At 38.6% G+C, this 70229-nt stretch overlaps 2 protein-coding genes across 2 annotated transcripts in view; both read right to left on the bottom strand.

Moving 5' to 3' along the window:
- CTHRC1 (collagen triple helix repeat containing 1) overlaps positions 1–9449 on the bottom strand; it is a 22255-nt gene extending 12806 nt beyond the window's left edge. Inside the window, exons 1-3 of the mRNA XM_008578048.1 lie at positions 9142–9449; positions 4878–5099; positions 2818–3034 (exon numbers count right to left, since the gene is read on the bottom strand). Of these exons, the coding sequence (XP_008576270.1) occupies positions 2818–3034; positions 4878–5099; positions 9142–9300 (598 nt within the window). The 5' untranslated portion in view covers positions 9301–9449. The remainder of the gene's footprint in view (positions 1–2817; positions 3035–4877; positions 5100–9141) is intronic.
- Positions 9450–41546: 32097 nt separating this feature from the next.
- Positions 41547–69536, bottom strand: FZD6 (frizzled class receptor 6). Its single transcript, XM_008578047.1, has 6 exons — positions 69200–69536; positions 55408–55604; positions 48790–49807; positions 46061–46209; positions 44295–44720; positions 41547–43064 (listed from the first exon to the last, which is right to left on the bottom strand). Exons 1-6 carry the CDS (start codon positions 69368–69370, stop codon positions 42896–42898), a joined length of 2130 nt encoding a protein of 709 aa, XP_008576269.1. The 5' UTR covers positions 69371–69536; the 3' UTR covers positions 41547–42895.
- Positions 69537–70229: the final 693 nt, after the last annotated feature.

Below are 70229 nucleotides of genomic sequence, written 5' to 3'. Positions count from 1 at the left end.
TACAATAGCCAAGAGTTGGAACCAGCCCAAATGTCCATCATCAGATGAGTGGATATGGAAAATGTGGTATATCTACACAATGGAATACTGTAATTCAGCTATAAAAAAGAATGAAATACTGCCATTTGCAACAACATGGATGGATCTTGAGAGAATTATATTAAGTGAAACGAGTCAGGCACAGAAAAAGAAATACCACATGTTCTCATTTATTGGTGGGAGCTAAAAATAAATAAATTCATGCACGCACACACACACAAAACCAGGGCAGAGGAGAAGATATAACAACTACAATTCCTTGAAGTTGATATGAGAAGCAAAGAGAAAGGACATTGTTGTATGGGAGGGAGGAGAGGGAGGAGGGAGAGAGGTTTCGGTAATGGGCCACAATAATCAACCACATTGTATATCGACAAAATAAAAATTTAAAAAAACAAAAAACAAACAACAAAAAATTATATTACAAAGCTATTGTAACCAAAACAACATGGTACTGGCATAAAAACAGACATTCAGATCAATGGAAAAGAATAGAAAACCCAGGAATCAACCCACATACTTACAGTTAACTTATCTTTGACAAAGGCAACAAAAACATACATTGGGGAAAAGACTACCTCTTCGACAAATGGTGCTGGGAAAATTGGAAATCCATATGCAGAAGAATGAAACTGTACATGTACCTCTCATCATATACCAAAATCAACTCAAAATGGATTAAGGGCTTACATATAAGATCTGAAACCATAAAATTACTAAGAGAAAACATAGGAGAAATACTCCAAGAAGTAGGACTGGGCAAAAACTTTCTGAATAAGACCACAAAAGCACAAGCAACCAAAGAAAAAATAAGCAAATGAGATTATATCAAACTAAAAAACTTCTGAACAGCAAGGGAATCAACAGAGCAGAAAGACAACCCACAGAATGGGAGACAATATTTGCAAATTCTACATCTGACAAGAGATTAACATCCAGAATATATAAGGTACTCAAACAACTATACAATAAAAAAATAATCCAATCAAAAAATGGGCAAAGGAGATGAATAGACATTTTTCAAAGGAAGACAAATAAATAGCCAACAGGTAGATGAAAAAATGCTCAGCATCACTAGTCATCAGGGAAATGCAAATCAAAACCACATTGAGATTTCATCTTACCCCAATTACACTGGCCATTATTAAAAAGACTGAGAATAACATATGTTGGCAAGGATGTGAAGAAAGGGGAACTCTTCTGCACTGTTGGTGGGACTGTAAATTAGCACAGCCATTATGGGAAATAGTATGGAGGTTTCTCCAACAACTATAGACAGGACTACTATATGACCCAGCAATTCTACTACTGGGTATATACCCAAAGGAATGGAAATCATTATGTTGAAAGAATACCTGCACTCCCACATTCATCACAGCTCTATATACAATAGCCAAAGCATGTAACCAACCTAAATGTCCATTGACGGATGACTGGATAAGGAAAATGTGGTATATATACACAATGGAATACTACTCAGCCATAAAAAAGAATGCATGAAATTCTGCCATTTGCAGCAACATGGATGAATCTGAAGAAAATTATCTTAAGTGAAATAAGCCAGACACAGAAAGAGAACTACCACATGTTCTCACCCATAACTGGGTGCTAAGAAAGAAAGAAGGAGGAGGGCGGGGAGAGAGAAAAGAAAGAAAAGACCACAATAGTATGTTGAACTTTCAGGAGGAGAGAACAAACCTAAGGCCACTAGAGATGAGAGGGAGGGAGGGAGAGGGGTTGGGGAGTGATAGGTCAGGTGGAAGGCATGGGGAAAGAGTACCATTTACAACGATGAATACGCTAATAGTAATAAATCAATAAGAAATCAGGGAAATGAAACTAGCAACATGTACATTTTCTGATTCTCCTGGCATGTGCTGTCAAAGTGTGCCACCTGCTCCCGCCACCCCCACCCCCCCAAGCAACTCAAGAAACCAAAATGTTCAGCAGCCAGGTACTGACAGCAGTGCCTCTGGGTAAGGAGATTAATAGGTGGCTTTTTTTTTTTTTTTTGCCCTTCTACATTTTGGTACTTTCTAAACTTTCTTTAATGTACCTTAAAATAGAACAAACAAACCAATATATATTTTTTCCAAACAGCTCAAGTGACTACCAGTTTAACTGAATGTCTTTTCTCTTACATTAGATAGAAACAGACACTGCAGAAACAACATAGAAACATTCCCTTTTACAAACCCAGCAGATAGTATCTATCTACCCTTTTAAAGGACAAGGCAGAGAAGTCAGACAGTGTCTTTATCAACCTAAGCTAGTGGTTCTCAACTTTGGCTGAACATTAGAATAACCAGGAGATATTTTGAAATTCCCACTGCATAGTCTGTACCCAGACTCATTAAATCAGACTCCCTGAAGGGGTGGTGCTCAGGCATAGATATTTTTAAAAGTTCCCAGATGAGCCCAGTGTGTAGCCTGGATGAGAACCACTGCTCTATGGCATTAATGGCTGTTTTGCCATTTCATCTGATTTTCAACTCTGGGGCACATCAGAATCACTGAGGGATCTTTTAAAAATACAGATGCTGGGGTCTTACCCATAGAGATCTGAGTCAGTTGGTCAGAGATGGGACCCAGACATCCATATATTTTTTGAAAGATCCACGGGTAATTGGGAAATGCAGCCCAGGGTGGAGAATTATGCAGTGAAGACTTACTTTTCAGTCCCTTTAGAGCAAGCTAATGACCCAACATGATAGCAGGACTCAAAACTAATCTTAGTTAGATCTGAAGCACATTCTGCAATGTCACTATTTTACATACCAGAGGAAGTGCGATGAATATTAATTGTTGAATTCAGTTCAGGGCTTCCTTGGTCCAGATAAATTATGGCTTCTATGGGAAGAGGTCCTGAACATTCAGCTCCATTGAATGTGAAATACCAACGCTGACAGCATGCGTTTCTGCATTTTAGCCGAAGCGAACCACTAAACAAAACTCTTAGAGCACTGTTTGAACGCATCTTTGTAAATGTACACTCCTGTCACAGCACAGAAATAGGGTTTAATTAACATTTTCCATTTTAATTTTAAAAAGGCTTTGAAAATGTATTGTGAATTTTACTTAACTATCTATCCCTTTCCCCAAACTGTATTTAAAAAGCTTAACTTTTACAGAGGGTGAGAGATTCTCTCTGCACAATAGGGAAGAGTATTTGATATAGGAATGCTAAGAAAATCAAACTATGATTTTTTTAGAATTATTTGCCCCATTTAGGGTATCTTTCAGTTTTATCAAAAACAGCTAGTCTTCAGTACTTTTGACCAAACTAATCTATATAGTTCCTTTTTTTTTTTTTTTTTGCCATTCAAAAAATATTCGCTAAGCTCCAACTATAGTACAGATACGGCAGTTAACAAAACAGATTCCCTGCCCTCCTGAATTTACATTATAGACTAGTGGTGTCCATACATATTCACTCTTGACCTGTTTCTTTTTGAGCAATAGCTAGTATGAGGGGGTGAAGCATGGGTGGGGTTTTTAGTCTTTACCTATATGACACAATGATAAAGCCCACTTTTTTTTTTTTTCTAATATGGTCTTTGCAAAATTTGTCTGTCTGTTGGCTCATGGTCCTATTATCTTTTATTTGCAGAAGGTCCCATACTACCCATCCTGACCACTGCTAAAAGGCACTTTAAAACATATTAATAATTAAGAATCCATAAGGATAGCTTTTAGAAAGAACCAGCAACTTTTGATGAACAGCTATTAGTAAGCAACCAGTCTATTAATGTCAGATGTTTAAAAAAGTAGGCAACATTTTAACAAAATGCTTTCTAAGAAATCATATATGAACATAGAAAACTGCACAGTCACCAAAACGATGAAAGCTATGTGGAAATTCTATCACACAAAAATCAAATCAAGACAGTCTCAAACTCTTTTATAGATAATAAAGCAGAAAGAGCCGAGCTGAGGAACAGGGATAATGCACAGATTGCATCTTAAAATCTTAGAATTTTATGAAAATAAAATCTCGTCTATTTGCCTGATGGTATTGGTAGTTAAAATCGTGAAGTAATATGTTGTGGATAGGGAACCATGTACAGAGCTGGCCAACGAGAGGACAGAGGCTCACAAATAGCACTAACTTCTTCAACTCCATTCCATCCTAGTGGACTTGCCAATTACTTTTGAAGCAAACGCTAATCATAAAGACTGAATCGTTAATCAAAATACATTATCAGGTAAGCTATTTTGAATAAATCCTCCCTCCTATTAGAACTATTCAAATAGTTATTCTAAATATTTTAGAATAACTTAAAATGATCACTTTAGTACATCCCATCTGGTCCATTTCACTTCTCTTAGGCTTAACAATTTTAAGCTGGGCTCGCTACCTGGAATAAGGAAAAATACCAGTGGCCTTTCTGCTTCCAGATAATTCCTGTCTTAGCAATTTCCTGGAAATTTCTTCCCACCTTTATGTGTGAAGCCAGGCCAGAATTTCTTAGACAGAATTTCTTAAATTTAAATCCACTTTAGGGCAAGATTGGAAAGTTGCTTACTGTCCAACATGGACACCTATGCTCTCCTTTTTTGTTTGCATTTAAAAAAAAAAGAGTAAGTTATTTTAGATATTATGGTTTAAACAAGATGATTTATCTTATTGATATCTTTATGAAATTAACTCAAATGTTGCCAATTTTTTTCATTAATTTTAAGTTGAAAGCACATGCTACCTATTCCTTATAGTTTTTTTTAAGTGTTTTGGCTGAAAAATAAATAAATAAAAATAAAATCTTACCTGAAAATTAACATTCAAATATAGAAACCCTTAAATTTTGCTTCAACTTTAAAATAATTCAGATTTTACTTGCCGCGATTTTTCCAAGATCTATGCCATAATTCAGTGAACTCCATGAACACTGCTTGTAGTTAGGTGTCCAGGACTCCTCAAAGCTTTCCCGCAAGCATTCCCCTTTTTCTCCTTTGAATCCATCTCGACCTGGGATTCCAGGGGTACCAGGAATGCCATTGGCCCCAGGGCTCCCATCTCGACCAGGCACTCCTGCTGGCCCTTGTAAGCACATTCCATTATACTACAATGAGAAAGGAAAGGGAAAATTAACTGTCAACAGTTAAGAGTCGAAGACTGAATATGATTAAAATTGCATTTATGTTGAGCCCTTGGAGTCAAGAATCCCTTTTTTACCACTTGTCATGTTCTCTTGATGAGTTACTATAGAAAATTCATTTTAAAATTATTTCTAAAATATTGTGATTTCTTACATATTTTTTATTGCACAAACACACACACACACACACACACACACACACACACACGCAAATCAAACAGGACAAAATGTTTTCATTTGCCTGCTCCTTTCTACTGCTCATTAAGCATACATAAGAGTACTTCAAAAAATTTGTGGAAAAATAGAATTAAAATATAATACAAATCTTTCCATGAACTTTTCGAACTACCCTCATATAATTTTAAATGGCTGTGTTCCAAGGTGGATATAATTTGATTATTCTTTTTTTTTTAACCCTCTATCTTGTAAAGGAGCTTGGATTTCATAATTATACTTTTACAATTTTTTGCAAATATAGCACTATTTTTGGATATTTAATTTCTATTTTTCTATCATTATTATAATGAATATATTTATTAATATAGCTTTTATCTTCTTTGGAATTACTTCCCCAAGATAAATTCCTAGGGCCATAATTGTAAAATAAAATCTTAACGGTCAATAATTATCTTGTATTGGCGATATCTCTAAATTGGAGATACACATTCCCTGCTTCTGCTCCCTGTTTTTATGGGGGGAAGTGGCACTAGGTTAACACTCTGGCCTCCAACCTCATCACACCACCCAAGGAGAAAGCATGAGTGAGTCAGTTGCAGGTGACCATTGGTCCTTGATAGGAAGGCAATAAACTATGAAACCATCTGTAAGTGCTAGGATTCTCTGTTTGCTTTTTTGTTTCGGGGGAGCATGTCTTGGAGAGTTTAAATGCATAGATTATAGAGCCAGTTTCTTTGGATTTTAAACCTGACTCCACCCCTTATTAGCTATGTGAGATAGGGCAAGTTACTCAACATTTCAGTGCCTGTTTCCTTAGTTGTTTGGGAATAATAGAGATTCTTAATGAGTAGGGTTTTATGAGATTTAAGTGAATAGTATACAAAATGTGCTTAGAACAATGTCGGAACACAGTAAACACGGCATAGGTCAGCCATTACTGTTGTTATGATTTCCCCAAGACCAGTGGGACGCAGCAACTGTGGGTAAGTGTGTCCTCTTCCTTGGGTGGACCTTACAGGGTCTAGACCTGGGGAAGAGAGCATTAGCAAACCTGTTGGCTAGTACACATAAGCCACACATAACAATGCTGCCTGATCAGTGGCAGAGGTTATATTTTGAACTCCACCTGTTCAGTTCCTGTGTCAACCCCTGAATTGGTTCGGGTGGGAATAGGGTTACCATTTATTAGACCCTCCAAACCCCAATACACCCCCACTTAAATTTTTACTGTAACATTTCCCCTATTTGTGTAAATTGTCCAATACTATCATTCTGCATAAATATACTGTCTGGTGAGAACAAAAACAAGATTGCTTGTAATAACTTCAAAGCTTATTTCTCAACTTCACTATCTGAGATTGGACATGATCATACTGTAAAATCCAATAATAACACTGTTTAGGAAGAATCCTATATGTAACTAATATTTGCCAATCAACTTGCTTCTCACATCACCAGTTGGATCTTTGTTTTGACAAATGACTTTTTATGACTTTGACATTGCCATTTTCCTGTAAAAAAAAAAAGACACTATTATGTATTTACTATGAGAGAAATAGTAAGAGAAGTCTTTAAAAATTGCAAAAGTATTTGAAGGCATGCCAAAGTACAAAATGTTTTAAAATAGTGTGGTATATTTTAGATTTAATTTTTATTTCAGTAACTTCATTCACTTTCACTAGCAGATAATATGCAATGTATGGACATACATTTCAAGTGGGGAAGGAGAAACAATAAAACTTCTTTTTTATTTGATTTTTTTTTCACTATTATTCCCCTCTGGACAAGATGCTACACAGGCTATTTTATTTTCCTATATATCAGTGGTTCTCAACTAGAGATAATTTCGTCCCCTGGGAGACACTTGGCAATGTCTGGAGACATTTTTGGTTGTCATATCCTGGGAGGCTAGAGGCCAGGATGCTGCTAAACTTGCTTCAATGCACAGGACAGTCCCCCAAAAGAAGAATTATCTGGCCCAAGATGTCAATAGTGCCATGGTTGAGAATTTTTATTCACCTTTTCATCTAAAAACTGCATTTCAAAGACCACATAAATTTATTGGATTCGCTTCCACAGTTATTACACCTGTCTTCTTCTATTTTAAAATGTTAACCCAACACATCATGCTTAGTACCAGGTAGGGATTCAATAAGTGTCTGTGGAATGAACAAAATTGTGAATGGAAGCTCAAGCTCTTCTGCACCTCGTTTCTTTCACTGGCCACCAGGGGGCAGAGCTTGGTGGAAGCTTGAAAGGAATGCTTTGAAAGATCCTATACAAAGAAGTTGCTTTATAGAATCTGTTGAAACCTTCTTAATAACTATGTGAACTTTTTCTGTCCGCAAAACCAAATCCAATCTACAGGATGCACCTGAGTCTGGCGGCACAATAAGCTTTTCCAAGTCAGGCTAGAGTTGTGGGAAACCGCAGGTACTGTAAATCCTTGGAGGGGAAAAAATTGTTAAGCTTTATGGGGAAAAGGGTTATTTTTACATATCATAACTACAAATTCATAAAATGCAAACTTCACATGAATCACATTCATTTGGTACAGTTTTAACAGTTTAGACACTTAAAATAGAACTCTAACCCCGAACACATAGTCTGCTTTTGCGGAGCAAAACTACACAGCATATCACCAAAAGTGCTGTGTGAAATGGCCGGGATTTTTTTTTAAGTGCTTTTGAATCCAGCTAGCTGCCAGGAAGTTTGGTTTACTAGCTGTTTAGAATGGAAGCTTAACAAAATTTGAAACTTTTTTTAAATCAAAAAATGCCCCCTGTCTTACGTCTTGCAATGCCTATAAACCATATTTGTCTGCAAATGAGACTAGAGTAAGGATTAAAGCTTATGGTGTGCACAGGGCTATGGTAGCCGTGAAAGGCCTGCTCTTGCAACAGGGCAGGGAACCTCTCTGCCCTCCACTGGGTTTGTTTACTTTTAGAGGGAAAGAATTTTAAGCAAACAGACCTTCCCACAGATTAGCCCCTCAGAAAGCATTTGGGGTATTTATTTGCTCTCCTGGAAACTGTCTTCTCTGCCTTAGCTTGACTGCAATGTTCCTTCCTGGTGGACACAGTCTGAAGACCCAGGGTGCCTGTAAGAACTGACTGCCCATCTGCTCTAAACAGAACAAAATGGGTCCTTGGAGGGTTCGTGCCGGGCCCCTTCATTTACCCTTCCGGACTTAAACCCTCTGAACCATCCCTGGCCCCAGCTGTGGTCGTCCAAAAAAGTAAATTGCAACCCATACTCCCCAGGAAGATGACCCAACGTGACTCATAGTCTTCAAGTTACACAGAGTTGGACGGATGCTCTGTGAGGGTGGTTATTCTCTCTCGCGGGCAGACGTGGCCACCGGCCCCAGCAAAGGACACGTCCTGGCACGGCCCTGGCCCAGTCCCTGGGGATCAGCGAGTCCAGGGTCTTTCCCAGGCCCATACTCTGACTACTCAAGCTCCTCATTCTACTCCCATTGTCACCCTAACCCCCTCCACCCATCCTAAGGGGTCCCCTTGAGGCCAGAAATTATTGGGTGACTTCCCGTACTTCCAGGCGTCCCACCCGACCTACGTCGCATCGCCTCTCCACAATGACCCTCTCATTTTGGTTTCCCCTCTGAGTCCCAAGACTCCACTGCACACATATCCCAGGTCCCCTCTTACACGTAGACACAAAGCGGGACACCCAGGCGCACGGAAAACACATGATAGCCAGCAGCACAGACATACACCCTCCGACAGCTGGACCGACGCCCTCCCCGTGCGGCTCGCGGCTCTGTCCTCCCCACCAGCGCAGCAGCCCCGGCCCGGCCCCCCGGACTCACCAGGTCCACCACCTCCCTCTGCCGGAGCAGCGCCTTTTGCTTCCCCTTGGGGGTCTCGGAGGCGCTCGACGGCGCGGGCAGCTGCAGCAGCAGGAGCAGCAGGAGCAGCAGGAGGCCGAGGAGCCGCTGCGGGGAGGCGGCGGGGCCCCCGGGGCGCATGGCGCTGCGGTTGCGGGGCTGGCGCAGGAGGCGGAGGCGGAGGCGGAGGAGGGGGCCGGGGAGCCGGGACGTGGTCAGCGTCTGGCCGCACCGAGCTCCGGGGCCGCCGCCGGCTGCGTCAATGCGCCTTCCACCCGCGCGCCTCTTCCTCCCTCTTTCCCTCCCGCCCTCCTCAACACCCGGAGTTTCCAGCCCGTAATAGGCCGGAGCCCCCACCCCAAGCCCGACTTGGGGCGGGCCGAGAGCCGGGCCCGCCCCCTCCTGCCGCGCCGCACCCCCCGCCCGGACCCTCGCGGGGCGCTACAGACCCCGAGGAGAACCCGCCAGCAAGGTCCGGGAGGGGTGGCTGTAGCCAGGAGCCCCAAGGAGAGGCTTCCAGGAGGGGAGTGGAGATAACGCCGCCTAAATGAACATTTTAGAGGCGCGTGTCTTGACCTGGATCCAGCAACCGCTGTCAAGAGTCGTCAGTCCCTGGCATGGGTCTGCAAGCCCTTTTGGGAGGTGACACTTTGGGGAGCGGGAGGTGGGAGAAAGGAACCATAGACATCATAAGGTTCTCCAAGAGTCCCAATACCCAAATGATTAATAATCGCTGTTTTAATAATCTCCTAAACTCCGGGTCCATGCAATGCCTTGCATATATACTCTGTCCTCTTGGCAGTCCTGGGGGGCTAGATACCTCCTCTGCTCGCCCCATTCAAGGGGGCGGGGGGCACTGAGGTTCAGGAAAGTTAATCAGCATTCAGTGGTACAAGTTTGACTACTCACTCTAGACCTGTGATTTATATTATTTTTTTCTAACCCCCTCTGTTCTCCTTTCATTTGTCCTCCTTTGTTCATTTTGGAAGAAAGCATTCTCAGGTACCCAGGCTACCCACCAGTTAGGGGCAGGTTGGAGCAGGAGTTCCTTATACCCCACTGGCTGTAATCAGGCGGAACAGAAGTCTTGCCACACCTGACACAGATGTTGCTAACGCGTGGCAATGCTGCTGAAATCAAATTCAACTCAGCTGGGTTCTCTTTAGAGAAACAGCCTGGTTCCCTGTAGTTACAGTGAACCTAGCTGATGGATATTAAAAAGAAGGAACAGCCTAGTAGGGAAGCACTTCAGGGCAGTTCTAGGAATACTCACTCCTGGGCTAGTGCCTAAGTACAGGTAATTTCATTCCTGATTGTCAGAAGAAGCAAAATCCAAAGGAGTTCCAAAGCCAGAACTGGCTACATAATTTGCTCAGCCTGCTGCAAAATGAAAATGCAGGGCCTTTTGTTAAAAAGTTATTAAGAATTACAAAACGGCATCAACAGAGCAATAAACCAAGTGTGGGGCCTTTCTAGTATGTAAAGTATGTTGGGTGATAAATTCTATGGAAAACAGAAGATGGTAAGAAGGACTAAAAGTGTCTGGCAGTATAGAGGAAGACAGTTATAATTTTGCATAAGGTGGTCAGGATAGGCCTTGTCAAGGGAGGGGTTAGGGTTCACAAAACTTTCAAGCCTGTTGTACATACAGACTGGGTCACAAACCCCTCACACGCAGGGACATGAGCTAGGTAATAGGAAAAAATCCTGGGAACCGTGGGTAACAAGAATTAATAGGCTTTATTCAGAGCTAGGAGCAGCTGCCCTAGTGGCCTCCTGGAGCATCCCAAGGAGCACCATGTATCAGAGCCATTAGTCCTTTATACTTAGACCCATAACCCAGGACACCTGGGTGCCCATACACAATTACATTAGATAAAAATCAATGAACACCTGAGCGCACATAGATATTTACATCAAATGTTCAGCAAGATTCTGAACATATGAGGGGTCCTGACCATTTTCCAATATTTTCCCTACAGACCTCATGAGTAGGTGATATTTGAGCAAAGGCTTGAAGAGGTGAGGGAGTAGGCTGGGCAGCTCTCTCTGAGAAGACTATTCCAGGCAGAGGGTGTCTCCAGCACAAGGGCACTGAGGCGAGAGGGTTCTCAGGCCTTTTTATCACTCTGCACTGCCTGGAATAATCTTTTTATCAAGGGTCAGTTTTACTCTCTTGCTGTCTCCCCTCATGACAGTCAGATGGCCTCAGACACCTCATTCAGGCACAGAAACATTCAGAAAAATATTAGCAATAGTCTGCTCTCTGTCATTTTTAGGAGCAAGGGACCTTCTCTAAAGTTACCTTACAGATCTTGGGTCATGTCTTTTGCCATGATGGATCACATGTCAGTTTCCAAACTAATTGTTAACCAGGGGAATGACTGTAGTTTGGCTTAGACCAATCATTTGAAGTGGAATAGGTGTTGGAAAATTTACTATTATACGTTGTTTTCAACTTACAACCAATGCTGCATTAAATAGCATTCTATAAAATTCTTTTGTACACATCTTTGACTATTTCCTATGGGTAGATTACTAGAAGTGGAATTACTACATCAAAGAGTATGAGCTTTTTAAGGCTCTTTTTAAAAACATTATTTTTTAATTGACAAAACATTGTATATATCTTGTACAACATGTTGTTTTGAAATATATATACGTTGTAGAATGGCTAAGTCAAGCTAATTAACATATGGACCACCTCACTTTTTTTGTGGTGAAAACACTTAAAAATCTACTCTTAGCAATTTTCAAGAATACGGAACCTTGTTATTAACTGTAGTCACTGTGTTGTACAATAGATATCTTGAACTTATTCCTCCTAATTAAAATTTTGTATCCTTTGACCATCACCTCTCCAACCATACACCCTGTCCAGCCCCTGGTAACCACCATTCTACTCTCTACTTCTATGAGCTCAGCTTTTTTAGATTCCATATGTAAGTGAGATTGCAGTATTTGTCTATTTGTGCCTGGCTTATTTCACATAACATAATAACCTCTAGGTTCATTCATGTTGTTGCAAATGAACACATTTCCTTCTTTTTAAAGGCTGAATAGTAGTCCGTTTTGTATCTATACCACATTTTCTTTATTCTTTCATCTGTTGATGGACACTTGAGTTAATTCCATATCTTGGCTCTTGTGAACAGTGCTGCAATGAACATGTGAGTGCAGATGTCTCTTCAACATACTGATTTCATTTCCTTTGACTGTATACCCAGTAATGGAATTGCTGGATTTTATGGAAGTTCTGTTTTTCATGTTTTGAGGAAACTTCATGTTGTTTTCCATAATAGCTGTACTAATTTATATTCCCACCAACAGTGTTCAGGTTTTCCCTTTTCTCCACGTCCTCTTCACATTTGTTATCTTTAGTCTTTTTGATAATAGTTATTCTGATAGGTGTGAGGAGATATCTTGTGGTTTTCATTTGCATTTCTCTGATGATCAGTGATGTTGATCATTTTCATATACCTGTTGGCCATTTGTATGTCTTCTTTTGTGAAATATGTATTCAGATACTTTGCCAATTTTTTAATTGAGTTATTTACATTCTTACTATTGAGTTGGGTTCCTTATGTAGTTTGCATATTGACCTCTTCTTAGATGTATGGTTTGCAGATATTTTTTTCCATTCCATAGGTTATATCTTCACTGTGTTGATTGTTTCCTTGACTGTGCGGAAGCTTTTTAGTTTGAGGTGATTCCATTTGTCTATTTTTGCTTTTATTGCCTGTGCTTTTGGTGTCACACCCAAAAAATCATTGCCCAGACCAATGTCACGAAGTTTTCCCGCTATGTTTTCTTCCAGTAGTTTTACAATTTCAAGGTGTTACATTTAAGTCTTTAATACATTTTTTCCTTTTTTTGTCTTTTTTCGTGACCGGCAATGGATCGCAACCCTCAGTGTCGCGCCCGGACCGGACCGGCAATGGGATCGCAACCCTCGGTGCTGCGTCCGCACCTCACTCAGCCAGTGAGCGGCCAGTCTGCATGTGGGATCCGAACCCTCGGCGGGAGCGCCACCGCGCTCCCAAGCGGTGCACTGTAGCAGTGCGCCACAGGACCGGCCCAGTCTTTAATACATTTTTAGTTGATTTTAGTATATGGTGTCAGATAAAGGTCTAATTTCACTTTTCTGCATGTCAATATCCAGTTTTCCCAGCACCATTTGCTGAAGAAACTGTCTTTTCCTCACTGTGTATTCTTGATAACTTTGTTGAAAATTAATTGGCCATATGTGGGTGGATTTATTTCTGAGCTCTCTATTCTGTTCCATTGATCTTTTGTAGTTCCATACGAATTTAAGGATTGTTTTTTTCTATCTCTGTGAAAAATGTTATTGGAATTTTGATAAAGATTGCATTGAATGTGTAGATTGCTTTGGGTAGTATGGACGATTTAAGCAATATTAATTCTTCCAATCCATGAACATAGGCTGTCTTTCCATTTATTTGTATCTTCTTCAATTTATTTCATCAGTGTTTTACAGTGTTTGGTGTACAGGTTTTTCAACTCCTTGTTTAAATTTATATCTGAGGTTTTTTTGTTTGTTTAGTTGTTGTAAATGAGATTCTTTTCTTGATTTCTTTTTTGGATAGTTTGTTGTTAACATATAGAAATGCTACTGATTTTTGTATATTTATTTTATATCCTTCAACTTTACTAAATTTGTTTATTAGTTATAATAGTTTTTTGTGGAGTCTTAAGGGTTTTCTGTATTATAAGATCATGTCATCTAAAAACAGAGACAATTTAACTTCTTCCTTTCCAATTTATTTCTCTTATGTAATTGCTCTGGCTAGGACTTTCTTAAGGCTCTTGATACTTAATACTAATTATATTTTATAAAAATTATAACCCTTTATACACCCACTACGTGTGAGGGCTCATATCTCTACACCCTTGTCAATCTTAAATATTACCATGTAAAAAAGCTTTGCCACTTTTTTAATTGACCGTGTTTATTGGCCATTTCCCAGTCTTCTGCATGTTTTTTTGTTCAAGTCTTTTACCTTTTTTTAAAATTGAGATATTACTGTATCTCTTAATTGTCATTAAAATTCTTTAATGATTGATATCTTCAAAACATTTAATTTTTCCTCCTAGGGACATAATATGTCTCCCTGTGTTACCAAATACTCTTTTATCCATCAGTAAAGTTTTATGACTTTTGCAATTTAGTACTTATATATTTCTTATCATGGGTATTTGTATTTTATGGCTATTGCAAGTGGAATCCCTCCTTCCAAATATTATATTAAATTTCTATTACTACTTAACAAATGACACAAACTTAATGGCTTAACACAACACAAATTTATTATCTCTCAAATTTTGTGGGTCAGGAGTCCAGCATGGCTAGCAGAGTCCTCTGCTCGGCACCCTCCAAGGCTGAAGTCAAGGTGTCAGCCAGTCTCATGTGGAAGCCTGACTAAGGAAAGATCCATTTCTAAGCTTCTTTAGGTTGTTGGAAGAACTTATTTTCTTGTGGTTATATGAATGAGGTTCCCATTTTCTTGCTGTCTATTGGCTAAGGACCAGGAGTTGGTCTCAGTTCCTTGCCATGTGGCCTGCTCCATAGGAGCTCTATCTCACATTTCAAATTTCTTACTTAAGGTAGTAGTTGCAGTCCTTTTTGAAGGCACAGATGATTAAGGCATTCCAAGATATTCCCCCTTTTGATTAAGTCAGAGTCAACTGATTAGAGAACTTAATTACATCTGTAAAATCCTTTCTTCAATGCGCTGTAAAACAATCATGGGAGTGACATACATCATATTCATATGTTTATTCACACTCAAGGGAGGGGATTATACAAAGCTTGTGTATAAGGGGGTGGGAATCATGGAATTCTACTATATATATATTTCACTTAGCTATGGCTGGAAGCTTTTGATTTTCATCACTTGCCTTCTAATAACACAAAATATTATCAGGCTTGGTCAAGAAGATTAAGATAGTCAATAAAAATATTCTAACTACACTACTGGCAGGATTCAGACACAGAAATCTTACATTTCCTTTGCAAGAAAGCAAATACAAGCTGTTCTTAACTTTTAAAATGTTACATATTCACATATCTCTCCATCACCCTTTGTGTGATAAGTGTATCTGTTATGTATCAGCTAATGATAAACATTTCAAAGTATATTATGATCACTGCCTACCGGTCAAAAGTTCAGTATCAGCAGCATTTCTATGTTTGTATAGCAGTATTTGTGCAATTATTTAACTATTTTGTATTTTATTTTATTTTAAAAAGGCAAAAAAGAAAACTGATATTAATGATAAGAGCTCATAAACAGTACGGTTGAAATAGAGAAATAAATGGGCTGAAAGTACCTCTTTTGTTAGGATCAATGGGACAGTCACTGGAATTAAGATACAAGGACCTGTGTAGTCAGAGTAACATAAACCATGCTAGGTATCTCAACCAGAGGGGATTTACAGGAAATACAGGAAATTGGTTACTCAGATGTTGGAAAGCCTGGATGTTGAGGTAAACCAGATAGGTACTGAAAGAAGCTGCTTACCACCCTTAGAGCTGGAGAAACAAAAGGGAAAAAGAAGTGTCTGTGGGGAGGTCTTAGAAGCTTGAACTTGGAGTAAGATCCACTCCTACCCCAGTTGGTGCACAGTTGGTTCTTAGACGTCTGGTTGGGGCACCAAGTGCACAGGCTTTGAACTGCCAAGTGGGTGTCCAGTCAAAGCCAGAAACGTAGGCTTGTCCATTGGAAGCTGGAGCCATAAAAGAGATGAAGCCACTGCCAGAAGAGCCATCTGCAGCAGAAGAGGATGAGCAATAAAGGGAGTTGACTTGGATTTTTACCAATACCCTGGCTTCTCCCTTATTCCCACTTGCAAATCTCTGACTGGTCAAGCCCAACAGGAGGCCCCAGAAACAGAGGCCTGGGAAACAGCCTACAGAAGTCAGAGCAGAGCAGGGGAAGCATGAAAAATGGATCTGAGGGCAAATAGCTCTGATCAGTCCTAAGAGGTGAGTACTGAATTCTTCCCTCCACCAGCTAATGTTCACGTGCACACACACAATCAACCCAAAAATCCAACAGTGTGGTGGCTTCATCCACATTCCTAAATACCTAGGTTGCCAGGTTGTTTGAATAGGTATTAAATGGTTGATCTCCTCACCCCCCACATTAGGTATACAGCATCTTCACCAGCTCACGGGTGATTGGAATTTTTATAGTCCTAAATGAATACAAGTCTATGGAAAATTATACCTAAATGATTGGTGAAAGATGACTGTAATTCCCTGGTCTGCAGTTATGGTAAGTACGTTCTACATGCATCTTCTTTTAATTTCTGCATCTTTATACAACTGGAAGCTGGCATCCCTTGCAGTGCTTGAGGGCAAGCGCTGGTCTGGTAGACCAGGAAGAATTACATTTCACTTATTCTGAATCATAGCATGCTGCATGCTTTCAACTTGGGTAGTCTTTCATTTCCTGTCAAATTTTCTTCCTTTTTATTAAATTACCCAAAGCTCTGCACTTTCTTTCCCTCTTCACTATGCCGTGTGTACAGCGGTTTTTAAATCAGCATTCTCTGAACAGACTCTGCATTGTAAGAATTCCTCAGAAAATTGTTCACCGTGGAGATCTATGTTTGGAAATGGTTAAGATTAAGGACATTTCTGGGCAGTTCAGATGAATTTTTGCAGCCTGTGTGTCTCTTTCAAGGTACAAAGAACTGCCTGTTTTGTGATAAAAGAAAGTCAAAGTAAGCAGGATTTTTGGAATTGCATCTCAAAACGTTTAGGTTTTCAAAATACATCCAGTTCTCCAGTCTCCCTCCACAAATCCCCAACCCCATCAGCTAAACCATGGTTTATTTTTTTCTTGCCCTAGCTGCTCCTGACTGTTATAGATGTGATTGCTTCATTGATATAAATTCATGTCATTGTAATGGAAATTGAAATAAGCCAATAATATTAATCTCCTCCCTCATCTTTCAGTTTTTAGCAAATGACAAAGCAAGCTGAATGAGGTTTCATCTCTCTCCAAACTGTCCAATAGAGAATGCTAAAAAGTGACAAAATGGGAATTGACTGATAAGAGGGAGGAAGATCAAGAGGTTTGGATACCACACAAGAAATAGGTAACTGTCCAAAGAAAAAACAAGAGTTAATAGAAAAATTCATCGTCCATTATGGCATAGAAGTTACTGGTTGTATGACTTGCTAACCACTATGTAGAAAATTAAAATCGGGTCTAGGCAAACTCCCTTCCCACGTTTCTTACCATAATTTGAAAATAACCCCTTGGTGATATTATCAGATATTTTGGCAGTATTATCAGAATGGTGAGAAACATCTTCTTACCACTTTTTCCTTCTAACTCTTGGTTAGATTAATGACTCCTTTTTTATAGGCACTTTTGACTCCCTAATTTATTTTTGAATTCCATAGAAAAGATGCTTTGAAACTTATAGATGACCCAAAGCTGGAAGACACAGCTAACACAATGCTCAAGCTGCTTGCACCAAAGCCAGAAAACGATCAGCTGGATAGGTGGAGGGTGGGGAGGGGGAAGGGGGAGTTGGGTGGATATTAGTCACGTGTTAAATGAAAACCACAACATTGTGTGTGTGTGTGTGTATTATTATTATTATTATTATTATTTTTTTGGTGGCTGGCCAGTACAGGGATCTGAACCCTTGACATTGGTTTTTAACTCCATGTTCTAACCAACTGAGTAACCGGCCATCTCCAATACATTGTTATACAGAAGAAAATCACCTGAAACCGAATTAGGAGAAATAATAATAATTCTCACTTATCTCAAGGGTTCAGAGCCCCCTTACTGGCCCCCAAAAATTCTCACTTATCCATTAAACAAATAGAAACGTCTACTGATTCTAACCATATACAAATTTTCTCTTGGATTTTAAATGCACCGGGTTAGATGACAGCACTAGTTGTATGTGACTTTCATACTAGGGGTGAAAAGAGACGATGTGGAGTTTAACCCCTTCCTGGTTTCACTGAGAAATCTCTTCCTCAAGTAACTGGAGTCCTTGGCACAGGCCTTAATTTTTAAGATGATTGCTATCTTGGGTATCACAGGAAATTTGCACCCTCCTCCTACTCCTTCCTACTCTTTCATTTAGGTAGAATTCTAAGAGCCAGATTACATTCTCAGTATCTGCTTAATGTGTCTCCAGGAACTTCTGCTTCTTGGTAACCCTTTATTAAGTGTCTGATGACATTTCAAGGTCATGGCTGGAATATTACATTCCTGGGCTATCTTTCAGTTACCCTGCCTTACCACCTCATATTCATGCATATAGACAAAGGCAAAGTACTGCCTTTCTACTCTGACTATAATTGTGTTGCTATGGCTACTAAAAACCAAGGTAATCTTAGTGGAATCATAACCACTACAAGAAATAAATGCATTGACAGACTTAAGCTGGTCTGTTAGAAGAGCACTGCTTGAGTCCTGGGTTCTGCTCCAGGCAGTGTGGTTTAAGAGGAACACTGGCGAATACAGCACAGGAATGTTTTTAAGTAGAGTGAGCATAATTGTGAAGGGGTTTAGAAACCATCTCAAAAGAAGAAACAGTTGAAAAATAGGAGAAGGGTAGCTAAGGAGAAAAAAGATGCAAAAATCTGAAGGTCTGTCACAAAACAGAGACAAGAGCCTTGGTCTGTTGTACTCAAGATGATGGTGTAAACTTACCTAAGATCATCTGCTACATTCCAGGAAATGCCAAAAGGGGAAGCTATTATTTGGGGCTGATGTTCACATTGCAGTAAAAGTCCAGTTGCCCTGGTGCTGAGCAGGCAAGAGTACTGGCGCTGTCTGAATGTGTAGTGACACCTCAGTGAGGTAGTTTGTGTAGGGCAATTGCAGTTGATCTTGGAAGACAAAGATTAAATTCTAGAAATAGGCTATGAATTGGTGACGCCTGAATTCCTAAAGCTGAACTTGGTAGTTAGCACATGTCTTGGGGACTGCAATTGGATGCCTTACTCTCACAATAGCCCTGAAGCACAGCCAGTTTAAGAGTGGCAAGGCCGCAGGAGACAGACCCCAGGCTTTAAAAAGCAGGGCTCAGGCACACCATTTTTCTCTCAACTTTGTCTCAGGACTTTTCACCATGAGGCTATCCCACCCAGCCCTGCTTCGCCTAGTTAACCACCACCTGCATTTGGATTCTCTCTGACAGATGGTGCTCTTGTTGACTCTGCCACTTGAATTATCTCTAGTATTCCTGAAGTCATTCATTCATTCACTCAGCTAACATTTCTGTGTGGAGGGTATTGATATTAATGAGATAGAAATAAAATACATGTAGTTTAGAGGACCAAAGTCCTTAGTTTAGCCTGTAGTATAGAAGGCCAAAGCCAGTAGTTTAGAAAGACCAAAGTCCTTACTTTAAGCCAAAGCTTGTAGCTTAGAAGGACCAAAGTCCTGTAGTTTAGGAGGCCAGAGCCTCTAGCTTAGGGGGCCAAAGCCCAACCCTTTAGGAAAACACACAGAAATGCTAAGATTAAGAAAGACCAGAAAACTTTCACAGAACTAAAGCCTTTGATAGAGATAAGAGAATTGAAGCACAGCAAAAAGTGATTGCTCTGGGGACAGTTGCCCTTGGTGCAGCTAAACCTAAATGATGGGAAAGTATTTGAGCTAAAATCTTCAAGGATATTCTGCTAGTTAGTGCTTGGGGGACGTTCTACATCTTCCCCTAAGCTGTTTCTTTGAGTTTCTTGGGGAGCTAAGTGCTATGATGATTATCTCATTGTTTCTTTTTGTACGTCACAAAGCTTAGTTTTATGACTCCTTTTGATAGTAAATTGCTTGAACTATTTTAAGTTACACTTGCTTTAGTGAAGATTGTCACATAGTCAGTTTATGTTTTCACTATGATTGATCAACCACCTGTTTTTCTTCTGTAACTTTTTTGTCTGTACAATAAAAACTAAAACAAAACCTGACTCGGGGCTGTGCCTGGGCTCTCCTTTCTTGAAGGGGTTTTCCCTGGGTGCAGTCCCTTCAGGCTTCTCATTGCTCTGAATACATGGGCTCTGAGTAATCTTTTGCATCTCCGTCACTCTGCAAGAGGTGACATTTATGGAGTACCTAGTGTGAATTAGGATCCTGTCCTAGACACTGAGGATATAATAAGAAAAAGACGTGATCTCTGGTCTCAGAGAGCTCTGAACCTAGTGCGAAAGACAGATTTCTAAAGAGATAAGTACAGAATAGGGTGGTGAATGCTGTGGTAGAGGTGAATATAGATTACCTGAGATGGGGAGAAGAAAGAGAGGAAGAATCCATGGGAGGCTTCTTGGAGGAGGTGATATAAAGAGAAGGTTGGAGTTAGCCAGGCTAAGGGTGGACAATGGGATTTGGAGGAATCAGCATGGACAGTAATGAAAGAAGAAAGGGCATTCAGTCAAGGTGGCTAGGGGCCTGGAAACTGTCCATCATCTGAAGCTTATTTTACCCATGCTGCATGCCCACGGCTATATGAGTGTCCTGCACACACCTGCTACGATTATGCATATTTTTTCTCAGAAGAAAAAAGATTGGGGCCCACTGGCATAGATGAGAGATGACGAGGATTTCAACTTGCACAGCAATAACTGGGTTGGTGAGGAGGGGATGGCAATGAGAAAATGTAGGAAATGCAATCAGAGGATTTACTGATTGACGGGACCTAGGGATGGTTTGAGAGAATGAGAAATCCACAGCGATCTTCTCCCCTCTCTGAACTTCTAACTTATGACAATTCATAAATTGTGATGCCACAAACTGGGATATAAAATACAGCAGAGGGAACAGTTTTCAGGGTATAAACAAACAAATGCAGTTTAGGACCTGTTGAGTTTAAGGTGCATGAGGGACATACCAATAGAGTGATCCTGTAGGCAGGTAGACAATTCTAAATCTTGTGGAGGACTCATCAGTGTGGAGATGATACATCAAGCCATTACAAAGGATGAGAAAGAGGAACAGAAGATGGAAGGGAGACTGAGGCTAAGTAGCCTTCCTAGATGCCTCCTTCAAGGAGGTGCATGCCCAAGTATGGAAGTATGCCATTTGGTATGACTGCAATCCACCAGGCAAATCATGTCACAGTCTGGGATAAGGGGAGTTTAATGACTAAGTTTACTAATGCAATAGCTAATAAGTTTTGACAGCTCAGAATGGGTAAAAACCTTTGTGTTTTATGAGCCAGTCCTTTCTGGAAATGCACATGTCATGCAATGTCCAACTTTAACTGTGGCCCCCCCCAAGATGTGGGTCACCTTGCTTAGGTTGGGTGTCATGGAGACATGAAGGAGTTCAAGTATCTTTTGTGGAGAAGGAAAATGGAGGAGCAAGAATGGAAATCTAGTAGTCTGTCCACGGGGAAGCCTTCCTCAGGCTGTGATGAAGTGGCAGAGGAGATGGTGAGGATTTGGTTCTGTTTACTGGGTTTCTGTCCCTGTCATTCCTAGTTGGTTTGGCTGGTTACCTGACATATTGGGGCTGGATTTGAAGCAGTGTTCAGGAGCAGCAGGTGCTTCCTGCTGCCTTTTGTCCAAGCTGTATTCTCTAATCCTGCTTTATCATTGATAAACTGACACCTTATTCCCATTAGTTTTAAAACCTGGGAGCAGGGTGTTTACTTGACCCCCAATCTGCAGTAAGGGCCACCATTGTACATAACACTTATTTTCGCCTTGACCCCTTGTTCTGGAATCCTGTTGTTGTATCATTCCTTACCTGCCTGCTCTTACTCTCCCTCCCCTTCTGCATAAACAATTGAAAAATCCAAGTCAACTCTCTTCGTTGCTCCACTTTCTCCTGCTCCACAGTCGCTTAACCAAGGAGTCCAAATAGCCCCTCTGAGGTTCCTCCCCCTCCCCTCAGGGCTCCCCTCCACAGCGCCTGTGCAGTCTCTCCACCCAGTCCCCAAGTTGCCATCACAACTTGTGCTCTTGTTCTGCTTTACAGCTCTCATTACGCCCTAATTCCTAGTTCCTTAGCCCTAATCTCAGCCAGACAGAAGCCACCCTGATTATATGGGGAAAGTAGTTGGTACTTCAGTTAACCCTTCCTAGGAACACTTGCATTTTAACACAGCAAACTGTAAACCTAAGGACCGAGCCTGTGGCGCACTCGGGAGAGTGCGGCACAGGGAGCGCAGCGGCGCTCCCGCCGTGGGTTCGGATCCTATATAGGGATGACCGGTGTGCTCACAGTGCTCACTGGCTGAGCACGGTGCGGCCGGTCTCAAAAAGGACAAACAACAACAACAAGAACAAAAAAAAAAAAAACTGTAAACCTAAGTGCTCTGTGATGAGGGGAGAGAGATTTCTGAGTAGGATATTTCAAGAGCCTGCAAAGTTTTTGTGGATGCTCCTCTGTGAGGAGAAAAAAGATATTCAAGTTAGATGCTGCTATGAGCTAAATTGTGTCCCCCCAGAATTCACATGTTGAAGTCCTAACCCCCAGTACCTCAGAATGTGACCAATGGGAGATGGGGCCTTTAAAGAGATGATTTAGTTAAATGAATCCATCAGGGTGGGGCCCTAACCCAATATGACTGGTGTCCTTATAAGAAGAGGAAATTTGGACACACAGACACCAGGGATGCATGTGCACAGAGGAAAGACCGTGTGAGGACACAGTGGGAAGATGGCAGTATGCAAGCTTAGGAGAGAGGCCTCAGGAGAGACCAAACCTGCTGACACCTTGATCTGGGACTTCTAGCCTCCAGAACTAAAAGAAAAGAAATTTCTGTTCTTTAAGCCACTGAGTCTGATTTTTTGTGTGACAGCCCTAGCATTCTAACTCAAGTGCATAACCTGGAACAAAAGCCACGACCTCTTGGGGACTTGTGTTCAGAAGACTCAGGAATGTGTTTCTGCTCACCTTGGAGAAATGATGGGGGATTGATATATTACAGCAGTGGCTCTCAAACTTCCATGTGCACAAGCATCACCTGGAGGGCTCATCAAACCAGATTGCTGAGCCCTACCTCCAGAGCTTCTGAGTCAGTAGGTCTGGGGAGGGTCCTGATAATCTTCATTTCTAACAAGCTCTGATGCTGCTGGTCCAGGGAGCATACAATGGAAATTGAAACTGAGCAACTTTAAAAATATTTTTTATCAGTTCATTTAAAAGAGCATTAATTATTCCATTTTGTGTTACAATAAATAACATTTTGATGAAAAATAGCTATATTTTCTAAAACAAAAAGCTTAGTGAAAAGAGTGCATTATTTTGCATTTTTATAAACCTCTTTAATGCCTGGGTTAATAGAAGACAGTGGGATTCTCATATCTGCTTCTACATTCAACCTATTGCCATATCACATAGTGCAGACTCCACTATGCAAAAGTGAGAGAATGAGAGTGAAATGGCAAATAACATAATTATTATGAAAATAGTTTTGATGTCACATTCTTCCTGAAAGTGTCTAAGGGACCCTTGAGGGTCCCTGGACCACACTTTGAGAACAGATGACTGATAGTAAGGGCAGAAGAAGGAAAAAGCCCCCCAAAAGAGGTCAGAGAAGTAGGAGGAAAATCAGGAGAGGGCCCTGAAATAGGAGCAGAACCTAGGTCTGTGCTGTAATCAGGATCCACCCACCTGGGTAGGACTCAGACTCTCTCCCACCACATGCACACAGATGAGCACTCATGTGCCTATGCAGTCAAGTTAAAATCACAGCACAGAGTAAGTATCCATAGTACAAGATTCGAAGTCTCACTCTGTTGAAGCACCTATTGGTCTCCCCAGATTCTTGGACTGTTGACTCTATTCCTCAGCCCAGGACTTTGGCACCGAATCCTCCTCTGACTCTTTGGAGATCTCTTGGACTTTGGAGTTGGTTGATTTTCTTGGAAACCTGGCACTGCCCTTCTCCTTCCTATCTCCTTGCCTTTAGCTTTTGTCCAGAGCATGCTTTTCCTCCTTCCTGACCTTCCCAAAACATGAAATGACCCTGTTGTGTGTCCTGTTTCAAGAGTGAGAAAATTCTTCCCAGAGTCCTTCAGCAGACTTCCTTCCCATCATATTGGCCAGGATTATCTCATATGCCTATTGCCTAAAGCAAAATCACTTCACAAGGGACTTTGGCCCTGTGGGGCTAGAAAGAGTGCTGCCTCCCTGGAAGGACTTGGGGCTGATTGGAGGTTGGTGAACAAAATTTGGGTTCTACTAGCAAGGAAGAAGAGCACGTGGCAGGCATGGTGGTTGACTGTTGGGTAGACAACTTAGAGTGTCTGTCCAAGGATACAGTCTTACTCAGGAGTCATCATCTTACCATTTCCCCCTTCCTGTCAACCACAGTGAAGTCTTTGGTTTGTTCATCCAACCTCCCAACAGTTATTTCAGTTCTAAGTATCTTTTGGAAACAAGAGACCTCCAGGGGGCAGGTTTAGGATAAAGTACAAGGGGAAACAAATTTCTAAATTCAAAGGATATATCACAAAGTGGCATTCACAGATGTTAACCCATGATACCTACTCTCTTCTTTTTTTTTTTTTTCCCCCTTTTTGTCTTTTTTCGTGTCCGGCAACGGATCGCAACCCTCAGTGTCACACCCGCACCTCACTCAGCCAGTGAGCGGGAACCAGTCTGTATGTGGGATCCGAACCCTCGCAGCGCACTGTAGCAGTGCGCCACCAGGCCGGCCCCCTACTCTCTTCTTATACCAGTAATTTTTCCAGTACACAAAAGCTAGTCAGAGAACCCAGCTCTGTTTTTAGGGAAACAAGCCTGGCTTATTTGTGGTTGCAATAGAATGTTCCAGAGGAGATCCATTTTTAGGAATGTTTTATGCAAAGTCCTCGAAGCTTGCACAAATTTCTCTGCTTACTCAGTGTTTTGTTTCCTTCCTGCTTCCCCAGGGATTCTTGATGGAATACTTTTTATTCTCCCGGGGTGATCATTTGTGGGGCTGCACTTCCCGAGAAGCGTTGTGTAAGTCTGGAAAATATCACTGACACACTGGATTTTCTGGTCAGTCATTAAAGTGTTTTATCTCTTGGTAATTCCAGAGATGAAACAGGCTGTCTCACATGCTCATGTTCTTTCCTAGACTCATTACCATTTTCAAGTTCCCGAAGTATTGGTCCATTGGCAGAGAAACTCAATTATTAGGCATTTGATTCCAAATTGCTATTTTACCTCTATTATAACAATCATTATTGCATTTTACCTCACTGGTTGTTTCCACACTGGTCTTTATTGCTAGTGGTGTGGTCCTTATTTCCTCACCAAAGAAGAAAATATGAGTCCTTGTGATAAATCTCCACTTACAGAGCCCTCCACCAATTTATCTGTTTGAAAGAGGAGTGAGATGATTGTTCAATCCCCTCTTATTCTGCCTGCTGTAGTTTAGGGCACCAGTAAAAATAAAATGTATATTCAGTTTATAAGTTTATAGATGAATAGTTCTCAAGAATACCCTAGTGGTTTACCTGCTTACTCTTCTATCCCCTTTCATAAAAATAACTTTTAATTGTATGTATACAGAAAATTTGAGTTTTAATTAGGTTTAAAAGAGTTTTGTGGTAGGTACAGGTTTTGTATTAGTCCGTTTCTATTGCTTATAACAAAATACATGAAACTGGGTGATTTATAAAGAAAACAATTTATTGATCACAGTTCCAGAAGCTGGGAAGTCCAAAGTCCTGGGAACACATCTGATGGTGGCTACAGTGACCCAGGGGTCTCACATTGTAAGATGGTGGAAGCAGAGAAAGACTAACCTCTCGTGTGCTCCTCTTTTAAAACCCTCAGAACCATGCTCCTGATCACCATTAGTCCATTCACTATGGTCCTACAATCTAATCACCTCTTCAAGGCCCCACCTTTCAATTACCATACTAGGATTTCCCACCGTCAGCAGTTACAGTGGGGACTAAGCTTCTAATATATGAACTTTGGGGACATAATTCAACCAACCCACAGCAGATACTTAGAGGGGATACCACGTATTTGACAATTAACTTATGCCCTTTACTATTGTCTAATTTTTTTCACTGCCACATTTTTGTTTGTCTCACAGATGGCCAAGATGGCAGGAACTGTATCTGACATTTCTCTGTATCTTTCACAATGCTTAAAACAATGTGCTAGGTACATAATAGACATCAAATAATGTGTCTTGCTTTCAACTGATATTTTAGCCTTCATGTAAGTTTCAGAGTATTTAGAACAGATGAATAGAATCAGGTTGGTAACATGCTAATCTCTTTTGAAATCTGTCACCAAAATGAAGTTAAAAGTTTGGCTCAACAATAAGAAAATGAACAACCTTATTAAAAAATGGGCAAAAGGGCCGGCCCGGTGGCGCACTGCTACAGTGCGCGGCTTGGGAGCTGCGAACTGGCCATCCCTATACGGGATCCGAACCTGCGGCCTTGGTGTTATCAGCACCAAACTCTCCCGAGTGAGCCACAGGCCGGCCCCTAAATGTTCTTTAACAGGCAGTTGTTTTAATACTTTTTGGCACACCATACCATGAAATATTAATTAGCTATTAAAAAGAAAAAACTAGATCTATATGTTCTACATGGAAAGATCTCCAAAATATATGAAATGAAAAAAAAAAAAAAAACCAAGATACAAAACACTGTATATAGTATGTTTATTTTTATGTTAAAAATGTATATGCTTAGGGCCGGCCCGGTGGCGCACTGCTACAGTGCTCCGCTTGGGAGCGCTCCCGCCGAGGGTTCGGATCCCACATACAGACCAGTTCCCACTCACTGGCTGAGCGAGGTGCAGGAGCAACACTGAGGGTTGCGATCCCGTTGCCGGTCCCGGTCCAGTACGGGTGCGACACTGAGGGTTGCGATCCGTTGCCGGACACGAAAAAAGACAAAAAGGAAAAAAAAAATTAAAAATGGGCAAAAGACCTAAACAGTTACCTCATCAAGAAGATGTACAGATTGCAAATAAGCATATGAAAAGGTGTTCCACATCACATGTCATTATGGAATTAAAACTTAAAATAACAAGATACTTCTACATACTTGGAAGAAAGGCCGAAATCCAAAACAGTGACAACAGCAAATGCTGATGAGTATGTGCAGCACCAGGAACTCTCATTCATTGCTGGTGGGAAAGAAAAATGGTACAGCCAGTTTGGAAGACAGTTTGGTGATTTCTTACAAAACTAAACATACTCGTACTATACCGTCTAGAAATCATGCTCCTTGATGTTTACAAAAGTAGTTGAAAACTTATGTCCACACAAAAACCTACACATGTTATAACAGCTTTATTCATAATTGCCAAAACTTGGAAGCGACCAAGGTGTTTTTCAGTAGGTGACTGAATAAATTAACTGTGGTGCATCCAGACCATGGAATACGATTCAGTGCTAAAAAGAAATAAGCTATTAGGTCATGAAAAGACATGGAGAAAACTTAAGTACATATTACTAAGTAAAAGAAGCTGATCTGAAAAGGCTACATACTATATGATTCCAGCTCTATGACATTCTGAAAAAGGCAAAACTGTAGGGACAGTAAAAAGATTAGTGGTTGTCAGGAGTTGGGAGAGGGGGTGGGATGAATAGGAGGAGCACAGAGAATCTGGGGGGCAGTGAAACTGTTCTGTATGATACTATAATGGTAGATACATGTCATTACACATTTGTCCAAACCCATAAAATATACATCAAGAAAGACCCGTAGTATAAACTATAAACTTGGGGGGTGATGATGCTTCAGTGCAGGTTCGTCAGTTTTACCAAATGTAGCACTCTGGCCGGGGATTTTGATAGAGGGGGAGGCTACAGGGGTATGTGAGAAATCTCTGCATTTTCCACTCAATTTTGCTATGAACCTAAAACTGCTCTAAAAAAAGTCTATTTTTAAGAGAGTTTGATCGGGTGGAATAGCACAGCGTTGACTAAGGTCATCATGAAACCATGGCTCTGAGTCATCTTTCGGATAAAGGCTTCCTAGAATTGCTCTTGCCCCCAATGCAAATATCACTTTGGCTGTGGTAATATGCAAAGCAGATCTTCGTGGAGTGGCATTTCTCTAAGTACCAAAGAGCATAGGAACATGGGGCATAATAAAAAGCTTTCGACCTTTTGTTCTAGAGGCTCAGAATCTGGTTAGTCTTCACCAGAAGTCAGAGTGGGGAAAGCTTTCAGTTTATCACTTACCTGCTCTGCCATCGCTTCCCCATGTTTGTAGCAGAGTTTTCAAGGATTTCATACTGAAGGTTGAAGTCCCTGTAGGAATAAATCACCTTTCCAGCGACAGATGGTTACTGTTGCTGTCCTGCTGCTCTTGACCATCAGTGATTCCCAGGTGTCCTCACTCCATGTAAATCCTGCCATGTCCTCTTACTTTGCTACTCATTTTGCAGTATAAATAAGGCTCAAATTCAGGCTTACTTGGATGGAGCGACACACCTGTAGCTAAGGTCATCAGAGGGTCTGATGTATACATTCTTACAATGTTTCACAAACACTGATTGTCTTTTATGCGACACACATTATGTATTGAAGGAAATGTATCACCCCAAGGAGCTGATTGTTAGATCAGTTAAGATGTTTTCATCAGGAGGTAATAGAAAACCCAAATCACTGTGGCTTAAGCAATCAGGAAACTTATTTTCTCTCTTAAACAAGCAGTTCAGAAGAGGGCTGCCCCAGGATTAGTTAATTCAGTGACTCAACCACATCATCAAGGATTCAGATTTTTTTTCATCTTTATGTTCTGTCATTCTTAGAATTTCAGCTTTGCCCTCATGCCATCATACCCCTGGGGAAGCAGCTGGTCCAGGTATCCCTGCTAGATGCAACAATGGCTAGGGGAAGAAGAGGACCATCTCTTGCATTATCTCCTTCTTCAGAGAAAGAGAATCTTTCCCAGAAGCCCCCTGCCCTCCTCACATCTTGTTGGCCAGAAGGTGGTCACATACTCAACCCTAAAGTAATCCTTAACCAGGCGAATGAGATAACCACAGTAGACTCAGGAAAATCAAGAGGAAACTCCTGGGACCAATCTCCCCACCTAGAATAGAATTGCTATTTGAGGATATTGGGGTTCTGCGATGGAAAAGGGTGGAGAAATGGATGTTGAGTTGGCAACCAACAGCTAGCTTCTGGTTGAGGACACAGATGTGTTAAAGATGATTGCTCCTTTTCCTTCAGAACTTTGGATGAAGCCCAGATATGTGACATATACCTGCATATTCTATGGAGAAATGCTAGACATGCCTGTATAACCTTTTCACCCCTTAGTGGGCCTACCCATCACTCACCCACTTCCAGACCTGTTTGTGTACTTGTTTCTGTCTGCTTTTCTCTGCTCAGCATAATGTTTTTGAAATTCATCCGTTATTGCGTGTATCAATACTTTCTTTTTATCACTGATCAAAATTCCATAGTTTGTTTATCCATTTATTTGAGAAGATTATACCCTATCAGCATTTACAGTTTAAGATGAACAAGTATATCAGATCCTTTCCAGAGAGTTGGGTTTGGCTCCAGGGTCCTGGAGCTCTGGAGTGTTCCCACTGCAAAGTGGTGACTCCTGAGGTCAGGAATACACCGAGAGAAGATGACAGTGTGCCAGTGAGCACCCCTCTGTGATTTCCACTTGTGGAGAAGGCCTAGATACAAGTTGGATTGTCCTGGGGGCTCCTGGGGATTTCCTAAGAAGGTGAGAAGTCCACCTTTATCTCCTCTCACAATTTGTCACCAGGACTCCTTTTTTTCTTAGATTCTCGGACTTAGCAGCAGAAGCAAGAATCCAAGTCACGCCACAGGCACTGCAATGATATTTTTCCCCTCCTGCCTGACAGAGTCCTGGAAAACAGAAAGCAGAGGGAGACAGGGAGGTTCCCCTCCCATCTGAGCCCAACAGGGTGCATCATTAGCAAACTCTTGGCCTTGAAGTTAGAAGTCAGGTCCAGTACATCTAATTCAATCCCTATTTTCTGTTGGCATTATAATAATCCCAGACCTCAGCACACCCAGAACTATGAGCTAAACACTTAATTCTTCAGTATATTTAGCTCGTGATTATGAGTCATTGTTAATATGTTCAACAGATATGCTGGTTTCCAAGCTGCATATCCAAAGTAAGGGTTTTAATTGTTTTTCTTCGTGAAATGTTCGTGTCTGCATACCAGCAATCAGGCTTGGCTAACCAAAGCCATCTTGAAATATTTAACTTAGAATTCAGTATAGGACTAAAACATGTCAAATATTTCTAAGATCTCTATCCAGAGACACAGGTCACTCATCAAGGTTAAGTTCTAAATTAAGTTACAGTAGAAGGTAAAACCAACTATGTACTGTATACATTAATATCACATATGGAAAAAATGAAATTTTAAATATCACATACCAGAAACAAGTATACTGAGTTTTTTTTTTTTTTTTTCCTTTTTTGTCTTTTTTCGTGACCGGCAACGGATCGCAACCCTCAGTGTTGCGCCCGTACTGGACCGGGACCAGCAATGGGATCGCAACCCTCGGTGTTGCCCCCGCACCTCGCTCAGCCAGTGAGCGGCCGGTCTGTATGTGGGATCCGAACCCTCGGCGGGAGCGCTGCCGCGCTTCCCAAGCGGCGCACTGTAGCAGTGCACCACCGGGCCGGCCCATACTGAGTCTTTTTTAAAACTGAAAAAAAAAGGAAATGTTTATCTGGTAAGCAATAATTCTGAAAATTCTTGAATAATATTGAAGATAATGAAATATATAAAGCTGCTGAGATAAGCGTTTATATCTTGCTATATATCTTGAACTGCAATATACCTTGATTTATCCAAAAGGTCGAATTAGTTACACAAATAACAGAAATTTGCTAAACAAGCTGTTATTTCTTACCACTTTAAGTTCCCTTCCCTCTTGTCCACCCCTATTTTTGGGGTGGCTGGGGAATACCATGTACTCGTTTTGAAACTAAACAATATAAAAGTGTGTAAGGCAGAACGTAAAAGTTTCCTCTGCTATTAACCCCCACCATAATCTCACTCCTCTAAAGTAACTATTGTCTATAGTTTGGTACATATATTTCTAGTTATTATATATCTACATACACATACACACATAACAGTATTTGAATGTAAACTAAATAAGATTATCATACACATTATGCTATAACCTGCTTTTTTTTGACTAACAGTACAACATGGACGTTTTTCCCTATGAAAAACATAGTTCCCTATGAACACCTGTAGTTCCTCCTTGTCCTTTATAATATTTTCACAGTGTTCCATTTAATGGAATAAATTATACAATCAGTCACATATTTGTAGACACTTTAGCTTCTGTTATAAACAATGCTTCAATTAACATCATTGAATAAAATTCCAGTATAGTATAATGCTAATTACTATCTGAATTATTCTGGTTTATTTATTTATATATTTTTTCCTTTTTGTCTTTTTTCATGACTGGTAACGGGATCGCAACCCTCGGTGTCGCGCCCGCACCGTGCTCAACCAGTGAGCGGACCGGTCTCTATATGGGATCCGAACCCTCGGCGGGATCGCCACCGTGCTCCCAAGCGCCGCACTCTACCGAGTGCGCCACCAGGCCGGCCCTATTCTGGTTTATTTAGTTACTTGTCTATTGCCTGGAACCCTCTGGAATATAAGTTCCATGAAAACAGGGGCTTTGTCCTGTTTTTCCCCATTATATCCTTAGCACGCGCGAGAGTGCCTGACAATGTCACTGGTGGTTATTACTGGGAACACTTGGATATTTCTAGATCCTTTCAATGATGTGGATTCCCAAGGGAACTTGGGGTGGCTGCTTCTGGCCCTCTCCCTGACTAGACCCTGCGCTCGGCCACTGAGAGCTCCTTCCTGCCTAAGCAGTTGGAGATTCTCCTGTTAGAGATTCTGCTTCTCTAAAGCCTTGGAATATTTCAAGTCTGAAAGCTAGAAACCAGTTCAGGTCTCAGGAATTTCATCCCCACCCTGGCTCCTTTCCTCTTTGCAACTTATCTGACCATATGGGGTCATTGTGGGGCCAGGACACATTCAGTCACTTGCATCCCCTGACCCTTTTGCTCTTAGTTGGACCCGATGTTCCCCTGAGGGGATGAATGCCCTTCATTGATCCAATGTGTTGGGAGCTGTTCAGCAAGTAGAATTACTTGATATAAAAATACTTTAAAATATTCATTTTTCTTTTGGATAAAAGTAACAAAAATTCCTTAGTATCAACATTACTATTGTATGGCCTATACTCCTGAACCCTAAAACAATGCTTACATGCTTGGGATCTTGATGGCCCTGACTTTATTGGGTTGCCACAGTTTCCCAATGACCAGGACTATTGAATAACGAAGTTCTCTTATTAGATATTTTGTATGTTCCCTTATTTTGGTTAACTTCTTTAGGGCACTAATTATACAAATGCTAATTTCCTTTGTCTTCTATTACTATCATGTTCTCTTTCATCCCTTTTAATTCTTGTTCATTTTTATTTATTTTACTGTTTTCAATCTTGTCCTCTCTGTCTTTTACTGTGTTACAGTCAGTGTTGATTATCTTCTGTGCTGCTTCTAATTTTTTTCTGTTTCTTTCCTGAGTTTTGACAGTGATTCATGTTTTGTCTCCTTATATCTTTCCCCCATGTCATCCCTGAGCTCTTATTATCTCTTTTGTGTGCTTTCTTTATAGTGTTGATTATTTCATTGATTTTTAAAACTTATAAAAATGATATGATTTGTCAAAAATTTTATCCAATATGCAGCAGTATTTTCTGGGAGTATTCTATGTCTGCCATTTGTTTGTCTTGTTTCTTTTTTTTTTTTTTTTTTCTTGTAGCTTCATTGTATAGCTCCTGGGTTAATTCCATTTTTAAACTGCTACTCATTTGTTGATGAGGTGAGTTGTTTCTGGACCACCTGTTTGTAAGAGTACATATGAATGAGAAGCCAGAGCATTGTTCCAGGCAGCAGGAATTCTGATTTTGACAGTATTGTGTATGTGAGCTTTTTCAGTCTTCACTTTTCCCCAGCCAACCGTGATTAGCAACTCAGGGCTGAGATGAAAACGTGACGTCTGCTTTTTCCATTTGATTTAACAATAGACTTACCAAATATCTCTATGGCTTATCTGAGTGAATACTCATTTAGTTACACCTCACCTGATTTTTGAGACTGTATGCTAGATTTTTGTGTTTGAGAGTCCCTAATAAATGACACCCATATTTGAAAGCAATTGAGAGATTGACACAGGAGTCAGACAAGTGAAGATAAAAACCTTACTTTCGTTAACGTTAAAGCTGCTACTGGAGAATTTGGCTCATCGTGAGAGTGAAATAAATGGGCTTGCTTGTGTTCCACACCTCCTAATCCCCTCAAGTTTAGACCTTAGAACAGGTCACCCAAGGGAAAATTTGGTTTGTAGGACAGACCCATTTACCTGTGTGTGTGTGATGTGGGTTTTCTTAGAAGTTCCCAAGTGGTGTTCCAAAAGTTTAACACATGCACACACACACACACACACGCATGCACACGCACACGTGCTTGATGTTTATCAATTTTAAAACCTAAGATGCTGTAGTGTATGTCCCCCCAAAACTCACTGAAGCTTGAATTGTGTCTCCCAAGTTTTATGTATTAGAAACTTAGCCCCCACTGTGACTGTTAAGAGGGTGGGAGATACAATTATGGTAATTGAAAGGTGGAGCCTTGGAGAAGTGATTGGATTGTAGGACCATGCAGTAGTGAATGGATTAAAAATGGTGGTCAGGGGCGTGGTTCTGAGGGCTTTAAAAGGAGAGTCTGTCTTTCTCTCTCTGCTGTCTCTGCTTCTGCCATCTTGCAGAGTGAGACCCCTGGGTCACTGTCACCACCACCAGAAGGACTTTGGACTTCCCAGCCTCAGTAACTGTAAGCAATAAATGTCATTTTTCTTTATAAGTCACCTAGTTTCAGGTACTTTGTTATAAGCAATGGAAATGGACTAATACAGATGCCAATTATACTCTTCATTTTGCCTTAGTAAATAGGCCTTTATAACCCTGTTTAAAGGAAATAATCCTGTTTCCAATTCAAAGTGATATGGAGTAAGTGTCTTAGTAAAATATATATATATATTTAAAAAACAATGTAAAGTTGTATTATTCCGTTTTTTATATGAGACACATAATTTTAATTCCTTGGCATACATTGAATTCCATGCCATGAGGACATGCCCTACAGCTTGAAGCACAGACAGTATCTGACTTTATCACCTCCCTCCACTCCTGGAAAATGATGAGGAGGGACGTACCTTAGCTCATGGGAGAAACACAATCCAATTTGAACACCAGCCTCTAGTTCTGTAGAAACCATAAAACCAACCCAAAATATGCAAAAAAAAAAAAAAAAAAAGAGTAGCTATTCAGAGTCGTTGAGGTCAAGGCCTATAGTATGTTATCTTGCCAAAATATAATGTACACTTTCTTCTTGGCTGTATTCCAGAGGTTGAATGGCAGATCTGGCTGTAATAGAAGAATTTCTCTGGGATGCTCTAGTAGCCTCCCAGGCCACAACAGGGCCTTATCTTTGGCTGATGTATGTAGTTTTCCTATTGGAACATTTTGCCCTCTTGTTTAAAAATAATGAATCTTTAGTTTAAATGTCAGGTGGTTAGGAATGTTATTCCTGCTCTTGGCAAACACGTTAAGTGGAAAAGTTGACTCACCTCGTTTGGAGAGAGAGGACTAGGTCAAATTCTAAAGTCAAGACCTAATTTTTTAGCAGCTTAGGCAGAAAGCAGGTACAGACAAGAAATTACTACCTTCACAGTTCAGCCTACATTTGGAACTATCCAGCAAGTTGGGAACTGTTGATCAAAAGTAAACTAGTAGTCCCCAAGAACACCTGGCCATGGCTACTAATACAGAGCCAACTGTAAACAGCCAGCTTTATTCCCAGTTCCATGAGCTCCTGTTTCTCCTCCAGAACTCAGGGACCTGGGCCAACTGCATGGCTCTGAGAAGTGTGGGCGAACATACTGATGGAGTTTCTAGAAAAGAACGGGGTCTGTCTTCTGCGGAAAGGTGTGAATGCCTTGGACTCTCCCTGACCCTCAGATCTCAGACTCTTGCGTTCAATTTTGAGCAGTTTTTCAACTTGAGCTTGAGGAATAGAGAGGCAAATTGTAATGATGAATTTACCCACTGCTGCGGGCACTCGAGGTGGTGGTGGTGTGTTGGGGGAGGAGGTGGTTGGCAGGAAGAATCCGCCATTGTGGGTGTTCTGCTGAATGCAGCTGACTGCAGCCTCTCTTCGTTCCCTTGTGTCCTTGAGATCATGCCCTGGGAGGCTCCTCTGTCTTCCCAGTGCTGGATCAAGTCAGCAGGTCTAGGCTTTATTTGTGGGGATGGAAGTGGAGCCTGGGGAAGGGACTGAAGAGAAAGAAGTGGGCACAGAGGTTCTCAAGAAACATGTGGTGATTTCCAACTGAAGAGAATGTGGTTTCAGTGAAAGAAGAGAAGCACAGGAGCAAGGAACCAAAGCGAGTTTGATCGGGGTGAACTGACAGCCTTTCCCGACCTCAGTGGTGTAGGCTGCCCTCGCTGACCTGCGGGTGGGTGGCTCACATCCAGTGGAGCTCTCAGGTCCAGACTCAGACACATGGGGCTGGACCCACCGTGTCACCATTAGCTGGGTATGTGCTTAGCAGATTTTCTTTTTTAAAAAATTAATTCTCAGTTACACCATTTGGTATGTTAATAGATTCTTATAAAAATATAAACATTTCAGATCAGGCTAAAGTCTGCTTTTATCATCACCTATAATGCTGATCCCCTCCATAGAGGCAATCAGGGTTACCACAGTTTCCTGAGTCATCTTCTATGCATTTACATATGTGTGTGTAACCAAAGAAAATTCATAGTACTGTTCTGTGGGGTGGGATTGTTTCCATACATGGTATTATTCTATAAGAATAATTTTGCAGCTTGTTTTTTTGCACTGAACAATGCCCTGGGAGTTTCCACATCAGTGCACTTAGATTTCATTCCTTTTAACTGCTGATTCTTTACATGTTCTTGTCCCTTGCTCATGTTAATTGTCCCCTCCACCACTCTGTACATGTGAGTGGAAACCACATGTTTTTGTATTGTGTTTGGTCTCTTCAGAGTGTCCAGGGGAGCCAGACTCTGGCCTGCCTCCAGAGCCCCTGAGGCACCTCCTCCCAGCTTTGGATGTGTTGTATGCTGCATTTGTGGTCTTTGCTTTCATAAAAACATACCTTCTGATCACTCAGCATCTGTGGGGTGAGCCTGGAAAGCCCTGCCTGGGGTCTGAGAACCAGCGACAAAGAGGCAGTGATGCCGTTAGTTGCGGAAACACAGTCCTCCTGTTTTGTTTTACTGGACTTTCTATTTGCCCACAGCCTGCCAACAAGGTCAGCTCTAGAAACACAGCGTGCCGTTCTTCTTCACATGAGCCTGCTCTAATAGAGGTGGCAGTTAAGAGGCTGAAAAGGCCAGGGTTTTGCCAGTGGTCAACTTTGTGTACAGGCCTGGAGGTTTCTGTTGTATGAAAGTTTTCATGGGGGTCACTGGACTGGTCACTAGAAGGACTAAAACCACTAGGGAAACTCTTACTTTGCTGGTGAATTTTTCTAGATAAAGTCTGCCTTCTGTATATTCAGATTTATATACTTCCTGACAGTGAAACTAATTAGATCCTGGAATAGGCTCCTAGGGAAAAAACCTCACAAACGAGGCAGTTTTACTTTATTTAGCACTTTGGAAAATAAGATAGAAAAGATATTAAGATACTTTATTTTCTTCTGAGTTTAGAAAAACCTTTTTCTTAATCTCTGTTGATTTTGTGCCTCTTTTCTCAATATACTCTAAACGTGCTAGCGTATAACAATATATTTATAAAGGTAGGTATTACATGTAGGTTTTAAAGAGTCTTTGCACTAGGTGTGTTAAAATCCAGTGTAAGTGAAAACAAATAAAGAGGAACTATTTAAAATGTGTTTAATGTAAATGAAGATGAACTATAGCATGTGTTTGGAAAATAATTTATTTGAAAAACTTTCTTTAAGGTGTTTCTATCAAGACTTGAGTAGGTTCACCCTCCCTTCCCTCCTCCTTTTGTGGTGGAAGTCAAGAAACTTACTCTTCAAAGTTTTTCCTGGTTTTCCCTTTATTCCCTCTAGTGACAGAAAATAAAATCTCAGATTGGGCTGCTAAATTTACTCATCCTACCAATCATTTTTCATTTATTTTTAATCTTTTTTTTGGCAGCTGGCCAGCACAGGGATCGAACCCTGGACCTTGATGTTATCAGCACAACATTCTAACCAACTGAGCTAACCGGCCATCCCTATTTTTATTTCTAATTAGTGCTTACCACTATGAGTCTTTCCTTTTTTTCATTTCCTTGCAGTTCTTTTCATATTGCTCCCTTTTGGTTCCCCTTGTCCAGGAACATTCATAATGAACTTTACTATGCTACTTCCCAGTGTGGTCTGGCTCTGGGTCCCAATGTCTTTGATCATTTTGGATTAGGCTTTGAATCTTTTCTTGTCTTTTTATGGACACATTGCCACTGTGAGTTAATGAAAGTTTGATTCTTCTGCACATGACAGATCACAGCAGCTGCTGTTAAAGCCTTCACCATCTGGAATTAAGTCTTTGACTTGTGCTGTGGGCAGTGAGGAATTAAAGAGTATGCTTTCCATGCAGAAAAGTAACAGCAGGGCTTCTTGTGGTTATTACAAATTATACCTTTCATTTCCTGAGAGTACCAGTGCCTGCCTTGGCAATGTTAAAACTTTCCAGCAGTAGTAACTGGAAACGCCCATCAGTGGTTCACTTCTGAGAAGATGAGAGTAATGAAGCAATTTTGATGATGGGTGGCAAGTACAAGCTGTTTTTGGTTTAGTTTTACCAGGAAAGTTTAGGTAAGATTCCTTTAGAACCATGAATAGCACAGCAGTTATATATTCCAATTGGGTGTACTGGGTCTTTTTGAAGGATGACGTTCCATAAAATTCTGCTGAGGGTTTGTAGCAGACTTCCAAAGTGAAAAGCTGCTTATCACATCATTACTGCTGTTGGGTTTAGCTGTGTACTGCTCACGTCAACCTTGTTATTGTAAATGTAAATATATTATATAATTTAAATCAACTTTCTTGGTTGAAAAAGGCTACGTAATTCCTATAAAAATCAATGTTAACTCTTCTGAGACAGCAGGCTCTTTTTGCATCAAAGACTTTGCTCCCGTGAAAAAGAAAAAAACGCTATTTTCTTTTGGATGAGATAATGCTTTTGAAGTTTGCTAATAAAAATGAATACTCTTAAAAAGTTCAAACTTACTGACTGCAAATATTATGCCCAGGGTTGATAAATCTTTGGAATATAGGTGGATATAGAGGAAAATTTTTATCCTAAATAAATCACTAACAAATCAAATTCAGTAGTTCATTAAATGACACATCATGATCAGGTAGGGTTATTCAAATAATTAAAGAATGGTATTATTTAGGAAATTTATTTAACACATCACATTAGTAGAGTGAAATGCTGGGCAATGGCACACTAAACCTGTTTCTTGTCACTCCCAGGCTACATTTCTAGATTTCATTTCTTGACATTTCTCAGCCTCTCTTGCTGTTAGGAATGGATTTGTGCCCAAGATCTGGCAAATGGAATGTAACTCAAAAAGTTCACCACTTCCAACTCTAGCCCATAAAACATTTTCCTGCGTAATCATTTACCTTCTTTCTCTATGAGAGATGGCAGAGACACAAGATGGAAGTGGTGGTCGCTTTAATAATCATTTGGAAGGCTACCTTGAGAACATCTGCACCTGTCATAGGAATAGTAAGTTTCTTAAGATTTTGAGGATTGGTTTGTTACAGCAGTTAGACTCATACTGACTAATACTGATAGCAAAAAGACATTTCATAAAATTTAACACCTACTACTTTTTTTAAAATTGTAAAATGAAATAGGATTATTAATTCATTAAAAGTACTTGTCATATCAAATGTCAACATTGTTCTTAATGAAGTAAGATAGTCATTTTCATTAAAATAAAGATAAGGATGCCTACTGCTACCACTATTAATGTCAACTGGCTAGAAGTTCTAGCTAATAGCTAAGAAATGAAATTACCATGATTTGAGATGAAGAGAATCATCCACCTAGAAAATCCAGTGGAAGTCAATGCAAAATTATTAGAGTGATATTGGAACTTTAATAAAGTCATCTGCTACAAAATAAATATTAAAAATCGATGTTTTCTATATGACTTTAAAAAAAGTAAACTATGTATCTTCTAATATATGTAAAAGAACCAAAGAATAGGAAGATACAATGAAAAAAGAACAGAGATTTAAAAAATGCTCTGTGAAATTAAAAAATAATAGCCAAAACAAAAGTTCAATAGAAATTTAAAAGATACATTTCATAAATTTTCTTAGAAAGAGAAGAAAAATTCAAAGAGATGGGCAAAAGGAATGGAAAAGAGAGAAAATTAAAGGAACTGCCCACGAAGTCCAATATCTGACTGAAAGGAGTTCCAGTGAAAAAGAGCAAGCAGAATAAAGGCAATTATTGCACACATAATTAAACACTTCACTCACCTGAATGACTAAGCTAAAGAACTAAATTAAATCCCATGCTTTATTCAGATTTCCTGTTTTTAACCAGTGTGCTTTTTCTTTTCCACGATTCCACATTACATTTAGTTGTCATGTCTTCTTTGGCTCCTCTTGGCTGTCACAGTTTCTCAGACTTTTTGTTTTTGATGATCTTGACTCCTTTTGAGATGTACTGGTCAGGTATTTTGTAAGACGTCCCTCTGTGGGGATTTATGGAGTATTTTTCTCATGACTAGACTGAGGTTAAGGGTTTTGGGGAGAAGATCTCAGAGGTAAAGTGCCATCTTCCTCACATCATCCTATCAAGGGTACATACTCTCACATGACTTATGTTAATGTTGACCCTGATCATCTGGCTGAAGTATTGTCAGGTTTCTCCACTGTAAAGGTTAAATCTCCCCACATCCCCTGCACTGTATTCTTTGGAAGGAAGTCACTACCTGATGCCCAGACCTAATGAATGGAGAGTTATATTCCACATCAAGGGTGGATTATCTACAAAAATCAATTGGTTCAATACCTAGAAGTGTGATTGCTGGATCATATGGTAAGACCATATTTAGCTGTGTAAGAAACTGACAAAAGTGCCTGTACCAATTTGCATTTCCACCAGTAATGAATGAGTTCCTGTTGCTCTGTATCTTCACCAAAAATTGTTATTAACAGTTTTTTTGATTTTAACCATTCTAATAGGTGTGTAGTATCTCATTGTTGTTTTCCTTGCTAATATTTTTAAGTTAAATGATGTATGTCTTGTTATTCAAGAGTACCTGTGGATCTTTGTGCCAATTCTTTTTCATTTTTTGATGAATAAAGTCTTTTTTGCATGCTTGTTAGACATTGTATTTTAAAAAGTACTTGTGGATACATAGAATAACATTTTCTTCCTCCAGAGAGAATTTTCATTTTTCTGCCTGGTGCCTGAGGGGATAATCCAGAGGAACCTTAATCTAATTTCAGGATTTGAGCTTTTTTTTTTTTTTAAAAAAAGATGACCAGTAAGGGGATCTCAACCCTTGGCTTGGTGTTGTCAGCACCACGCTCAGCCATTGAGCCAACCAGCCATCCCTATATAGGATCCGAACCCGTGGCCTTGGTGTTATCAGCACCACACTCTCCCGAGTGAGCCACGGGCCAGCCCTAGGATTTGAGCTTTTTCTAGTCTATCCACCCAGATAATTTGAAAGGATTGCTTTATTTACAGTTCACATTTACTCTTAGGATCCAACCCTTTGAGATTACAATTCTGAGTGCAGATTGGTTGCAGACTTACCTCCCCTTGTCCTCCAGCCCTTTGAGGCTGTCAATAGCACTGTTCAACTTCTCAGCCACCTTTTCCAAATCATCAAATGCTCCCTGAGCAAAAGAAGCTCCAAATGTTGGGCTTGGCAGTGTGAATTTGTCTCTTCTCTCAGATCTTAACCTGGCAATTCCTCACAATCTTAGCTTTTCATGTTCGGGGATGATATTGTTTTATTTCATCCATTTTTTTGGTCTTTCTCTTTTGGGAGGTTTGTCTGGATTACCTAATCCACCATCAAGAGCATAAGCTGGGTCTTGGGTTCCTTTGCTTCATCCCACTCTCCAAGTCTCCCACTGCCTTAAAAAAATTATGGCAAATCTGGCTGTACAATTTATACTTTTGGGAAGAAATTGTGACCAAAAACAAGAGGCCTGACAGTCTTCTCCTTCCCCAGTTAAAAAGAAACTTTTGACTTATTAGTCTTGGAGTCACTAATCTAAAAAACTATACTAATTCCTGGTCCAGGACTACTACACCTAACTGCAGAATATTCCACAATCTCTTATACAAAGAACATTTTATTAATGAAAAGATTACATAAAACAAAGTCTTTGTACACAAAGTTATCTGTTTAAAAAAGTGGAAAAGTTAGTATTTACACCCTTTTTCATACAGTACATGATAATTTTCTTTTTATGCTGTAACAGAACGCTAAATAGAGAGAAAGCCAAAAGCATCAGAAAACCTTACTCAAGCAATAATACTTAACGGAAAACAAAATTAAGAAAATTCCTTAATATTTAAAGTATGTTGTAAAAAATACATTTTGTTTATTAGGACTACATTTTTTTCCATTTGATTGGCACTAATATTGCTAACACACTTTTGAATGTTCAACGAAATCCTACTTTGCTACAGAAATGAATTCTATGTAATATCTGAGAAAGATATTACACAATATAAACTGTTTTTTGTATTTTAAATGTTAAAAAACAAAAAAATAGAAGCAATTATAAATGGTAATAATACAATCTTGGGTGGTCATAAAACATAAAAAAAAGGAAATCAATTGCACTTTGCTTAACTGATAAAAAGACTAACATTTCAACTACTAATCCTTCAGGACATTTTATTTTAAAAATGCAGAAGGAACAGTGAGCAGCATTATTCAATCAACATTGGATACTCTTCCAGTAAGCACCTCATTTCACTTGCATAACAGATCTGTGAAATTCCTAAAACAATGAGACTTTATAAAATTCACACATTTTAGATGGTAAGGTAGAAGTAAGTGGTTTTTTAAAGTTGAATTCCCATAATAAACCTTTTGGTGTATCAATGTATCAACTACTTTTATACTATAAAAGAATACTATTTTCCACTTTTCTTAGAAATTCAGTGTGAAAGCTACAAAAGTAGTGCTAAAATAAAAGAATAATATAATAAAAACATTTGAGTAGATTTTCCAAGATTTCCAAAAAAATTCAAATATATATAAGCTTATTTTCAAATGTATATATAAAAAGATGCAAGGATAAGTTTTAAATACTTCAGCAAAGAAAAATCTTGATTTTATATCAAAAAAGTGAAATAGCATAGTACATCTTAAAATGCTTTTAATGAGAGCAGAATCTTCATAAATAAAGAAGATTCCTCTCTCTCCTCCCACACAATTTTAAAAATATTATTAACCCACACGGTTCTGTTTTTCAGGTATATTGTTGTCATTAATCTTTGAGTGAAATGAATAGTATTATTCTTGAAATCTATTTTCTCCAGTATTAACAGTAGACAATGCAGCCTTAAGTGCAAAAAAAGAACATAACAGTGATTCTTACAAGACAGTGCATTGGTTGTTCACCTCCAGTGTAACATGAATTCACTTCTGAGTAACAGGATAAAATGTTTTTCAAGTATATGAATGACTGCCAGCGCCCTGTTCTTTTCTAACTCCTGAAACTGAGTGAACAAGCAGAGATGTGGAACCTTTGAGGCTGCTTGGCTCTGAAGAACTGGGGACCTGCAAATTGTTGTTCTGCACTGGGCCAGTTTCAGTAATATCACTCTTTGGACTTATCCTAGATTTAAAAAAAAAAACACGTTGATATGTATACATACACAAACACAAATATGATGCCAGATGTCCTTATAACTGCTACCCATTTTTCATGAGTTTTACCTCCCAAGTGTCCACCTTTATCAGAGGATAATTAAATAAAATCTCTAGGTATATGTTAACACTTCAAAATACAAATAAAATTTTTTTCAAATACAATTTTCACTAACTTCAGAAACTTCATCAAGCACTACCCCATGCATGGGCTGAGCATGGTGTTTTGTAGGGAATACAATTAATTCCTGTCCTCAGTTTAGCAAATATTTTATTGATTTCTCCCCATGGATCAGACACTGTATAAGATGTTGGGAACACAAGTAAGACCTCAGCTCTGCCTTTGAGCACTTTACAAATCTAGTGGAGAATAAAAGCATGTATCTAATTACAATCCAGGTATATGAAAGCTGGTCATGGGAACACAAAGAAGGTGCATTTCACCCAGTTTGAGAAGGCTAGGTAAGATAACCTTGAGACCTGAAAGTAGTTAGCTGTCTGCATTCTGGCTAATTTGATGTTTACCTGTGTTTTGGTCACCTAAGACCATTTGGGAAAATTCATTAAAGATAATGTCAATATCCTTTCATGTTCAGAAAATAAAAACATTTTATAATCATCTTTGTATAAAATGACACCTTTTAGACAGTACCCATAATGTAGTATTAATTAAAACTTAGCCGGAATAGTAAACATTTACCTAAATGTACAAGCAACTCTTAACAGTTGTCATAGAAATGAATTTTACTTTCCTACTTGAACAACATATAATAAGGCTCTTCTCAAAGCTAAGAATTAAATAGCAAATTTATAGGCTGAACCCAAACTTCCTTGGATTAAGAGTATAGACACATCATATAAAATGTTTTCTTTCCAGGGCCGGCCTGGTGGCGCACTGCTATAGTGCGCCACTTGGGAAGCGCGGTGGCGCTCCCGCCGAGGGTTCGGATCCCACATACAGACCGGTTCCCGCTCACTGGCTGAGCGAGGTGCGGGAGCAACACCGAGGGCTGCGATCCCGTTGCCGGTCCCGGTCCGGTATGGGGGCAACACTGAGGGTTGCGATCCGTCGCCAGACACGGAAAAAGACAAAAAGGAAAAAAAAAATGTTTTCTTTCCAGATGTTATGCTTTAATAAAAAACGTAGACTGCAGTATTTAAATTAGTGATGATTCTAGATAACAAAATTAAATCTCACCTTCCTTCGCTCTGCACACTTTCAGATACGCCGCTCTCGTTCACACCTCCTGCCTGGCCTTTCCTGTCAGCCTGTTCCCCAGAGAGTTTGGAGGTGGACGCTGTGGGGGAGGCAGGTTCACCACAGTCCTGTTCTCTTAATCTGGGGGTGCTTGCTCCGTCTGTTCTCACCTCTCTCACTGATGTTTCTGGCGAGGTTTGGACTTCTGTCAGAGTTTCTTGTCCTAAGTAATCATGGTTAGTGATTGCTACTGCAGAAGTGCCATGATTTGCTGTGGCTCCTGTGCTGGTTCCCATGGATTTGGAAATGACCTTCAGCTTATGTGAACTTGGTTTGTAGTGCTTCTTTTTGTGTTTAACTTTAGAATTGTGCTTTAAGAAAAACTCGCATGACTCCTGCAGTACTCTTCGACTTTCACTGATTGGACTGTAAGAAAATCGAAGAGGAGGATTTACTCAATAAATTTTAAGTGTTACAATTGAAGCCATAAAGGATATCTTGTATCTTTTGCCAAAAATCCCCAATCATTAAAGTTAGAAATTCTATATGATTTATATTACTTCTAAAATCTGGGATTATAAATGCTATTATATAAGTAGATTTCCATAAAATGAAATCTTTTGTACATAGTATCTTTTGCCAAAAATCCCCAATCATTAAAGTTAGAAATTCTATATGATTTATATTACTTCCAAAATCTGGGATTATAAATGCTATTATATAAGTAGATTTCCATAAAATGAAATCTTTTGTACATAGACTTAGTTGCTTTTGTCAGTATAAACAGTAAACTGGTAAGAAATTAAACAGGCAAACCAAAGGATGAGCACAAGGAAACTCAAACCAGCATAAAGAGACTATCTGTATTTGTATCCTATATACATATGTCAAATATAAAAGTAAATCAGAAGAAAAAGGATACAGAATATAATTAATGATCTTTGTTTATATTTATTTTCTAACATTAAAGTTAGCAAGCTACATTCAAGTTAGTGGGTATACAAATGGGATAGATATGCAATAAGAGTGCAAAATTATAAAGTCCAGTTAAATGCAATTGTTCAGACTTCAAAAAGTTGTTTGTGAAAAGTTCTATGGTTCTGAAATTTGTACCACAAAGAGTTCATTAATAAAACCAGTGGGGAACAATTTTTAAAACTCTATAGTACATTGTATGCAATGTACATTAATAACTAAAACTATTTACTCATAAATGTAAATCTATATTTTTACAGAGTATTCCATAAGTTTGAATTTTTACCATTTTTGATAAGGCAAATAAGTAAAATTTTAGGTCAGAACTGTGTGTGATAAAACTTAAAGGTAGTAAATAGTGATCATAGCACATCACTTATATTTGAATCATACTTTACAGATTTCCTTACATATATTTGATCCCATTTAATCTCTTATCATTGGTAAAAAAAAAAAAAAGGATAAAACTATTTAAAACGCTGCACATAAAATAATGAATTAAATGATAGCAGTAATATTGGATATACTATAAATCATGAAAAGAAAATGCACATTTTACAAATATTAGATTCATATTTCAAATAGAATAGTATATGTCAGAGACTATTATAACAAATGCCAAAATAAAGCATATCTCTTCCACGAAAAAGATTTCCAAACTTCAGTCAGCTCATCAAATTTAAATAATAGTTGATATAATGAAACTCTAGTGCAATGACGATCTGAATAATTCCTTGGTATTTTGATCTATTTATTTTAAAATAATGTCCAATAATTCAATAGGTTCTTACTCTCTTGTGCGATTTCGTTTAAAAAATCCAGCCCATTCTGTGCATGTCTTTTTGCTTCCAACCCAGAAGACAGCAGAGATGCCAACAATTAATGTCATCAGGTATTTTATCATAAATAAAGCCAATTCTGGTCGAGCTTTGGTTTTTGCCTACAAAAAAACAGTGAATAATAAAATTTTTGGTGATATATTTAAAGTGAAAAGTCTATATTGTTGATCTAAAATCTTAACAAAAATCATAAATCTTCATCTTTTGTTATAAAATGTTTGAAATAACAATACAAATACAATACAATAAACACTACTTTAATTGCAATAAGTTTTCTACCTATGTTCTGAACAAAGAACCTTTATCCGTGTTTTAAAATATATCTCTAGAAAAGGAAAATTACCAAAATATATTTAAGGAACACTCTCCTAAATCTTGGCATGATTTCCTGGCATTTTTTCCCATATAGGTACAACACCCTCTTATGCTTGCTAAAATATTTGCCTCTAAGAATTTACAAATTTTCCTTCACTATAATGTACCATAAAAAATACATTCAAGTGCATTCTAACAACGTATTGTTTACAGTCTTTACACTCTGTTAATATTTATAAAAATTTGGTAGGGTAGTATAAAATAAATATCAGTAAAATGTGAAAATGTAGAAATTTCATAAAAATTAAAATCATACTTTTCTTTCAAGCACAGACTTTCAAATACTATTTTTAAATGTTGCAAAAGTATCAAAATATTATACTTGCTTTTTACACTTATTAATATTTCTTGGAGACCATTCCATATCAGTACAAATACAGCTTTTCATTTTCTTAAAGGCTATCCCTTTGTGTATGAACCATAACTTATTTAACTACCCCTATCAGTGGATATTTAAGTTACTTCCAACCTATAGCCATTTGCAAATAATGATGCAGTGACTATCTCTCTATTATGTAATTACTCACAGTTGTGAGCAGATATGTCTCTAAATTCCTAGAAGGGCAGGACCAAAGATGTGTATTTTAAATACAATAAATATTGTCAAACTGCTTTCCACAGAAGGTTGAACTAATTGAAACTCTTAATAGCAAAGTCTGAGAATACGTATTTTGCCACAGTTTCACCAACACAATGGTTATAAAACCGTTAGATGTTCACCATATCATAAACAGGAAAATAATTTTAGTTTACATTTCTCTTACTTTAACATTTTTTTTTACATGTTTAAGAATAGTTTTTTGATTTTTATTTTCTATGAACCCTCATTTTTATATCAGTTTGTTGATTTTTTTTCTTACTGGTCTGTAGAAACTCTTTATAAATAAAAGAAATTGGCCCTTCAACTATGATGTGATATGCAAATAAATTTCCCAGCTGGTCTTTTGACTTTGATTATGGGGGTTTTTTTTTGTTGCCATGCAGAATCTTAAAAAATTATTATTTTTTACTTAGTTAAATATAGCAATCTTTTCTTTCATAGTTTCTGAATTTTATATCATACGTAAGTCCTTTTCTACTTGAAGATTATAATCTTGTTTTCTAATATTTTATAGTTTCTTACACGAAACATAATTTTTAAAAACCATAGATCTTAAACTTTTTGTCAGTATGTAATAGTTGTTTTCTTCCCCCTAGTTTGCTAAAAAGACTGAGGATTCTAGGGGACATTTAATATAGCAGGATCACTCTAAGAGACAGTTCTCTTATTAAGTATACAGTAAAAACAGACTAAGGATAATAGACTATGGACAGCATGTAAGGCAAGTAAAACTGCTATCCCCACACATCAGTATAAAAAGGAGGTTGCACTATGTCATAAAGCAATAATATTCTAGAATATAAATTATGTAAGATAATACAGCCCACACATTGCTTGATTTGATACACTGATGACAGTGCTCATGTTCAATATAGTTAGTATCATATATAAATATTCAAAAATAATGTATAAAGTCTATTAAAAACAAAAAAAAATTTTTAGACCTCAACTAAAATGTTTTAAGAAATATTATATTTTCAGAAATTTACACTTTTAAATCTTAAAAACACCACCCTTATACTAATTATAAATAAGCATCAGAAATACATGAAACATATTTTGTTTCAATTGTGTTTTTTCAGTTAAGAAAAGACAGAATGGGTTAGGCAAAATCAAATTCCGTTTTTATAAGTATATACTATTCAAAAAGTTATAAAATAATATAATCAAATTAAATATACCCAAATAAGCTTTTCCCTACTAACTGAAGAATTAAAAACAATCCCCAATTCAGCAGAAGTTACTTCTCTTTTTCTCCCTATGACAAGGCCTGTTCTTCTGACTCTGTTCTTCACTACTATTAATCTGACTTTGCAACCCAATTTAATTTATAAAAGAGCAGTTAAAGGAGGCACTTTACTATTATAACTGAAGCTAAAGTTTGAAGAAAGAACTCTTCTTCTCTTTTTCTCCCTATGACAAGGCCTGTTCTTCTGACTCTGTTCTTCACTACTATTAATCCGACTTTGCAACCCAATTTAATTTATAAAAGAGCAGTTAAAGGAGGCACTTTACTATTATAACTGAAGCTAAAGTTTGAAGAAAGAACTCTTCGGACACTTACAGTTTCAATTGATTCCCTATGTCTGTTAAATTTTCTCACCTGAAATCTGATTTTGTGTCAATGACTAATAAAAATACATTTCCAGGGAACATTTTCTACATTAAAAGTATATAGTGACATAATTAAAATGATAGCCTTTACCTGATAAGGACATGGGATATGGTACTGATGACAATGATCAGAGACCCAAGTTATCTCCCAAGTAATCCTGTTGACTTGCTCATAGACGTAACATCCAAGAAGTGTCACCAATGGCACAAGATATAGGCCACTGAAGACTCCAATTCGAATCATGAATTTCTTTAGTTTCTCTTGGTTCCGGCCATCATGTTGTATAACTTGTCGAACATGATTTAAGGAAATAATGCCAGCTAAAAGAAGAGATAGCCCAACAAACACACAAAGGCACAGTGGCAAGAGCACAAAGTAGCGAGAAGCATCCAGGTCATAAAGGCCAACAAAGCAAACTCCGCTAATATTGTCTCCTTCAACTTTGTTCATGGCAAGAAGCATAACAGTCAGAAAACCTGGAATTCCCCATGCGACAGCATGAAACCACACTGCTTTTTGTTCAATGGCCTCACAACTCCATTTTCTTCCTGCAGCTAAGAACCAAGTAATGGTAAGAATCACCCACCACACAGTGCCGGCCATTGTGAAAAAATACAAAAACATAAACAAAATGGTGCAAGCCTTATTTTGAGAGCCTAGAACAACTGTGTCACCAAGTTCTAGCTTCTCATCTGCTTTATTGCAGGCTGTGCGATTACCTAGCAAAAATCCGATAAAGTACATAAGGGATACAATGCTATAACAGACAGAGTAATATATAATTGGTCTCTCTGGGTATCTGAATCTTTTAACATCAATTAAAAAAGTAAGAAATGTGAACAGAGTTGCACAAAGACAAAATATTGAAACTATTCCAATAAAACTTTTTGCAAACTCTAGCTCATCACTTTTAAAATACATGTTGGGGCATGGAGGTGCACACTGTTCAATTCCCAGAAACTTATAGCCTTGTCCCCCAGAAGTCTTAAGATGCCTTGGACACCAAAATCCAATATCTCTTTGGACTTGTTCTGTTTTCTTCTGAGGACCAACAAACTCAGTGTGTGGATCAAAAGTTACAGGAACAGTCTCATCACAGTATTGTAATCTGTAAAGATTATAAAAATCAAATTTATGAAGTCAACATTTTTATTGATTTACTATTTTCAGGCTATGCTTTCTAACTGTAAATTATTACCTTATGCATTCATAATTGATGAGAAGACATAAAAAAATAAATTACAGATTAGAGCTGGGTACAAAGCATTAAAGTTGACTAAAAACTTGTGGTTATTAATGAGACCCTAAAACACTAATAAATATAAAATACAACGCAGGTGAACATAAAAATTCACTTGGAAAACAATTAGTCAGTTGAACATTTTTAATATTTTCTGCTTTTAAGACTATATATTTAAGAAATAATTCATCTTAATTGGTAGTCTCCAGACAAAAAAAGTGCTGGATTATCTGTTTATTGAATATGAAATTCATTCTCATTTTCTAATGCCCACAAGCAAAGTAAATAAAACATACGACTAAGGTGATGACAACTGAAATGACTGAATTGAGATCCTTCCCTGGATCGATAGGGTAGAGTTCAAGTACTTAAAGAAGGGCAAGAAGAACGCCACGAGGTAGGCTGAGGACCAGCTCACCGCACGTCACCACTTTGCTCACGTTTGCCTGGTTGCTTCCCTTGTTTACGGACAGACCTGAGTGATACACATGGATATTTCTGTCTTGGGCAGAACTTTATCACTGGATTGAGTTTGTACACACCAATATTATTTTGGAGGATCTATATGGTTTAAAAAAATGGTGGGGGGTTTTAACAAGGAAGCATTTTAAATACACTTTAGATAAGAAGAGAGAATAATAAAATATACGCCCATAAAATGAACACTCATGTACCTACCAGCTTTATTAAAAGATAATATTGTATCAGTTTTGCTTTATGTCTTTTAAAATGAAGCTATATAACATTACAGATACAGTTATTACCCCCTTCTGGTTCTTATTCCCTTTTCTGTCTCTCCTCAGAAGTATTCATTACCACAAATTCAGTTTTTGTTCTCCTCAAGAGTTTAAAAATATTTCTACTACATTATTTACTAACTATAAACTTAGATAGTATTGTTTCACAGGTTTCTAACTTTATATAGACATCATGCTGTATACATCATGATGCAATTTCCTTTTTTAAACTCAACACTATATATTTTAGATTTATGCATGTTGACAGATATGAATCAACAGCATTCATTTTATCAACTGTGTGGTAGTATTCCAGTAGGTAAGTACATCACAATTTACTAATTGTTCTTCTATGATAGATTTTTAGACTTTTTACTGTTAAAAAAATTAGGAATAATGCTACTATCAATATTCTTGTGCATAACTCTTTGTGTTCGAGCTTCTATAGAAGGGGATTTCCTAGAATGTAGGGCATGAGCATCTGCAACTTTAGTATATATTACTCAATTGTTCTTGAAAATTATTATGCATCTATCAGAAGTGTGTGAGTTCCACAAAGGGTCTATGGTTTCTTCAGTCTAGAGATAAACCCAAAAAGCTAGCCAGCTCCCTTCCCCAATTTCTTATACGAGGTCTCACTATATCAGTAGAATATTTAAAATTACAAGCTCCCAGAGTCTAGAGAATAGAAAATAAAAGTAATCATGGAGACTAATGTGCAAAATGTCAGTGAATTGGTAACAAGCTTCATTCATGAGTTAATCGTGCTTAAAATCCTATTTTCTGGGCCGGCCCAGTGGCGCACTGGAGAGTGCACCGCTTGGGAGCGCAGCAGTGCTCCCGCCGAGGGTTCGGATCCCATGTGGAGACCGGTTCCTGCTCACTGGCTGAGCGAGGTGTGGGCACGACACTGAGGGTTGCGATCCGTTGCCGGTCACGAAAAAAGAGACAAAAAAAAAAAGACAAAAAGGAAAAAAAAAAATCCTATTTTCTCAATATGAACTCTAATTGTAAATGATCAAGCCAAAACTTATTCACTATCACAGAAAAGCCCAGATTAAATATTTCTTTTGAGAGAAAATAAGTGTATGCCTGAGATTTTTATATCCAATAAAGATAATTTGCCCTGCCAAAATATTACAATAACTCTGGTCTAAAGGTATATGTAACAAGTATAGTATTTTGACCTTACCATAGCAGAATATTTCATGTTATAAAAATATCTGTTAATTAAGCACTTTTGCATTATTTTCCTTTTAAAATGAACTTATTTAAAAATCTGTCATAGTATAGTAGGTGAGGGATGGAAATGCCTGCTGATAAATCATGTCAGGACAGTATATTTTCACGAAAGCAATACCTTTGAGTGGAAAAAGTTTGACTATCATGAAAAAGACAGGAAAATGAGTGAAAGAAAAACAGTATAACAGAAAATGATTAGACTCCACAGCCAAGTATATTTTCACGAAAGCAATACCTTTGAGTGGAAAAAGTTTGACTATCATGAAAAAGACACGAAAATGAGTGAAAGAAAAACAGTATAACAGAAAATGATTAGACTCCACAGCCGCTCAGGGGGTATGGTGGGTGTGCAGTGCTGTGGGAAAAGTGTGTGGAAAGAGAAGGGAAGAGGCACCAGGTCACAAAGGGAGGGACTCATCCTCTAGCAAGCTGTCAGGGAGCAGCTGCAGCCGGAGCTGAAAAGAAGTCCAGTGTGCCACAAAACTCCTCACATATAGAAGCATGCCTGTGCTGCGACAAGCTGAGAAACCCACAGGCCTCAAAGAATTACTACACCTTTTTACCTTCCTTCCAAGACAAAGGCAGTGGAATGGCAAAGGCATTCTCCTAAGTGACCAACGGCCTAATGTATGCCATAAGCACACAGTTCCACCATTTCTCAAATAGTAAAGCTGTCTATGTTTTTACCACAAAGCTAACTATGTTAAACCTTTCATTATGCTAGAAACTTTTCAATGAGCCAGAGTTAGGGTTTTAATCAGAAGTTCCCTTCTTTCTTTGTATTTTCAAAATAAATAAGATGCCACAAAAGCCTTCATTTATGGAAATGAAGAAAATAAAATTTCTCTGGTTAGAACACATCAGAATTGTTCTTATATGAAATTGACCCAGTTAACATTTTATAAAGGGATGTTTATGAATTTGCTTTATATTAGTGGGATAGAATTTAACAGAGGGCTTAAATAATTTTTAAAAATGAATTCTAGTCCCCAATTCAATGTATCAAACATTCTCAAACATGAAATAAATTTGATTTGGTTTAATTATGAGAGAAAAAGTGTCAGTGTCTCAAAAAAATCAGACTACAAAAATGAAAACTCCAAAAGAGTTGGTAATCATAGTATAAATGCCAGTGTAAATTTTTGTAACTTATAACCCTCCTGCTTTGAAACTGAGTAGGCAAGCCCGTAAAGAAAGAGCCAATATTTTCTCCACAAGCCTTATCATCTTCTAATATAAATATAACTTTTACATTTCATCTTCTCCCTCCCTCCACTAAAATGTAACATCTACTATGGCAGGAATTTTTGCCTGCCATACCTAGTGCCTCAGACAGTCCTGACATATAGTAAGAGTACAACGAATATTTGTTGAATGAATCAGCAGTTTTCTCTCCTCTCTTTTTCCTGTCATCATTCTTGGTGACTTGACCATCCATGTGGACAATCCATGGATCCTATGGCTTCTTAGCTCCTCAGCCTCCTCATCTCCAATAACTATCCTTAACCCATTTTGGCCCCCTGCAATCATGGTCATACAAGGTACCCTGCTACAACCTGTAAGTGCACACTATCTCCAAAACTCAACTCAAGCATCCTGCCCTTGGTCTGCAAGCTCCTATCCTTGTGGCTCATTAATCCAAAAATTCCCACTGACTATGCCTTTTTTAAAAAAGTCTCATTGGGGATCCCCTCTAATCTGTCTCCATACATCCGTCCTTTCCTTTCTTCACTTCATCATCCATTTAGACTTTCACAGGCTATCGTTTCAGTAATACCCCTTTACTGTACTTCATTCTTTTACTACTGCTCCTTTATCTTTGCACTGAATCCATGTGACAAAACCTCAACCACAGATGAACCAAACTATCTGCTTTATTTGTACTTAGTCCCAGGCATCCCAGCACTGCTAGAGAAGATGTCAACATGTCAGATCCACCACAAACTCAGGATCATCTGATTTATCTAAAATGTTATGAAGCCTCACCAGTCTACTCACTTCCCACTCTTTATTACTCCCACTTCTCTCAAACTCATGCCCTTCCTCCCCAGACTCTCAAAAGAGAATCTTACTACTTCACAATGGAAATGGAAACCATCAGATAGGAATCTGTGCAACAACTCTTACCAAAAATCTAAACCTACCTATATCCCTAGCAATCCTATCCTCTTTCCTGATAACACAATGGAGGCTCCTCCCATCCACGGTCAACATTTTACTTGTGCTTGGGATCCTACTTCCTCAGAAAACTTATTATCTCTTCTAGCCTATGTATGCTGGCCTCTTCCTTGTTCCTAGCAGTTCTTAAAGTAGTCAGTTCTTTTCCATTAAAATAGACTCTTCTTGACCTTCCCCTTCTGGTGACCACACTGCTCTTCCTCTCTTTCACAGCCAGTTTCCTGAGAACTGTCCATGTGTCCTGCTGTGCTTTCCACTCACTCCTTCACCCACTGCAGTCTGCCCTTTGCCCCAACCACTCTAGTGAAACAGTACGAGGTCATGTTCTTTTTGACTGGCAGCACTTGGCACTTCCTCTGCCTTGAATACCTTCTTCCCTTCTGGACACACATCTCCCATTGTCCTTATTATTAGTTCAGTTGTAACTATAATGACATCTTGCCAAAAGGAATGACAGTGGAAAAGGCACAGTACTTCTGGTCCACAGCATTTAAAAAGGTGTGAGTTCTCTACCTTCTCTCTCCCCCATCTACATGGCTGTCAGAGTTGCAATATGGTAGCAGCCTGGATTCCTAAGATGAACTGCCGAGGAGAGCTGCCCACAACTCAGCAGGCTGTGACACAAGTGCCGTGCTCCACACAGAAGCTGGCAGGAGCATGATCCCCATTCCTACCTCAAAACACCTGAAGACCTTCTCATTTTTTATTAGCATAAACACATGCCAGATGGGTCCTGAATGGTCTGACTGCTGTTTCTCCCTCCTTCCTTACCTTGCACCACATTCTTTCTTATCCTCATCACTCCAGCAGCCCTGGCTTTTTATAGTTCTCTGAATATGCCAAGCTCCCTCCCATCACAGGGTCACTGCACAAGCTACTCTTAACAGCCCCAAATGCTCTTCCCTCACATCACTGCCTAGTTACCTCTGTCTTACCCTTTATACAATAGCTCAACAGTCATTTCCTTCCCTTTCCCCCAGTTCAGAACAAAGGTACTACTACACGTTCTCATAAAACTATGCACCTCTCCTTTGTTGTATCTACCACAGTCATAATTTTGCATTTCCTGGCATAAATACTTGATTACTATCTTTCCCTCCACCTCACTGTAAGCTACCTGACAGCAAGAACCAAGTCTGTTTTTTGCTCACCATTATGTCTGTAACACTTACCACCATAGTGCCTGGTATATAATAAATATGCAATAAATTTTTGTTGAATTAAATAATGAAATTCTGTCACTAACATTTTTGAGCATTAACACCAATATCAAAATACCATTAGTAGCTTTCGGTGGAAAACATAATTTACCTGTCACATTCAAGTTCCTCAGGCCATCGGATCCCAAAAGTGTCAATTAATTTTTTGCAATCAGAATATACTTTCTCACAAAATTTACGACAAGGTGGAACTACATGAATTTGCTCTGTGCAGGTTGGTACAAAAGCTTTGCAAAGAAAAGTTTCAACATTTGGTGAACATTCCAGATTTGCAAGAGGAAGAAAATGCTGTTGAGAAAAACAAAAAGATTAGGTTAGAAAACATTTTAATAACAAATTAATGAAATTGATTAATTTACTGTTTAAAGTATATACCTTTTGACTTACACTTCGAAAGAATTTAAATTTCCCTCTCAATACAATCAAATTTTAAGGAGATAACTTCATTTAGTCTGTTAGACCTATGCACCTTTCTTACACAATGAAATACTATTATTTTATTCAATTATACATTTTTCAAGAAGGCATGGATTACTCCAGTGAAACCACTTGTCAGAGTCACGGATAAACTCTGCAAATCCCATGGTAACTTCTGAGTGTTTGTGCTACTCAACTCTTGACGACAGTGACACAGTGGATCCTATCTTCCTCCTGAGGCACTTTTTTCACTTGTCTTCTAGGGTAACTAATTCTCCTGGATTTCCACCTATCTCACAGGCTGTTCCTTTTCTGATCCTCTTCCATTTCCCAATTCTATATGATGAATGCTCCGGAGCTCAGTCCCCCGACTTCTTCTCTATCTACACTCACTCCTCAGAGGAAACACATCTGGACCCCACCTCTCCTGTGAACCCTACACTTGAATAAGTATGTGCTGCCTGGACAACTCCATTTGGCTGTAAACAGGCACCTCAAATCTAACATATCCAAAGCACAGCTCAATCCCACTGCATCTCTATCCCCCAAACAGTCTTTCCCATCTCAGTAAATGATGTCACCATTCACCAAGTTGATCCTATCATTCTCTGTTCCCTTTCTCTGGTTTGGATTTCTTTTGAGACCTTATCCGTGTCTGACATTTCATATATTACTAGTTTACTTCTTAATTTCTGCCTTCACCACTGGAATGTAAATTCCATGAAGAAAGGGTCTTTGTTTATTTTGTTCACTGCTATATCTCCAGTGCCTTAGAATGCTGTTTGCTACAGAGTGATTTTTAGAATAAATATTTACTGAATAAATGGATGACTCTCCAGAACAATGAATGAACAATGACAAGGCTTGTCAATAAGAAATCTCAGAACATCAAGATAAAGAGAAGATCACAAATGTTTCCAGAGGGAAAAAACGTAATATATGCAAATCAATTAAATTCTGAATATCTGATAATATCAGATGCTAGAAGACAATGAGGAAATGACTCTCAAATTCTGAAGGAAAATTACTTTCAACCTAGAATTCCACACCTGGCCAAACATTTAGGTAAGGGTAAAATAATGATGTTTTTGACCCTATAAGGAATAAAAAATTTTAACTGTCAAGTATCCCCTTTTAGGAAGCAACTGAAAGATGTAGTATTCCCAAAATAAATGAAGGAATATATGAATAAACTAGGAAAAAAAATGATATGGAACTCAGGAATTAGTTGATCCAACACTGGACAATGTTAAGAGAAATTGAATCTTCAGCATGACAGCTACAAATAAAATTCAGAAGCAATCAGAGCATATTTGATAGGAGAACAAAAGGCTGAAGGAGAAAGGTCTCCAGAGGGTGGGAATGGGGGATTGGAATTGACAGATTATATTATATTTGAGCATCTGGTAAAATTACTGGTAGGTGTCTGACAAGTCTGTTAGGTCAGAGAAAAAAAGTTAGCCATAGGTACATAAAAAACAAAGCAAATGGGGAAAAATGCAATTACTGCATTAACTGGGGGGGAAGATACTAAAAAAAAAATGTAATCGGAGTATATTATTTCATTCAGCAGTGTACAGTATTTAGTATTCCTAGTAATGCTAGCACTGACTATTGACTTCACCAAAAATTGTATTAAGAGGTTAGGAGGAGAAGTAAAAGTGGTAGAATAAGAGAAATCAAATGATCGACTACCATAATAGGAAAGAATAAACAGACACTGCTTGAGGTCCTAAACTGATGAATCAACAAATTACAGAGTCAGCACATTAGTTAGAATATGGCCTACATACCAGAAAACACCTAACAGACTTCCAAGTGGCTGCCTCTAAGAAGCAGGACTGGGATGGGGGTGGACAAGGGTGGGCAAGGACTGTTGTTTTCCTGTTAAAATCCTTTTAGAGTTGAAGGGTTTTTTCCCCCAGCTTTATTCAGGTATAATTGACATATGATAAACTGAATGTGTATAAAGTGTACAACTTGATACACTTTGAAACCACTTCTACAATCAAGGTAATAACTATATCCATCACCACCAAAAGTTTCCTGTTGCCTGTTTGTAATCCCTCCCTCCCTCCATCCCCTACCCCATCCCCTCAGTCACTTCTCACTTCTTGCAACCACGGATCTGCTTCTGTCACTACAGAGTGGTATTTTCTATAATTTTATGTAAGTGGAATCATACAGTATTTTTGTTGTTGTTGTCTGGCTTCTTTCATCAGTATCATTATTTTTAGATTCATCATGTTGTTCCATATATCAGTTGTTCATTCCTTTTCATTGCTGAGTAGTATTCCACTGTATGACTATACCATAATTTGTTTATTCATTCCCCTGCTGATGGACAGTCTGAAGTGCCATGGGACATTTGAGTATGGATATCTACTAGTAGGCAGTTAAGTAAACAGAGCTATGCAAGTGAGAGACTTTAGGTTAAGGATATAGGTTTGACAGTCATCAGTATAAATATGGTAACTGAAAAAACGGATTGAAGCTACCTGAAGAGAATGTGTAGAGTAAGAGTACACGAAAATTCTTATTTTGGGGAATGCACTGAACCTACATATTTTCATGTCCTTCCTCTCTAAATGCTATTGAAATGAGAGAAAAGGTTTAAAGATAAAAAACAAAATCCACATCTGCATTAAAAAACAGGGAACGGTCTCATCAACGAACTATAAACTTGGAGAAATTTCTAGAAAATAAAAAGGAAAGAGGACTTTTACTTCTTGCAGTATAGCCAACTAAATATCTCCTCCCACAAAACATTCATACTCTTGGATAACAGCAACAATATACTTTAAAATGTGTTGCTGAGCACTGTATACACCTTAAAAAAAAACCTTAAAATATATAAAGCAAAGCAACAAAACTACAAGGAGAAATGAACAATTCCATGATCATAATGAGAATTTCAGTATAACTTTCTTAGTAAATGAAAAGTCAAGCAGACAACAAAATTAGTCAGTAAATATGAGGTTTGATGAGCACTACAATGAACAAGTCTGACTTAAAGGGCACATACAGAACCCACACCCAGCAATTAAGGGACAAGAGTTTTGGAGGATGTTGAACCAGTGGAAAGTTCATCCCGTCCTGATGAGGCAAAATGACTGAACAAAGACAGGGCTGCCAGAGTTGGTATACTATATCTATCTTACTTAAACGATGCCATGAGACCTGACCCTTTGCCACCTACCAGGAATTTGTTGGAGAGCAAAACAACACAGTACTTTTCTCAACTTCCTCTATGCTGAGGGGGAGAATGCCCAGACTTTGTGAGTATCCTCCTCTGGGAATGAGGTGGAAGAAGGGGAGGCATGGACTACTGACAGCATTTACTTCTTTGTTTACTGTCCCCTAAAAGCCTAGTTCCTAAATTTTTTGAGTGTCTGGTAATCAGATCCTTTGGTGGAAAGAATTAAAACACACTGTATTTAGTTCTTCTAACTCAGAAGTCATTTTGCAATAGCTTTGATAAACTGAGGGTCAGCACTTAAGAACTAATCATCCAGTTCAGGGCAAGCAAAATGAAAGTCACACATGTACTTTTACTATACTAAAATAATTTCCTTACAGGGCAAACATGGCAAGTCACTTCCCTTGTTTAATTCTTCTAGTGTGCCAGTGTTGCTTAATCCAGTAATGCTGATGTTCACGTACTATGTAAAGGATAAACTGGATGTTGAAAATGCAATACCTTCAGAGGCCAGGCTGGTAAATTCAAAGGGTATTAGACAATAGGGAGTAGTGGGGTAGCAGCTGCTACTCAACTGCAGTACACTGCTACTTGGGAAATGTGGGCAGAGAACTGTCAGATATATCAATTTCTCACAAGAAAACAGAATCTGGATTTTTATTTGAAATCACCCAAAGTTTAGATTTTGGCACTTTAATTTACACATTTAATACCCTGTGTAGGACATGTCTTCAGGTCAAATCCAATATGGGCCACCAACTTCCAAATTCTGCTGCAGACTAACAAACTTAAAGAGTTTTATACTTGGAAGGGACCTAAAAGGACGTTAGTCAATTATTTTCTCTGTGTGTGTGTGTGTATTTTCTTTAAATAAAAGGTTACAGAGAAGCCCCGTACATTTAAATAAATAAAGGCGTAGCTACCGCAGCTGAAAAGGAAGCCCTCCCCACTGAGATACCTCTCACTGCTCCCTTTCACTACTAGTGACCTCAAAGCACCTCCAGAGATCATAGTTTGAACGCCACTGTGTCCTTATCCCTGACCGAAAGCTCCTTTTGCCAATACTATAGCTACTGATGATAGACCAGAACTTTGATTTATTTAGCACTTACCATAAGCTCTACCATTTACCTTTACAACAACCCTGTGATATGCATGTTCCTATCTCTGCTTTGCAGGTAACTGAGACTCTGAGAGGTTAAGCAATTTGTATAATCACAAAAGTAGTAAGCAGCAGAACTAGGATATGAACCTGGGTCCATATGACTCCAGAGCATGTCCCCTGTAACTTTTACACAATGCTGTCACTCAATTCTTCCTGGAAATTACCCTTTCCCAAAGCACCAACACAGGCAAAAATGCCAGCAAGGATGAAGGGAAGAAAAGATATCAAAAGAGGATTGGGAACTTTCTACATGAAAGAAACTTTCCAGTTCGAAAAAATAAATGTTCACAGGACTCATATTAAAGACTCTAAAACCTCAAGCTATCTTTATCACATTCCAGATGATACATGTTACCTCTTGAATTAGGTAATTTTGGAACAAATAATTTTAGAATAGTAGCACTTTAAATAATGGGTAGTTAGAGCACTGCCTTAGTAATACCAAGATCAAGGATCCCTATGCTGGCCAGCTGCCAAAACAAACAAACAAACAAACAAACAAATAAATAAATAAATAATGGGTAGTCAGCTTATTACTGAACTCACTATACCAATCAGTTGAAAACGTAAATGAGATGAGCATATTTCGCCAATCTTTTGAAGTAAAAATCTTGACAGGAATCTTTTATGCTCTTCTACAAAATGTCCTGGGTAGTACTCTCAGAGACCAAACCTTGAGATGGAAGAACTATTAACCTGACTCACTGTGATATTTCTTAAGTCCTTAATTTTATACTCTAAATTCTACCATATTATTAAACTAGTATTTAGCACACTAAGTGCTATGTAAAACCACAGATTGAGCAAATACTCAAACTTCCTGGTCCCTTCATTCTGTTCTCTTTCTTCCCCCTTAGTGACACATCTTTCTCAATTCTCTTAGTAACCTAGCACCTTCATGATCACACTTATTAATTTCTCCTTTTCAAATTTCATTTTCAAAGAAACTCATCCAATAACTAATCACAACATGAAGTATCAGTAATGCTTTTGAGATTTTACCATTTAATAACAACTAAAATAGTCCTGTTAATGACAGTTTTAATGCTCAGAGAAATAAAAGGTAGGCTCCTTTAAGAAAATGGTCAGTCTCTGACAGAAATTCCTAGAAACAGTAGTTACTATTAACACTGGCAGAGATAAGAAAAAAGTGAGCAATTGAGAAGAAAATTCACCTCTATTCTGAAAAACAGCCTGAGCCACACAGTAAGATAAATGGATACTGAGAACCAAAATATATGGAGGGTTTTATAAAATCCTTTGCTGGATATAATACCGGCATTTTAATTTTAACCAAATTCTAGCTACTATTTAATTCTAATAGTTTAATTGTAACTATTTAATTTAACTACCTGTGCCACCTTTGACAAATAATTTTCTGTCTTTGAGTCTGAGAGCATTCATCAGTAAAATGAGAGCAATGAACTACTGAATGATCTCTAAGGACATTTATGGCCCAAAAGTTTATGAAGAGGGTCACAAAGACTTGAGTTGCGGAGCTGGAGATAAGTTCTGAAACAACTGTAGGTACTACAGTGAAACTTTCTCCTTGGTTGTCAACTCTGTCTTGCACTCAGAAGTGAACATTCACTGTGTTCATCTGCCCAGCAGTCCATCGCTGGGAATCCCAAAATAGATGGGACCCTCAGAGGCTAAGCAGGAATGCAGGGACTCAGGCTGGCGGCAAAAACACTGTATCCAAGCCTGGCCATCTGGATGCTCCAGGTATTGTGATTCTTGGGGAGAGGGTTGTGCAAAAGAACAGATACAGTCAGGTTATTGGGGGCAGCTGCCCTGGGGTCAATTATCCTATAGTACCAAACTAAGTGTCCAGTGACAATGGTTCAGGAAGTGTCCAATGACACTGGCACTGGTAACATACTGATCCTGTGGCATGATCTTAACTATGTCCTGGTTCCCTTTGCTCCTCCCTATATTCTGAACCTGGTTCTCCAGACTCCACACTGATTCTTTCCAATATCGATTTTCTGCTTAAATTAATGAGTTGGTTTCTGTTCTTTGCAACCAAGAAGACAAAATAGTAGAGAAATTACACAAAGAATAGGTTGCAAGTGATCTCAGCAAAATGGGAGGAGTTCTAGAACTAGTTTTCTGGCCTAACTGGGCCAAAAGCAGTGAATATTCTGTTAGTATTTCAAGATGGAAATCTGGCCACCCAAGGCATATAGCAGAAAAACACTGAATTGAGTTATCCTTGTAATCACTTAGATTCTAAGTACATCTTAGAAGGATATTCCCAGTGAAGGCAAGGCTATGGGGGATCAAATGAGTGGCTGCTGTCAAAGAACCAGAAAATAGTATGAGGAGCATGAGTTATTCAAAGAATGTGGTGTGAGGTGAGGACTTCTAATGGCACTGCTTGGCTTATGAAGAGAATACAAACTGGCATCCCTGAATTCTTGACTCAAGATGTGGAGTGAAACATAGGACTAAAAGGACTTAAGGCTTAAGAAGACGAAAACCAAATGGACAGTTTGATCCTGCAGGTTGCCAAATTATATCAGTTTAACTTGCTTCCCTTTCATGTAAGAGATCTGGTGATATTGTAATTAGTAAGCAGTGCACCCAGAGATGTGAAGTGGGGATACATGACAAAGTTCGGTGTATTCACACAGTGCTCTGAATCTGCAGCCCTCAAGGCAGACCCTCCTAATCCAAAAGATTTACTTTGTAAGAAGAAAATAAATGGCCTTATGCCCCATCCCCACCACTCTTCAATGTTTCAACTTATAACCAGAGTTCCACTCCAGCATGCCCTGGAAGGGTCAAGTCACAATCAAATCTAGAAAAAGAGCTTATAAATTAGTTGTAAGACACTGTTATATTGGCTTCTGAGGGTGCTAGATTAAGGAGGAAAGAACACAATTTTAGATGGGGCTAAGATGTACAGACATGTGTATTTCTCAGAGAGCCATATTTAGCAATAGCACAATCACAATATTGGTTTTCTGGATAAACATTTTATGGTAGGAGGGACCAAACAAAAACCATTAGAGATCTCCCTCCTTACCATGATAGAAAATCAAAAGCAATATTACAGACCAAGGAAACTTTCAGGGATTGGTGATAACCATCAAAAACATTCAGGGGTAGTCATTCCTACCACCTGTCCATTTTAATTATCCAGTACAACTGGATATGTTCTTAATAGATTGTCTTAAGCAACTCTAATCAAATGGTTAAGATACTTTTCCAGATGTGTACTGTAGAAAAACAGTACAGCCCTGACACCTTGTGCGCAGCTCTATATCTGGCTGATGCTTTTTACTCCAAAAGCAATTTGCTTTCACCAAGCAGGGGACAGCAGCACATCTTCACCAACTGGCTTTAGAGCAGCGGTTCTCAAAGAGTGGTCCCTGAATCAGCAACATCAGTGTCCCCTAGGAGCTTGATAGAAATGCAAATTTTCCATCCCATCCCAGACCTATTGATTCAGGAACTGTGGGGCTGGGGCCTGTGATCTGTGTTTTAACAAGCCCTCAGATGATTCTGATGCACATCAAACTTTGAGAACCACTGCCTTAGAGCAACATCAGCTCGTCAGCTCTGTGCTTCAATTTCACCTTCAGAGACCGTGACCATATCACTATTTCATGGGGCATGACATTTGTCCATCATATTGAGGACATAAAGCTGATGAGGCCACAGACTTGTACCCTACATGCGATGGTTAGACACAAATACAAATAAGTAGATTAACCCTTCGTAAGTAAAAGGACCTTTCACTTTGATTTTGTTATAAGTTCCTGTTAGAGACTGAATATAACAATGGAATATCTAGAGATCATCAACCCAAGCTCTCTCTCATGACCTGGGTGTTTTTGCCTACTCGTAACATCAGGTATACCCAACAGCACTCCACCTTCAAGAGGCCTGAGCAAATCTTAAAGACATGGGAAAGTAGCATGAGCATATTTCTCACATCATCAGAATGCCTACTTCTACCGTACTATCACCCTCTCCTTAAAACACACCCATGGTTTCATGGACAGTTTCCTCTGACCGAATGGCTTATGAGGAAACTATTATAGCCTGTTTTACACAAGCTATCTATTATACAAAATGAAAACTGACTTGGAACACTTTTCAGTATCTATTTCATTTTATATAATTAATATCTAACTTTCAGATTAACTGCAGCTATTTTCAGATAGTCTTCCTGAAAAACAAAAAGGTTAATCACAACAAACATTTTCTTTCCTTGTATATGGGGGTGAAAGGGTCAAGAATAAGGAGATAAGGTGACAGCAGAAAAATGAAAACGTTTAAAAGCCACTGCACAATAGAAATGATTTTTCCTAAAGGTATGTTTAACTAGTTTTTCTCCATCCTTTTAATTGAATAGAGACATTTTAATAATACATGTTAACAGGTGGAAAGGAAAGGGTTTTGTTTGGCTCACTTCCCTTTAGATTGTTTAAAAGTGGAACAACCACATGTTGTTCCAAACACAATACATGACTTTGCTTTTGCCTAGACCTCAATGAAGGCAATTCAAAAAGAAAAATACAACATTCCTGTTTCCATTTTCCCTAGCAGTCTCAGCTCTTTCTGGATGAAATCAGTTTCTCAAGGGACGTCACCTTCACAATTTGGGAAACAATGCTCTAGATACGAAACAAAATGAACACAATGGAAAACCAGCAGCCATTTGTTTTTCCACATGGGAGAGTTAGACTGTACAACATTGTTTTCATTACAAAACCAAGTTACTATTCAGAACTGTAGATTAACTCTTTGTAATACAAATAACTTCAGGTTCAGATAATAAAATAAAGAAAAAACCGAAGTCCCTTATTTCAAGCACTCTCTGAAACAAAACTAAAGAACCAAGATAATCCAGTCAGATACTATAGGTTTGTGATTAAATTAGACTTAAAAAAAATTTATGTGGAAAGTAAATAACATATAACTCAGTCAACATATTAATAAGCATGCATGGTGATGTTTATTACTTGCTATACTGTCCTTCAAACACTTTCAAGTACTTTAAACGAAGGCTCAGCAAACTACAGCCCATGGGCCAAATATGGCCCACTGCCTGTTTTTGCAAACAAAGTTTTGTTGAAACACAGCCACACTCCTCTGGTTACAAATTGTCCGTGACTGCTTTTGTGCTACAATTGCAGAGTTTAATAGCTGCGCCAGAGACTGTATGATTTTTAAAGTAAAAAATATTTACTATTTGGCCCTTTACAGAAAAAGTTTGCAATCTCTGCTCTAAACCATTAGGTTCAGAACTTAAACATTCTTAAGAAATACCTGGACAGCTTGTTAAAATAGTTCCCTGGGATCTATCTCTTCAGAGATCATGATTCAGCAAGTTGAGGTGGGGTCCATGAACTTGCATTTCCAACAAGCTTATAAGCTGCTGGTTGATGAATTAAACTTTGAGAACTACTGCTCTAAACCATCTCATATAACCACAGATTAACAATGACCATAAATGTCCAAATTCTGTAAAATAGGCTAGCTGTCACAAAATGAAAACTGAGGCATAAAAGAGGAGATAGATCTCTTGATTTATACAGAATTCTTGGTGGCTAAGAAAGTACAACTGGTTGCCATAATCATCAGACAATTCTTCAGCCCCTCATCCTAACACTAATTCACTGTGAATACTGGAAATTCAACAGGGACCAGCAGGAGCCCAGTATTTTCTTTGGAGAAGCTATAAAACACATTTTATAAACAAAAACAAAAACAAAAGCCAAGACATATGCAGCCATAATCTAGTACTTGACTAGACTATAAACTTACATACTAAAGTACAATGTTTGAAAAAAATCTAACACATAGTTTATAATCCAATGGTCCAATCCAAACATGAATTCTTTCACTTCATATAAATAGAAATGATTAAAAATCAAATTATTTAAAAAAATTCTTAAAAACAGGTGTAGAGCTAATATGGGAAAGAAAATAGAGGATGACAACTGATATATTTTATTGGAGCTGGGTTCAGGCAGAACCCAAGAGGCTAATATGTAAACCACCCAAAAATATTAGAATGTTTTTCACTTGGACATTGTAGAAGATAGAGGTGGAAGGTAAAGATTTGGAAGGTAAAAACTCTCTTTGCTGATTTATTAGGACAGGAAATACCACCTTTTTCTTTATTCAAGTTTAATTGAGCATTTACTATGCTCATAGGCACTGTATGTACTAGGCATTAGGGATAGAGATGAATAAACACCATCCCTACCTTCACCAAGCTCACAGTCTAGTAAGAGAGACATGTAAATAACTGCAATACAACATGATAGTAATAAGAACACTTGTATATATTAAGTACTATAATAGTATAGAGAGTAAGCTGATTAAATATACTTGGGAGAAAGGTGAAAGGAGGCTTCACTAAAAGCAGTTACTACTTTAACTGAGACCTGAAGGAACTGAGCAGGTGAACAAGAGTAGGTAGAGGGCCCACGAGAGGATACAACATGTGCAGAGGTATGGAGGTGAGAGAGAGTAATATGGATTTGAGTTCTACAAATAGGTCAGTTGGCTGAAGCAGAGTGTGCAATGTGGAAAGGGACAAGCTTGGCTGCTGGACGGGAAGGCACGGTTCCACAGGAAGAGTCCTGGATGCCAATCTAGAACCAGGTCTTTATTTCTCCAGCTTTAGGGAAATTTGCATTTTAATAAAATCACTTTGGCACCACTAGAGGGGAGAGTCTGAAGGCTAACGGTTTTATTTTGAATCTAACAAGACTTTGTGATCAAGGCACTGATGAGAGGGAGAAAGAGAGGTAGAGCTGAAAAGAGGTTAAAAAGAAAAATCAACTAGTTTAATTTTTACTTAAATGAAGTTTGCAAAGAAGTAGCAAAGACTGAAATTTATACTCTGCATTCTGAATACTAGGAAATATTATCTTCTTTATCCAATAGGATCAAGGGTATTAAAAAAAACTGTTAAAGATGACATTACAGTCCATGTGGACAGAGAAGACTGTGTCAGATCATCGTGCTCAAACGCTGGACATATCATAAGTTCTCTTGGCTTCAGTCTCTTCACCTGTATTATGAAGGGTTCAGGGGTTCTTAACCTGACCCATAAATAGAAATATACTTCGATATAATTGGTTTCCTGTATAATCCTACCCATTTTACTTATTTAAGTTTTCAAACATTCTCTTATTCTGAGAAGCGGTTAATGGCACAAAAGAGGTTAAGAAGCCCTGCATGATCTTTAGGGTCATCTACAACTCTCAATTTATAGGATTTGGGACATTAAATACAGGAACTAAAAGAGAATGCTTTGGCTAAAGAAAATAAGAATGGGGCAGTAAGAAAAGCACAATACTATAGATCAAAAAATTTATATATAGGGCTTAATAGTCTGACCCAGATTCATATTATTTTGCTTTTCCATTTCCCCTTCTGTCCCTTTCTCCTTTTTTAGACTTAGGTTAAAAGACTTAGCTTTCTTCTTTTGTATCCTTAAGTCTACCTAAGTATGATTTATAGAAATATAACTTCATTAGTAAAGGCTATGAGAAAGTCTAGTATATAGGGAAGATTATATAATGAAGAGATTGGTAATATTAGCTATCAAATAAAGGAGATAAGAACAAAAAGCTTTATTGATAATATTCAGACACAAAAGTATCTGGGAAAGAAGCTAAGTAAATAATAAAAGTCAGAAACAATTGGTTTTTAAAAAGACATGTGTGAAACAAAAACTAGTTGTTACCATCTTACAATTAGAGGCATTTAATAGCAGGGATGCCTCTCCCCTATCTACATAATAGTACTCTATGACAAGAAACTCTAGTCTAAGCGATATGAATTTTTAAGATCACTGTCAGTATTTAAACTGAAAATGTATGTAGCTTCTTACAGGAAGGAAACCAAATGTTTTTAAAAAAATTAAGAACACAATACATGAGTTATAAAACATATTATCAAAGAAAATATGAATGAATGATGTAATTATTGCTTGATGGTATTCCCACTATATACTTTATTTTAATCAAACCATCAAAATAGTTCTGATTAATCAATGAAAGTCTCACTAAATCATTTGTTCAATGTTCAAAAGGACATCTTGCCCTGGTTTGAAAAACCATTGAAAGGTTACAATAATATCCTTTTAAATTACATATTCTTAGTATCTAAAAGCTTTCCTACTGTAGCCATGAGTCTACAATGAAGTAGTCAAACAATTATTCAATTGAACAACAATAGAAGACTTTCAAAGATGCCAAGTCAAATCTAGTCAGTTTTAAACACAGTTTCTATATAAAATTTGTAGGAGTTTTATCTCTTAGCAGCAATCTGAGGAAAAAAGCCTTTACTATCCTCAGTCTTTCTGAAGAAAAACTACAAAAACAATGCATTTGTCTTCTTTCCTTCATGGTACTTATCAACCTAACAAATCTGTATGTGAGGGCAGGTTCCTGTCTCTACAGGTAGCTCTTTCTTCCCACACCTCCCTAGCAATTTGCATATCTCTAAACCAGAGGCAGGGTTAACTGAGGCACCTAAGGCAACCTTTAGTGTGACTCTACTCCTCCCCTGACATGTGGTTTCTTTTAACAAGTCTCATACAAAGAATATTTAAGTGTTAAGCTTAAAAAGCAAAATCACTTTTTAGTAAAAGATTGTCTGCAGTCCCAAAATATTCCGATAATTTATGTGTTTCAGAAAAACTGTGTCAAGTGAACATTATAACTACTTATAAAAACATGTAGGTTTCTTCATTTTTAGTCCAGGCAATACAGGTTACATGTCCAGTGAATTAGAAAAAAAATTGGAATTTGAATTTCCAGAGGAACTAGCATAGTCAATTCAAGAAAGCAAAATATTTGCCAGGTGCGAGATATTTAGAAATCATTTGTAACCATACTTCATTATAAAACAAACTCTATTTTAAGCAAACCCACTAAACAGAACCCTAAATGTACACAAAACACAGGTCAGTAGGGACATTTAATTTTCAAAAGGATTTTTCAAAATATGACTTGCACACAACTTGAAGCAATACCTTGCTATGTTTAAAAATAAAACTCACATTTATGGTTTATTCTAAAACAGAGCATAAACTATTTTTCTAAAAAGGTATGAAGCTCTACTCACCTCAATTTCCAAAGCAGCAATATCCTGGTCATAATGACCCATCAGATTAGGGAAAAATGTCATGTTGTAGGCCATTTTCATACATCTGGGAACAGTAATTGGTTCGCAGGTGAAGAGACTGTGCCCTCTTATGAGGGGTAGAAAAATACACGGCAAGAAAAATGTAAACATTTCTGTTTTCTTCAAATTCCTGATTTTACCGCATGGCTTGGGTTAATCGCTCTTTTCATCTGCAGAAGACTCCAATCCAAAGATAAAATGTTCACATTCCTCACTTCATTATTTTACCATTTCAAAGGAAGCTGTTTTCCTGAAAATGAGTTCTGGGTCAATTACTGTAAAAATAACCAAGAGGGTGTATGAACATTTGCCATAAACTCAAATGTGAACGTGGAAGTGTAGAGTTACGAATTTCATCCTAGGTAATTAACACTGGAAAACGACAGAAAATTCTGTCCTAGAAAGACCCTACTCTCCCACTGCCTTGGCACAGAATATATCATTTGCTGGGGAAGCCTCATCTCTAGAGAACTGATGATGGAAGGTGTGTGCTGTATGGAACACAGGGTAAAAGGGGGACACTGGATGAGTGGGATGGAAAAAAAAGAAGTAATGCTCGTGGTTAGGAATAGTTAAAAAGGATTAACAGAATCATAAAAAGTTAAGGGCCCCTGTGGAAAATCTGACTACGCACAAAAAAACCGAGGCCCAGGGAAATTCCTTAAGATTAAAGAGTTCTTGAACTTTGTGGCAGTGTTTTGGGGATATACTTTTCCTGTTTTTCAAAAGGCCAATGAGAGGGAGACTTTTAGGATTCCTCCTGCGGAGGAGCAAACTTGTTTACACGGGCTGGTGGCGATGCCGTCGAAAAGAAAAAGGAGCAAATCTGTCCCTGGAGGGCCACGGCGGTCCTCGGGGGACGGGGTCTGTCGGGTCCGAATTACCAGCCCCCCCCTCCCCCCGACACACGCGGATGCCCCGGGCACCTGCCGCAGGCCTGGGCCGGGCCGCAGCTCCCCGGCCTGCTCCG

The sequence above is a fragment of the Galeopterus variegatus genome, unplaced genomic scaffold (assembly GCF_000696425.1).
Source record: "Galeopterus variegatus unplaced genomic scaffold, G_variegatus-3.0.2 Scaffold1624, whole genome shotgun sequence".
Lineage (NCBI taxonomy): Eukaryota > Metazoa > Chordata > Mammalia > Dermoptera > Cynocephalidae > Galeopterus > Galeopterus variegatus.
Note: the sequence above shows the minus strand (reverse complement) of the source record. Positions and strands in the feature narration are given on the sequence as shown.

Coding starts and splice junctions, on each gene's coding strand:
- FZD6 (XM_008578047.1), bottom strand. CDS start 69,370: ATGTTTACATTTTTCTTGCCGTGTATTTTTCTACCCCTCATAAGAGGG. Junction 49,808..55,407: donor GAGGAACTTGAATGTGACAG/GTAAATTATGTT, acceptor TAATCTTTACAG/ATTACAATACTGTGATGAGA. Junction 46,210..48,789: donor ATATCCCATGTCCTTATCAG/GTAAAGGCTATC, acceptor GTTTTTTTGTAG/GCAAAAACCAAAGCTCGACC.